Here is a 72,089-nt window from a genome sequence, read left to right on the forward strand (position 1 = left end):
CCCAGCAGGCTCTGCACTGTCGTGTGGAGCTGGACACGGGGCTTGAACTCACAAACCGAGAGATCAGGACCTGGGCTGCAGTCAGGAGCCAGACGCTTAACCAACTGAGCCATGCAGGCGCCCCAACCTGTAAAATTGTCTTTAACCTATTCGTTAATGCTATAATTTACCAGCTATTCCACAGGTATTACTATACTAAAAACGCTTTTGACAAGATTCCTCAAATTCTTTTACCAGTAGAGTAGCGCCAGAAAACCCACCTACAAGGAAGAGAATAAACAACACAAGGTGTATTTTCTGTGGATTTACTTATTGGCCATTTTTACCTCCATCACACCACCTTTAGGCACATTATGTTGGTCAGGGCTTAATTTTGTGGGAAGAATCAGAATTAAGAGCTGAAGGACCGTGTTCGAATGTCCTTGTTCCGGACAGAAGAAGACCAGGGACTGGCAGAGCTGGTGGTAGAGGCATGTTGGGCAGTTTAGGACACCCAGCTCTTAAGCCAGTCTTCTCCGTTTCCACCTGCCAACCTGCCAATTTTGTCTTTATTAGCGGGCCCAGCGAGCATACAGTTTGCACACACAATTTGGAAGAACCGGCGACTGCAAGAATCGAATCTGAGTGATCAGAATCTAGCCAAAGAAAACAGCACGGAATATGATATGGGTAAAAGGAAAAAAAAAAAAAAAAAAAAAGGACAGAGCCTTTATAGCAGTGCCTTAAAATGGAAAATGCACTATTTAAAAAAAAATTGTTTTTTTTTTTAACGTTTATTCAGTTTTGAGAGACAGAACAGAGTGTGAGCAGGGGAGGGGCAGAGAGAGAGGGAGACAGAACCCAAAACAAGTTCCAGGCTCTGAGCCGTCAGCACGGAGCCCGACGCGGGGCTTGAACTCACAAGCCGTGAGCTCGTGACCTGAGCCGAAGTCGGACGCTCAGCCGACTGAGCCACCCAGGCGCCCCCTGGCAAGTGCATTAGTGAGGGAGTTGAGACATTTGGGGCATAAGAGTTGGATGCTCTCCGGAGAGAATGGCCCGTGGACAATGTGCCCAAGTGATAAACATCTGGGCAATGACACCACACCGAAAAACCCCTAAGGACTAGTACACGACACTGTCAACAGTTTCACAATTTACTGTCACATTTCTGACAACGCACTTTATGTTCAGCCTCGTATTCCTTAGGCATCGCACAGGTCAGAAAATGCGGGGCGAATGATGTCGAGGTCTGGGTCACTCCCAGCTCTTATTTAACCAGTAGGTTCCATCCCCTCCCTACACTTGATTCAAACAGCTAAGGGAGAGACAACGATGCAAATTCTATCCCAGGGCCTCCGCACTGTCTGCTGGAGACAGTACTCAGGAGCCGAACTGGCACATACTGATGTCCCAGCACTAACTTGTCAAAGGCACTATAGGATTCTGTCTTGTTAACAGCAGCACCTCGATCCTCGTGAAGATCAGCGGGGCCGGTGGCCTTCGATGTTTACTACCGGATGATGACATATGAAAAAAGAAATTCTTCACTCACTGCCCTACCTCCCCTGGCTCCTCCTCCAGACACAGGCATTGGTGGGCGAAAAGGCCGTCCTTCCACTTTCCACCCGGGTTGTTTTATAAGATTGGAGTCATTTTGTGAAAGAAGTGAACCGGTAATCAACAAGAGCATGTCTGATATTGTTAATTGCTGCCAGGCAGTGATAACTGTTACGGTAAGCTCAATTGTTTTCTTACATTGAAGATAACCACCTGCCAGCCTCCATCCACCGCCACGTTTTAGCACACAGGATTTTTCAAAGGCTGTACAAGGAATTTTTCAGATTCCTAGGCTTATTAACATTTTGGCTTTCAAGATATTCCGGTTTAAAGTTGAGCAAGAATACCAGATTCATGCGCTAGATCAATGTAAAAAGAATTCGACATTCACTGCTCCGATTAAAAAAAAAAAAGACTTAGAGGACTAGTGCCTGATTCCTTCCAATACTGTTTTTTTTTTTTTTCTGCCTCATTATTCTTGACGTAATAAAATTGCTAGGGAAACTGCAAACACTGAGGAAAAATATAACAAAACCTTGAACTACATTTGAATACTCCACACAAGAAGTTACAGAGCAACAAAGGGACCAAATCATCATGGAGTAAGATTGTATTTGAGGATGGCTTTGGTGGTAAAGTTAAGAGTTGCCATATTTGCTGAGTATGTTTTAGCATATTATTTAACCTTTTATCAACAGTCTTTAAAATGAGTGTCCTGATTATCTCTGTACGTTCACTGTAGATGATTAATCAGAAATGAGGACAACGTTTGTTGCCCGACCCTACTGGAAACCAAAGCACACCAAGAGGCAGGAGTCGCTGACTTCATCTCTGCTCACAACGTGATTCTTCCCCGGTCATTTCACTTTTTCTCCCATAAAGACAATGGGGATAACATTGATGCTGCTGGTCTCCCAGGGCTCTCGTGAAGGCTCGCCTCACCCCGTCTTCCCTACACGCGGCCCTTCTCCCTACACATTTGAGGATGAAGAACTGATTCTTCCATGGGAAGCTCCCAGCCAGTCAACAAGTTTGGGAAGTAATGTTTAACAGCATATGGAGAAAAGAGAGAAAAGACAACCTGACAAGAGAAAGGCAGGAGAAATGAGAATGGAAACGAACGTTTGTGTGTTGGTTGGAAAACACATCACCACCACTGCTCCCAGCCCCCCACATACCTCTAGGATGAAGATTTTTAGATATTTTGGTAGGCCCTACGAGTCAAAGTAGGCACTAACTATTGTTTATAACAGGAAGAATAATGAGGGAAATAACCAAAAATATGTTTACATATACCTAAATGCAATTATTTGAGTAAAAGTCTTAGCCTTGATTGGAGAACCATCCACAAGTGGATTTAGGGGACTTCTTTGCAGGTATGAAATGAAAAGCTTAAGTCATAAAATTGAAAACTTCTAAAACGGTGAACAGTTTTTATAATTGTTTTCGCTGATAGGTACGGTAGATCCTCTTATTAAAAAAAAATATTTAGAGAAAGAAAAGATAAATACAGTTTGTGAATCACCCAGTGGTCCTTGTCTGAGGAGACAAGATCAAATGAGATATACCACACACTCAATGAGTCATGCGTGTGCCTTGGAATCGAATGTAGCCTCTCTTGAAATTTTCATTACATCTAAAACAAAATGATTAGGATGCCTTGGGACATAATTCTAGGTTAAAAGTCATTTATTTCATGGGCTGCACATAGGGAACCCCTGATCATTTACAGCTATGAGCTTTAGTGCCATTTTGAGTGTCAAATATACTTAATATTTGTATTTATTTACAGTATGTTAAAAATCTATGCAAATTAAATAAGTACTAGGTGTTTTAACATACATAAAGACATAAAGGGTGCTATTAAAGAATATCAAAATTGGGGCGCATAGGTGGCTCAGTCAGTCAAGCATCTGACTCTTGGTTTTGGCTCAGGTCATGATCTCACAGTTTATGCATTCGAGCCCCACATCGGGTTCCACACTGACCATGCAGAGCCTATTTGGGACTCTCCTCTTTCTCTGCCTCTCCCCCACTCACACACACTCTCTCTCTCAAAAATAAACATTTAAAGAATATCAAAATTAAGAGAATTTTTTTTAACATTTATTTATTTTTGAGAGACAGAGCATGAGCAGGGGAAGGGCGGAGAGAGAGGGAGACAGAATCCGAGGCAGGCTCCAAGCTCCGAGCTGTCAGCACGGAGCCCAACACAGGGCTCGAACTCACGAATTGTGAGATCATGACCTAGGCTGAAGTCGGATGCTTGACCGACTGAGCCACCCAGGTGCCCCCAAATTAAGAGAATTTTAGGCATTATTTTCTCTCTGAAAAATAATTTCAAGAACATTGAAACTCACACCTGTTTGCTGATATCCTTGTCTGTTTATAAAGGTTATTTGGAAATCCGTAACTCCAGGTCATTTCTGCTTTCTTTGCTTGCGTGGAAGATTGGGCAATGGGAGTTAATTTAGAGAACAAGAACGATATAAAGTGACTAGTGAGAATTTTATCAGTTCAGCCAAAGTGAGAGTCAAGCCAAAGCCAACAAACAGTTCCTCACACTAATTTCATTTCAAAGGCACAAGCGATGTGCAAGCAAAGTTTCTAGTATCATCTGACTTTCTGCAGCTTTTCAGTTGATGAGAGTTGACATAAGCTGCGGCACACTCCCAATAAAATAAATTTCAAGTAAATTTCATTAAAATCAACTTTTGCATTTTTGAGGTATCAGTATTAAAGTTAACAGATAAACGATGACGAGGCATCACATTCTACCGTAAAACATCAACGGCTAACATTTTATGTGAAAGGGAGCAAGTTAAGTAATAGCTACTGAGAGGCTAGTGGTATTTTAACTCTGATGTAAGGATAGAATCCATAAAAAGAAATCAGACTAGAAGCAATTAGATTACACGATAGGTGGGCAGCATATCTTTCTGAATAATCAAGTAGAACATAAGGAGTTGAGGGTCTCAACCACGCCTACAGAACAAAGTTCTTCCTCATTCTTGAACTGGTGGAATCACAGCACCTACCACTGGGATCCAGACAATGTCGGGTGTTTCTCTTACTGTTGGCTTCTCGGGAGGGCGTTATTCTTCAGCTCTCTTTATCCCAGTTCTAGCACGGGAAATGCCGGGGCCATCCACTTAGAGTTATAGGTGGCACCGCTCCTGGAAATGAATCAAGTCTCCCACTTGTACAATACTTTGTTCCTCTTCCTTTAAAACCCAAACATCTGGACAAATGTTTTCTGTCACCGGTGTCAGTTCTGTTAGCACCTCTGAATCTCTGTTTCAAAATATGTATATACACATTCTTCCAACATTCGGAGGGTCCCATTCTTAATTCACTGGTTGGTGACTTATTAACCACTTAGGACTTTTATGTTTAAGGTACTGTTCTAAGCTCCAAGCGATGTCCCCAGCAGTGGATAGCACGGGCTATCTGGGGCGATAAAGTGAGTTCACATATTGGGATCCACAAAATGTAGGATGCCCCCAGGGTCTGGCCCGCGTCACAAATTTAAACCCAAGCTTGCTCTTATGGGAAATGCCCGTCAAGGAAACCTAGCACACACCAATCATAATCCTCTGTCTCAGCTTTAGCTAGCTTACCTTTCTCTGGAAAACAGGCCCTGCCAGTCCTGTAAGGAACCACCCCCCCCCCACCCCCAGCCAATCATGTGTGTCTCTCAGTTGCCTCCTGTACCATCTACAAGGCTCACTCTTGCCCCAAATCCCTTGGGGTCAGGGCTCCAGAGCTTGTGAGGCTGTGTATTCCCGGCCCCACCCCCCCACCCACCACCCAACCCACAGATTGTTTTCCCTTAGGTAAAGGACATCAAGCTGTTGCTAAATAGTTTTACTTTCGTCACATGAAAGGGGGGACAGGGCACAGGAGAAACCGTCTCCATGTTAGATGTTGGTAAAAGCCAAACAAATTAACGAGAAAATATCAGGTATTGCTAATGCTACAGTAAACAGGGTAGTGTGACAGAGACAAGGGCGTGATTTTAGACTGAGGCCTCACGAAAGGTCTCTCTGAAGTCACATTTACACTGAAGTCAGGGTGACAAACTGAGAGGGATGTTGACCATGAGTGACATCTGCCTATCGAATATGGGACCCTGCTCTTCCTAAGCCCTCAATCAATGTTCAACCCAAGTACTTATTATCTATAGGCCTTACTGCAAATGAATCACGCACAAGCTTAATTAAAGAATATAAAGTCAGGGGCGCCTGACTGGCTCAGTTAGGCATCCGACCCTTGATTTCGGCTCAGGTCACGATCTCGCAGCTCGTGGGTTCAAGCCCCCCATCAGGCTCTGTGCTGCCAGTGTGGAGCCTGCTTGGGATTCTCTCTCTGCCCCTATCCTGCTCACTCTTTCTCTTAAAATAAATAAATAAATAAATAAATAAATAAATAAATAAATAAATAAATAAATAAATATTAAAAAAAAAGAATATAGAACATTTCTTCTTATAAGGTGCTACTCTACCCTACTACCTTCTACGCTCAGAAGCCCAGACCTGGCTAAAAAGTCCAGGCTGCTGGGAGCAAGACCTCCACGCGGATTCAACTATGTTCATGCGTTCACGTTCAAGCCTACTGATGTTCTGAATATTTCCAGTATTTGTAGTTGCTACTTTTTAATCAACACAGATTCTGATGGGACACTAAAAATTACACGTTCACCATTCCCAATCCTAGGACAAAAATGACAAAATCTGCTAACATTGGAAGAAACAAGCCTTTCCCACACAGACAAAAATGAACATAACGGGAAAGATGTTAAACGTGGAAACTCCGGCCTGACACGCTGTATAATTAACAATGTTCTAAAAGGTACGTGGAAAGGTGCACTCTGCAGAGACGGGAAATACGAACCAAAAAGCAACTGTGAAGGCATAAAGCGACACGTGCTCATTTTAAACAATCTTCCATCACGAAGGTCAAAGCAGGAAAAGGCGTTGCCTTAAACATGATTATGTTGCTATCTATACCAACCGTTAATTTTTGGGTGCTACGCTCGTGCACGTACACACACACACACACACACACACACACACACACACTTACACATGTGCATTGGGGCTCCTTTTATAAATCACTTCCTTGGAGTTAAAAGATACTTAAAATTATACAGAGAATTATACAGACTTATACAAAATCATACAGAAAATTTCGCATCTTTATTTTGATGGAATAAAAACAAAAACGGTAACGGGAAATTGAGATACCGTAGCTACAATTCAGTTCTTCTCTGTCAATCAAGAAGATACTACAGGAAATTAAAGCACAGGCAAGGCTATTCATGCTTTAATCTACGTCACTCAAATAAACCTGCAAATCAAGGAGATTTTGAAAAGGATTTTCAATGACTTTCAGTGAAAACATTCTTTATTGGTAAAGCAGACACTTAAACTCTTTGATTACATATGTCATGCAAACCAACTGCCCTCACACGTGGTTGTCTAACAGCTCGATGTAATGTCATCTTTTTGGGGGGGTGATGATAAATCCTACAGGTTACAGTGACTCCAGTAGTAAAAAGAATTCGGGGAAATGACTCTAAGGAAGCAAAACGCCATGTAGTACGTGTGAAAGTGTTGTTCTGAATGCCCAATTCTCCCTCCTAACTTCTACACTGTCGAAGACTATCATATATAAAGATGGCAGTGGCTTTTGTATGTGCGTCTACAGGCACGCGACCTACACGATAAAAAGGAACTACAGGAATAACATTTCAAACAATTTTACAGGGTTTTGTGAATCCAAAATATGGCAATGCCCTTTAATACAAAATGTCCATTTGTTCCAACAGATGACTTCCTAAGGAAGATGGTTTTGCTCCTGTGACACCATAGCTCATTCCTGGTAAGCGTTTTAGCCTGCCATCTGTTCACAGATTCTCCAAGCGGTTATCAGTCAGTGGAGAGGAGATGGCTCCCTTTGCTCTGAGAAGACTCAGGAATGACGTCACTCTGCATCGTGACACTGAGAACAAGCTTCTCCGTGGAGGTGAGATAACACTTCCATCCGTGGAACTTCTGCCAGCCCTGCCAGGGGGAAGACCTCTGCCACGGGTCAGTTCACCTCCTTGAAAACGACCAGAGCCCCCGAGGCAGGTGGATCCCAGGTCTCCTACTGGCGCATTCACGTCACGTGGCAGTGAGTAGGCATAGTGCTTTCCCAGACACCTGGAAATGGGGCGCTGCTGGAACAAATACCTAGAAATGAGGACGGAGCTTTGCAATCGGGCAGTGGGTAGAGGCTGGAAGAGCTTTCAGGAGCATGACAGAAAGAGGCAAGATGGCCCCGAGTGCCGTTAGCGAGTGGATCTACGCATGTTAACGCTCATGAGGGCACGAAGGAGGTAAAGGGCAGGGTAGAGAACACCTAAACTGCCATGGAGATTACGTAAACCGTCATAAACAGACTGTTAGAGGAAATAAGGGCATTAAAGGTGCTGCCAACGAGGGCTCCTAGGAGATGAGGAACATGCTGTTGGAAACCGAAGGAAAAGATTCTGGTTCCAGAGTGGCAAAACGCTTAGCAACATGGGGTCAGCAGCTGTGTGGAAAGCATTAGTTGTAAGGGATACACCGAAGACATTTGTTCGGTTGAAGAGATTTCCAAGCAGAGCGGGCCAGATGCGGCCTGCTTTCTTCTCGCCAGTTACAGCAAGAGGTGAGAGGAGCCAGATAAATTGAGGAAATACCTGTTAAAGAAAACAGGACTCAAAAACGACTTGCAGATTCTCAGTCTACCGAAATGACAAAGGACCTTAAGAGATTCCCTGTCGGGAAAGCCTGCTCAGGGGAAAGAGAGGAGGGTGCAGCTATGGAACCTTTTGCTAATACCTGAGGAAGGCCTGAATTTTTTTTGTCACATTATAGGTTCTTTGAAGAGATTAAGGGTGTGACCCATCGGTCCTCTCGGCCTTCTCAGAAAAAGTCACCAAGGGAGACGCAATCAGCTAGGATTGCTCTGTGCAGGGGCCTCTGGTCTACTGGACCGAACCCTCGTAACACGCACGCAAGATCCCCAAGTTCCTTCGGATGTTATACGGGCAGATACTGCTCTCTTACGTTGAAATGGATGGAGATGGTGCAAAGTGAAAGACGGTCAGACTTCCCACAATTCCACAGGTAAGGAACAAGCCGATACAACTGCTCAGGTGCCACCTTTCACAAGAAAGGAAGGACGGCTCTGGGAGGACACCACGAGCCTAGATGGTGCTGTGGGCCACAGAAGGCTGTACCCGGGATTTGAGACCTAATGGCGTGCGCAGAGCTCATTTCGAAATTGCTTGACATGGGTGGCTCTTTTTCTCATTTGTCTGTCTGAACAGGAATGATGCCTCTAAACCCTATTGTCTGCCTGTCCCACCATTCTATTTGGGAGCAGATAACTGTTTTTCTAGGTTCACAGGTGCACAGGTGGAGAGGACTGTGTCCCACGAATCCTGCCCAGACCCTCACTCACACTTGATTTAGAGGATTTCAAATGAGGCTTGGGACTTCTGAACCGGTGGGATCCAGGTAAGACCTTGCAGTCTAAGTCGATGCTGGAATGGGCTGACACTTTCGAGCATCTTTGGAAGGGGTGACTTTCTGTGGGATGCATATGGATCCTTGAAGCAGGAGTGGGCTGTGGTAGTCAGGACGGCCCCCAAAACGTCCCTGTTCCCATCACTGTACCTATAAATGTGTTACCTTACGTGGGAAAAGGATTTCTGCAGATGTGGTTAAGTTAAGCAACTCGAGGTGAGACTTTTCTGGTAATTATGCTAGGTAAACCAAAGGTAGTCACAAGCGTCCTTGTAGGAGGAAAAGAGGAGAAATAAAGTCGGTAGTAAAGGACTAAGGACAGAAGCAGGCATTGGCGGGACGCAGCCAGAGTGAGGGATGCCAGCAGCCTCGGAAGAGGCAGAGAACAGACTCGCCCCTGGAGCCCCTGGAGCCTCCAGAGGGAAGCTGTGATGTGCCACTTCGTGTGGGAAAAGGGACTTTTTAAAGATGCGGCTAAGGTTACCACAGACCTTATAAAGGGGGAGATAATCCGGAATTATCTGGTGGGCCCAATCCAATCACATGAGTCCTTAAAAGCAGAGAACCCTTCCTGGTTGTTGTTAACGAGGTGTAATTAACAACAGAGAAGGGTCAGAGAGGCAGTATTCCTGGCTCTGAAGATGTAAAAAGGGGGCCATAGGCCAAGGAAGGCAGGTGGCCTCTAGAAGCTGGAAACATAAGGAAAAGGTTCTCCTTTAGAGCCTCTCAAAAGGAACACAGCCTTGTCAATGCCTTATTTTAGCCAGTGAGACCCATGGTAGACGTCCAACCTACAGAATTACAAGACCATAAATCTGTGCTATTTGAAGCCACTAAGTCTGTAGTCATTTGTGACAGCAGCCACAGAAAACGAACCAGGAGTGGTGACCAAAGATGAAATGGTATCTGGGAAGAAGAAAAAGCTTTTCTATCATTCCTGATGTAGCCTACCTCATTCGGGAAGTAGCTGGCTTTGGCAGAAATGCAAATATTTATGCTGGTAGTTCTTTAGATCCAGTCTGGCTGAAGGAATTTACATTTCTGAATTTGTACACTCGTTGTGCCCTGGAGTAGAATACATTCTGGGTTGAACACTTAGAACAGTGTTCAGTGTATATAGTGGGTCCCCTAGAAAAATGTGTTGAATAAATAAATGAATGCGATCAAGACAGGCTCTGGGAGGGATTGTATTACTCTAAAGTGCTGTTTAACAGATCTTCTCAAGAACTGCTGGCCTTTATGTCTTTGCTTCTGGTTTACGATGGTCAAAGTTCTGTAAAATACAAGGCCAAACTATTTTTTGACACAGTAATATAGCTAAATCAGTAAAAAGGATGCGTACAATCTTAATAGGAGGAATAATTATACGATCAACGTATTTCTAAATCAGAACACAGATACTTTTCAGTACATGACACAGAAAAAATTTCAAACTATTTGATCACAAGATTTCTCGATGGCTGTTGCTCAATGCAGCAACTTTAGTGCAAATTTTACCAAACGCATTTATCAAAATGGGATTTTGTTCATTTTCTCTGCAAACAAACGTTGTTACATTAATACAGAGCATGTAACAAATTGGTTTGCCTGGACATTTACAGGCTATCAACATAAGCCAGCCCTGCAACTAAAACCTCAAACATATTTCTCTCAAAATCTATTCCTCGTCCAAATTCATCTATTCTAAGGCTGGAAGACAGAATGAGAATAAACCCAAAATTTATCTGTATAAATAATAAAAATAGTTTGTTTTCTTAATGCTATACGCATTTTCCTTATTATTATGGCACATTATCTTTCCTACGTGCTATTGCACGGGTAGGAGCAATGTTATTTTAGCTGCTGGAGTATCACAGTGTTAAGAATATCTGCTTCTTGTAGTGTCAGGCTTTCATCTGTTAGCTCTTTGTTTGGAAATGAAGTCACAAGAATAAAGTCAAGAGTTGCAAATTCAGGACGGGACTGTATAATAAAGTCCCGGACATCCAGGATCCTGAAGAAATAAGATAAAAATGATTTGTGATATTAAAAGTTTTATTTTAATGTAAGCTTTTAGCTAAAATTAGACGATGGTAAGTCCTAACCCTTATTTAAATGTGTTGTAGCTTTTAAAAACGTACATTATTTCAACGGATGGATTTATCTTGGACTATAGATAAAACATGAGCATTAACTCTGAGTGTAGCTAATACTTCCTTTAACTGTAAACAGAGATAATCTTTAAGTGTTTTATACATAAAATAAATGTCAACAATGTTATTAACACTTTTTTCAGAGTATAAAATATCTTAGCAGCAGACGGCCCAGAAAAAGGTACTTTGAGTGGCCTGGGTCAAGGCTGAGTTTATAACTACCAAAGGTGTAAGTCATAAGGATCATTTTAAAAAATGACTTTCACATATCCCTGGTAACTCAACTAAGATTATAAATATATCCCTTAGAGGGAATCAATGAACAAATAAAAATGGTACCTTTTGAGTACAACAAAAGTACAAATGAATATTAAAATGACATTGAGAAGTTTATTGACAGTGCTTGTCAATAGCACAATTATACTTTATCTACACCACAAATTTATATTATGAAGAATCTGCTAAGTAGAAAGTTAACTCCAATCAGAATTATAATTTTTAAATGAGTAAAGTCCAAATAAAGTTTTACTATATATACTATATTAAACCAAATTTGATCCCACTTACATGGTTTTAGCAACAGTGCAAAACTGCAACTTTTAACAATTTTATTTTGGAGAGATACCTGAATTTGCATTAGTCTGTGAGCAGTTCACAGAGGATGTTCCAACACTGACCTTTCACACAGCTATGATCCTTTTATTTTCCTTCTGTCAAAAACATACTTAAAAAGTGTATCTAATGAATTTCCTATTCCTCTGCTCACGTCGCATAGTTTTATTTGGACGAGGAACCACGTGTAAAACTGCAATCGAGCTCACCTGTGTGTACTATTGAATCTTTGTATCAAACGACTCCCATCTGCTAATCTGATCTGAATTTTTGTCGTTGGCACTGAATCATCAATGAGAACAACGGCGTTAAGTATGGACTTATCCTCCTCTTCAGGGGACGAAGGGGTACTGACTATTTCAGGTGTAAGGCTGAGAAGGAAGAAGTGAAGAATTAGAACACAAGTCTGAATACGTAAGACGTGAAACGGTGAAGACAGTGGAATAATGACTGACATCCACAGCTGACTCTCACGTTTTCCCGCCTGGGATCTGGACCAGCAAGAACACGGCTTCCTTTGGGTCTCCCGTAATTCCTCCAACTTCTTTCATTATACTAAAATTATCGTGTATCCTAGGATTCTAATTTATGGTTTATCCAACCTCTTTCAACAGCTTCACTCTGTGGGGCGCCTGGGTGGCTCAGCTGGTTGAGCGTCCAACTCTTGATTTCAGCTCAGGTCATGATCTCACGGCTTGTGGGATCGAGCCCTGTGTCAGCACAGAGTCGGCTTGGGATGCCGTTTCTGTACTTTCATGCTTTCTGTTTAAAACAGATTCTGGGGGCGCTTGGGTGGCTCAGTCGGTTGAGCGTCCGACTTCGACTCAGGTCATGATCTCACACTTCTTCGTGGGTTCAAGACCCACGTCGGGCTCCGTGCTGACAGCTTGGAGCCTGGAGCCTGCTTCGGGTTCTGTGTCTCCCTCTCTCTCTGCCCCTCCACAGCTTGCACTCGGTCTCTCTCTTCTTCAAAAATAAATTAAAACATTCAAAAATAATAAATACATACATACATACATACATACATACATACATACATACATAAAAACCAAAAAAACAGATTCTGACCGGGGTGCCTGGGTGGCTCACTCGGTTGGGCGTCCGACTTCGGCTCAGGTCATGATCTCGCGGTTCATGGGTTTGAGCCCGGCGTCCAGCACTGTGCTGACAGCTCAGAGCCCGGAGCCTATTTCTGATTCTGTGTCTCCTTCTCTCTCTGCCCTTCCTCCCCTTGCCTCCCCCACCCCCCACTCTCACTCTGTCTCTCAAAAATAAAACAGGTTAAAAGAATTTTTTTTTGAAACAGATTCTGACCAGATAAGCTTCTTCTCAAAATATAAAAAGAAAGTACCAGGTGGGGAAACTAGGTAAGGAAAGCTGTTCAATGCATTTCTTTATAAGATGTGTGTATGTCAAAATGAATTTATGTGGAATAATAACATTTGAGAACAGGAATGGATTTACAAGAAGGTTTAGGCCAACCACATCACTTTATAGGAAAAAAACAGAATCACAGAGATTGAAAGACGTTTTCAAAGCCACGAAAGACAGTTAGCTGAGTAAGCTGGTTAGTAAGGTATAAAAACACATTCTAAAAAGTTGTGGCAACTTTAATATTTAGCCTTCAAAGTTATACCTCTTTATTACTTATTGAAACATTCTCCTTATCATTCAACTGATCAAAATAGGATGACATTTTTGATACACTGTTTGTATGGTTCAAGTATTATGTTAAACGGAAAATGAAGAGAAAGAGGGAAGTTAATCGATAAAACAAACTCCCCAGGCAAACTGGAGGAAAGGACGGAGGTTGTCTGGAAGGAGAGTGAGTCTGCCGGTCAGGTAGAGACGCACCTTCCAACTTAAGAGAGGGCAGTGAGGATGGATTTCCTAAACTCGGAGGCTAAGAGGACTATATTAAGACACTGAATTCCGGTCAGGCTCTGTTTTCTCAGGGAAGCTGGAAGCAAAAAAGGTCTGCTGAGGGCAGGAAACATTTGGGATGAGCCCTCTGAGAGCAGGAGAGGGCAGCTTGCCCGTCCGGCATGGGGGCACCTGGCATGGGGGTGCGAACATCCCCAACAGTACCGGGCTGCACAGGGGCAGACAAATCCACAGGCTGCACAGCAAGGCAAGGGGCTGCAGAATTGCTGAGATAAGAAAAGGAAGAAAAGGCAGGAAGGGAAGGATTGTTAGATTTTGGAGGAGAGAGCCCTTAGGGTCCAGGGGTCGAGATGAAGTCAAAACTCAGAACAGGTGAGTGGCAGGTGGGTTCTTTTGCACTGCACAGCATGAGAACAGGCAGCCACTGTTGTTAAGCAGAGAGATCTGCTTCAAATCGTGATTTGCATCATCATACACACAAGCTCACAAACCTACAGCAACGGTCTACTTACTAGCCCTGCTTATCAGAAACGACTCTGTGATTTCCTGGGTCTTGTTGGGGTCTACTCCAGCTCACTGAGCTGATTTTTATGCAGGAATACAGTTTATTCTGCCACTGTCCATTTGTAGCTTCAAACCTATGATCTGCTTGCTCCTACAATACTACACGAAGGAACCAGGTAATATTTTTATTGTATTTAGGTTTTCCTCATAATTATTTGTCATATCACGGTAAAAAATTAAGTTGGCTTCCATCTGTGTAATGTTCTTATAATATATGTATTTTTAAGTTTATTTATTTTAAGAGAGAAAGAGGGAGAGAGAATCCAAAGCAGGATCCGTGTTGTCAGCACGGAGCCCGACACGGGGCTTGAACTCACAACCGTGGGATCCCGACCTGAGCTGAAATCAAGAATCGGTAGCTCCACCGACCGAGGCTCCCAGGCATCCCTATCTGTGTAACGTTCTGTCTGCAATTCGACTGACGGCTATGGAAAACAATGGACTTATTTCCATTTCTGCTTTGTTTGCCTCTGTTTTGTGATTTCTGTTCGGTCGTTATCTGGAATTCTTAGGAAATGAGCCATTTTAGAAAGTCGCTTTCTGAATCTGTAAAGGTGAACAGTTAGAGAACTTTTATATTTTAACAGACTTCTTAACGTAAAGCCTTCTAAAATGTCCTATGTAGTCCTTCACTTTCTGAGAACGTAACATGTACTCTACTACTCTACATTTCGATTCATGTGCATCCGAGAGGCTCACACCACCATGTTAATCTCCTAGTGTCGTTTCCCACACAGTAGAAGCTGAAAATTCTGAAGACTACATTTCTCAGACGCCCTTGCAGCGAGAATTTTATATAATCCCACCCTTCTGCCGAGCGACAGATACACGCTTGCATGGTGAACGTAAGCACTACGAGGCCAAGGTTTTGCAGCTCTTCTGGTCCCCAAGGTCTCGGAGGCATTTGATTCTTCTACAGCAGCCATGACAGAATGTTCCAGTGTCTGGTCCCTAGCTTCCATGGGCACTGAGCAGCTGAGGGGGACACAGGAAGTCTTCACTCTAGAAAGTTCTCTGTTGCGTTTGTTTCTTCCAGGAAAGCTTGATTTACTATTTCCAGAAATTCTATAAACTATCCAGGGTTCTGTCAGAAGCCCTTTTTTAAGCTAGTAAGTGGATTCTGTTTTCTACACTCGAAAACCCTGACCAATATGGCTAATGATTAACAACACAGCATTCTCACCACTTATTTTTGTCATTTTGTCAGGTATTTTTTGTCATATGTTTTGTCATCATTACCTCCTTTCTTTGGGGGGGTCATGTTCTCTAGCTAATTGCCTTATGAGAAGAAAGACCGGTCTTTGTAAGATACAACAATGAGATAACACCCTTATTTTTATGAGTTGAAACTGTCGATTGTAATCACCGGCTCGTCTCAGCTATCTTCCGTTTACGCTACTTTCTTCATTTTCAGTTCTAGATTTACTGTTCTACTAACCAAGGTGTGCACTGTAACAATAATTCTTGGTCATAAATTTAAATAAAAAAGAAAGACTATGTACAAAGCAGAGAGATGGCTGGGCATTTTACCTGTGTTCTAAATTAAAAATCATAATCTGACCAAACATTAAGAAATGAGGGGTGCTACATCTGGAGGTCATAGTTATAAAAACAAAAGGGAGGAAGAAAACCGTCAGGAGAAAGCTGACCCGTGTTAGTGGTAAGGAGAGGTAAGGGAGAAAATTTCCAAACAGATCTGTGAGTGGGCACTGAAGGCTTTGGGTCCTAAGAAAAGCCAGGGCCACACATGTCCCTGTATTCCCTACCTGTCTCAGAAGTCAGTGTCTGTCAGGAGAAAAGGATACAGAAAGGGAGACTCGAGGTATGAGAGATGAGCGTAAAGAACTGACGTGAATTCTTCCCTATTTTGAGAAATGCGAGGGGAATAGCGAACCGGTGTGCACGAGGCAAGGGAAAAGAACCTGGATGGGAAGGAATCACGTGGAAAGGAACAAAGGACGCACTGAAAAGGCTATGATGGAAACAAGGCCCGTGTTACTATTTTACGTGTCACTCATAATACGTGGACAAAGACAGGGTGACTTTTACCAGCAAAGTTCGCAAGATTTCTGAAAATTCTCTTAAGCCACGGCTATCATAAAGGAGTCCGCTCACACACACATGATGCCACGCACATTGGTTTCTGAACTGTATTCGCCAAAGCCCTAGGGGCTCTTTAGAAACATCTCCAGAGCAATGCCTTCCTTCTGCAATCCAAGCTCAGGTCGTGTGAAATGTTCTCCGTGCTGGGTTTCCCTAACTTGAAGAAAGGGTTTGGAGGCTTTAAATGTGCTGAACACGACCAACCTCAGCACACAGCTCCTGCTGCGAGAGCTTAGCAGTGCCTTATGGCGGACAGGCAAGCTCACAGCTGAGACCTAAGATGCCGACTGTCTCATCTGATCAACAACCCTTTACGATCTCCCCTTGTGCGCCCGTGTAATCAGAAAGAGGCAGGACCGCACAGGGGTCAAAAGCACCAGCTCGAGCCAGAGTGTGGGGCCTGAATGCCACAGAGCAACCACTTCCCAGACCCGTCGCCTTGGGCAGACCGCCGCGTCAGCAGATGAAGTCATCACAGGATCGATATCCAAGAGTCGTGAAGATTAAGTGACTTCGTGTATTTTAAAGTGTTTCCTGGGCCAGGGATGTGGTGACTGCTATCTAAGTATGAGCTACCAACATTATCACTAGATTTGCATATGTAATTCTACCGGCAAGGCCTTCGCAGTTCACGTTTTAGTTTTTACTTTCTAGGTTGTTTTGCTTTTGTTACTCTCGAAGAAAACTCATGCTGGACAAAGACAAGTATTTTTCTCATTTTAGGATTTTACCTTCCAAGTTTTTGTCCTTCTCCACTGAAAGCCTTGAACCTCAGTCTAGGTTTTATGTATTCTTGATCCCGACGGTCCTCCATATCCAAATTCACGTGGCCACCGTGAACCAGCCGCTGAAGCTCCAGGGGAATCTCTCTTTTAAAAAGGGAAAAAGGTTTTAGTTCACTTAAAAAAAAACCCTAATCTACACCGTTGACATGATTATAACCAAGTTGTGAGCTACTGTGGGAAACAGTTATAACATAGAAATTCCCACGATGATGGATTAGTCCCTGTAGATCTTTTCTTCTTCAAGCTGCCTCACATTATGATCCCTCCAGCTTTGCTTTTCTATTTCAAAATTGCTTTGGCTACTCGGGGTCTTTTGTGGTTCCATTTACATTTCAGGATTGCTTGTTCCGGTTCTGTGAAAAATACTGTTGGTATTTTAACAGGGATGGTGTTAAATGTATGGTTTGCTTTGGGAAGGACGGGCATTTTAACAGCATTTGCTCTTTCAACCCATGAGCCTGGAAGGTCTTCCCATTTCTTTGTGTCACCTTCCAACTCTTTCACAATGAGGTATTTCACCTCACACCTGTCAGAATGGCTAAAATAAAAAAACACAAGAAACAACAGGTGTTGGCCAGGATGTGGCAAAAAGGGAACCCTCTTGCACTGCTGGTGGGAATGCAAACTGGGGCGCCCGCTCTGGAAAACAGTATGGAGGCTCCTCAAAACATTAAAAATAGAACTACCCTGTGACCCAGCAACTGCACTACTGGGTATTTATGCAAAGAATATAAGAGCACCGATTCTAAAGGATACACCCACCCCTATATTTATAGCAGCATTATTTACAGTAGCCAAAACACGGAAGTAGCCCAAGTGTCCACTGACTGATGAATGGATAAAGATGTGCTATATATACCCAATGGAATATTAGTCAGCCAAAAAAAAAAAAAAAAAAAGAATGAAGTCTTGCCGTTTGCGATGATGTGGAAGAAGCCAGAGTATCACGCTAAGTGAAATACTCAAAGACAAATACCATATGACTTCACTCATATGTAGAATTTAAGAAACAAGACCAACGACCAAAGGAAAAGTGAGAGATAAACCAAGAAACAGACGGTTAGCTACAGAGAACACACAGATGGTTATCAGAGGGGAGCTGGTGGGGGATGGGTGAACAGGTGAGGCGGCTAAGGACTGTACTTGTGCTGAGCCCTGGGTGATGTGGGAATTGTTGGATCGTTACATCGTACACCTGAAATGCGTGTAACACCGTATGATACCGATACTGGAATCAGAATTTGTAAAAAAGTTGTATCACATTATTCCTTAGTGGTTCTCAATACAGGGACTTTTTGTCATCAGTGATCCTGGAGTGCTTCTAACGTTTAGAAAGCCAAACTGTAAGATGGCAATTTATCCCTAAATAAACACTAGCAAATTCCTATGAGGACATAAGAGCTAATACAGATATTTACTTCTAAACTCTCTGGAAGAAGCTGAAGTTTAAAAATCGATAGGTGTCTTTGATTGTCGAGTGATTCGCGAGTGCTGCCGTTCAGGGTCGGGACCCAGGTATGAGGTGGTCTGCCACAGGGGTTCTGTGTGCCGAATCAAGTCTTGTCTTGGGTTCCACAGAATCACTGAATGCCCTGCCTGAGACTCACATGGATGACAACACTGTCTGTAACGTCCGAGTCTAGAACTTCAGGCTTCGGGTCTTAGAAAACAGCAAGACACTTTTGGGGGGGCGGGGAGCATTGTATTAATGTACTCCGAAAATTTCAGGAATATGTGTATCATATAAACAGAGAAGACTGCACTTTGGTTTGCTTGGAGCTTTACCAAGCCCCTGACTTCAACGCCACTGATGGTAATTATGTTGCCAAACTCACACACCTCATCATTCCGCGTTTACGTTTGTCACGTTTTCTTTGAGAGGTGTAAGACTGCACATAGGTGAGAATTATCTGACTACTATTATTTTGTCTTCTGGTGTGGTCAGATGAAGCAATTATAAATTAAAATATGTACAATTTTATGATAAATTACTTTCCTTTATTTCAATACATTTAAAGTAAATTTTAGATCATTTTTTGGGGAAATAATATGCAGGGGCAGATTATATCATCTGTGAGTTCTTCTTTGAGGACAGTGAAGGTGGTGGCACAAAATATTTGTCATAAAAAGAGGAAGGTGATTCTACAGTTGCCAACTACTATCTCACATCAAATCATTGTTTTCAAGGAGTCTTTTTAAAAACTGTTCTTGATCATAATTTTACTTCAAATTAAAACTCCTTTTAGGATACCACGACTGCTTGAATATTAGTCCATAAAGTTTGTGAATTATTTTCATTTAAGAATAAATGAGTTTTGGTCTACATTATAGTACATCCAACATCAGCATGGTCTTGTCTTCCACCATCTTGAAACAAGCATCAATTTCAACAGCAATGTTGATTTTCCCTTAGCAGATCTTCACTTTCCCTAACCAGCTGCTCCCAGCTCTTCCCAGTGACTGCAGGTCTCCCGGTCCACAGCACTGTCTTAAACTATTATTTCCTCGTATTTACCCTCGCCACATACTGCCTTCTAGGACAGCTTCCCACCTTTCTCAAGGACTTCAGCATATCGCCTACAGCACTTTTTGGTATCCAAACATTATCTTTGTAGAATTCAAATTCAAAATTCATGCTGATTAGTGTTCTAAAAATAGAGGTTCTCGACTCCCTCAACGCCAATGAGTTTCACCTCTACTCCACTTCAGCCACTCTCCTTGGACATATTTACATCGCTTGGAAAAGCCCCAGCTTCAGTTCCTGGATGGAGCATAAGCTCCTACTCCAGCCCCTTCCCTGCTACTTAAATCTCCCACTTACTCACCAACCTTCTCTGTTTAGTTGCGTTTCTACTTAGGAACGATCACACTGATGCAGAAAAGCTTTCATAATCATAGCAAAATCACTTGATGCCTCATCCTTTAGCAAGAAGGGCTGGTGAGCTATGATGTTTGTTAGATGGGTCAGAGCATTGTATAGATGGTTTACTTTCACGAACCACTACCCCAACCAACCTTTTGAAATCTTCTGCCAGCAGTAAAGCCACCTTAAAAATGTTAATATAAGTTGCTGAATTTCAGGTACACATACAATGAGAGTCATCCTGTTAATGGTAAGCAGGAGAGTGGCTTAGTGGATGGACAGCTACATGCTAATCAATGCACTGACTTATTACATTAAGAGGTTTCTTCCTGGAACTGGGACCATAGCTTGATCAGATTTTGGAAGGGGCCAATGTTTACTGTCCGTCCCCAGCAAGTTAAGAACCAGAGACTTACAGACAGCAATATACCCTTTAGATATTTAAAGATACCCTTCCCTCAGCAACCACTTACATAATACATCCCAGCATCGTGAAAAAGTCCCACCCCAAGTGACAAACAGAACACAATACATCTTACCCTTTTTTAACAGACTCCAGAAATTGAGCATTTGGTGGGTCGTGATAAGGTCTCAGTTCTCCATCATCTAAACTGAAACCGTTGCTCCACAGTTTAAGCAAAATCTGAACCTTTTGAGCATACGAAAAAAGACAAAGACATATAAGAATCCATCTTACCGAACAATCTTAAGCTTCCAATGTGATATTTCACAACATATTCAGCCACCCACTTTATTTAAAACATGGGAGTTATTATTTTCTATTCACAGTTAAAATAAAGACATAAATGAAAGCATGTGTTTGCCAGGCAGATTTGTATGCAGCTTAACAAATCAACAATGGCTGAAATACCAAAGGTCCCACAGCTAGACCCTGGCCTTGAAGTACAATTACTCTGGGTCACTGAGAAAATGGAAGGATTGAGAGCATACAGCTGTCACTCCACACCCACCCTTCTCATTCATCTGTACCCATACTCTTGTCTGCTACAGGGCTTAAACAGTTATGTCAAGGGGCAAGAGAGAATTTCCAATGACCCTCCAAGGCTAAACTATACATGTTTAAATGAAATTGTAACTCCAAGTTTTAAAAGGCAAAAACAAAGAATGACAGTTTACGACTCAGCTATTTCTATATTCTGACAGTCTACCACTAAGGGTAATTATTATCGTATGTACGTAAAGCTCATTTTGATAGTGAATCATACATTCTTTCAACGTATAGGAAATATTTACAATCTAAGTACAAGGCATAATGGAGATACAAAATACAAAATTTGAGACTAAAAGCTTACACGCTGATCCTTTTAAAATCCATGTTTCAAAAAATAACAGAAAAGAGATTATATTATCAATTTTTAAATTTAAAACAGCAGGAGCTAGAGGCAAATGTCTACAATTTTTCATTTTGGCTACTGTACCTACATCTTGCAGCTGGTTTTCTCCATAGATGTATTCAGACCGCTTACAGAAGGAATTGCCCAATCTATATCCTCCACCTGTAAATGACTAAAAAACACCGCAAATGAGCGAAAAATTCACTAAGGTTTATAGTGAAAAACGTTATGATAACGTATGATATATATTTTAAAACTAGATCAGTTATAATTAGCCCAACTGGTTTGCACTTTCGAGGAAAACTTTTTATTTATAGGAAGCTCTTATGTTACAGAGAAGTATACTCAAGTAAGCTACTATGTTTCTTCCCTAAAAACATTAGTGACTTGAGTTGAAATAATTTAGACCAATTTTAAATTTAAAAATGCATTTACAGGGGCGCCTGGGTGGCTCAGTCGGTTGGGTGGCCGACTTCGGCTCAGGTCATGATCTTGCCGTCTGTGGGTTCAGCCCCGTGTCGGGCTCTGTGCCGGCAGCTCAGAGCCTGGAGCCTGTTTTGGATTCTGTGTCTCCCTCTCTCTCTGCCCCTCCCCTGCTTGCTCTCTGTCTCTTTCTCAAATAATAAACATTAAAAAAAATTTTTTTTAATGTATTTACACACTGAAATATCTAATTTCAAGTATAAACAGATTTTAAAAAGCCACCATTAATATTTTATGTCTTACCATAAAAATTATGTTTAAATCATATTTCACAAAGTAAATAACAGTTTCAGAGTTAAGGAAGAATTTTATAAATGGGTATAAATTACTCTGAGGAAAGGCTGCATATTTATTTTATAAGTGCTTTTATTTAACTGTTGCAGTCAACTAAGATTGTACTTTTTGTTTTATTACACTGATCACAAGGTCTTCTATTTTTCAGGGAGGAAGGCTTATGAAGTAAAAATGCCATTCCTTTTAATCACTTTCCATACCATAAATATGCTTTCAATGATCACATTCCTTTCTTTTCTATAGACTAAATAATCCATAGAAAGAAAAAGATACATTGGACTTTGTCGAAACTAAAAACTTCTGTTCTGCGACAAGCCCTGATAAGAGGAAGAAAGACCCGACTACCATCTGGAAGCAAATATCTGTGATCCAGGGGCACCTGGGTGGCTCAGTCAGTTAGGCGTCCAACTCGATTTCAGTTCAGGACATGGTCTCAGGGTGTCATGAGTTTGAGCACCGCATGGGGCTCTGTGCTGGCAGCAAGGAGTCTGCTTGGGATTTTCCCTCTCTCTTCTGCCCCTGCCCAGCTTGCGCTCTCTTAGTCTTTCTTCAAATGTATATATATACACACATATACATATACACACACATGTACGAATATATATATATGCATATAGATTCATAAACGTATATAAGTACGTATAAGTATAAATACATATGTAAATACATATACGTATGTATGTAAATATATAAATATATATGTATATTTGCAATGCATATATTTGACAAAGGACTCATACCTATTGAAATCTCTAAAGAACTTTCAAAACTCAACAGGAACAAACAATCCAATTTGAAAAGAGGCCAAAGTCATTTTGCAGTGGGGGAGAGTAAAGATAATGGCAAATAAACACATGAAAAGATGTTCCACATCACTAGCCATCAGGAAAATGCAAACTGACATCACTGGCCGTTAGGAAAGTGCCAACAGAAACCACAATGAGTTATAACCACACACTTATCACAATGGCTAAAATTTGAAATCGCGACAATACCAAATGCTGGCGAGAATGGAGAAACTGGCTCTGCCATTCACTGTGAAGAGTTTGGCAGTTTCTAAGAAACTAAACATACACTTACCTTATGACCCAGCAACTGGACTCCTGGGCATTTATCCCACAGAAAGGAAAACTGACATCCACACGAGAATGTGGACACGACTGCTCACAGCAGCTTTATCTGTAATTGTCCCAAACTGGAAACACCTCAAACGTCCCTCAGTAAGCAAAAGGTTCCACCAACTGTGGCACATCAATACCATGAAGTGCTACTCTGGACTAAGGAGAACAAGGTACTGAGACACTCAGTAACTCCGATGATCTCCAGGGCATGGAGCGGAGTGAAGAAAAGCTAATCCCAAAAGGTCACATACTATTACTGTATCATCCCACTTGTATAACGTTCTCAACGTTATGACGTTACGGAGATGGAGAACAGGGTTAGGTGGCAAGAGGTTAGGGATGGGAAGAGGGTGTGACCACAGCGGGGTCCGCCATGAGGGAGATCCTCGTGATGACAGAGCGGTACCTTGACTGGGCTGACAATTACACAAATCTACACATGTGAGAAAACGACACAGAGCTATATGTGTACATGGTACCAGCGTCAGATCTTGGCTTTGATTCTGTACTACAATTATGTAAGATATAACCACCGGAGGAAACTGGGTGAAAGGCACATAGAACCTCTCTGTGTGCTTCTTGCATATTCATGTGAATCTATAATTATTTTTTAAGGAAGGGTAAACAGGCAAGTTTCACAGAAACGTAAAAACTTGCTGCGACTTTCAATCATTAATGGATTATAATCTTATAAAAATAGAGCAAATGTTTAAAACAGAAACATGTAGTCAGAAAACAATGCTTCCAAATAAGATAAAAACCTATAGACGAGATCAAATATATAAACAGTGTATTTCAGTTTTAAATTTAGCACTTACCTTAGATTTGTTATCACCTGAAGCTCTTGTGGCTTCATTCAGAGGGACAGCCCCATGTTCTCTTGCCTCTTTGAAAAGTTCACTCACAATCTTCCCAGTTGAAGGTTGAACTATATGTAATCCACTGTATTCACGTTCACTTGAATAGAACCTTTCGACATTAAAGTTCATGAAGCAAAACTCAGAATACAAACATAAACTCCTTTGAAGTAAAAAGCTACAGAGTCTTAGGACATGACCTGTGTTTAAGAAGAACCATTTCTATGACTTCTGTGGAAATTCTTAATTTTAAAAATGGGATTAAGGAATGAAATAGTAAATGGTTCATACACTTTCTCCTGATGGGGTTTGTGGGGAGTATGGCAGTCAAATTCACATCCCACACGAGAACTGGCTTGTCAATTCTCCCATCCCCTTTCTGTAAGTGCTTAGCAAACGCATCTCTCGCACAACGTGGGAAGTCTTGGTGTGGTGGGCAAAGCAGCGCTGACGATCAGAATTAAGTCTCTTCCCCTGACGAACCCACATTCAGTAGGGGCCTACTTAGTGAAGGGACCTACTCCCACACAGAGAATTTATTCCTCAGAGACTTTTGGATTCAAAAATTATAATTCCCTGTATCAAAGGTGCATAATGTAGACCACAATTTTTCCAGTGTATTAGCTACATAGTGACTAATTTCTAGTCTGACTCCAACTTCGTAATGGTCCTAGGGAACATAAAATTCACATCATGTTTTACATAAGATTTTATCTATTTATCTTTCAAGATTTTTTTTTCAGTCAAGAGTATCAGAAAATATAACCAGCCAAATATCAACATGGAGACACCCAGAATAAGATAACAAACCTCATATGTTCAGTTCTAAATCTGTCCTGAACTGACTCACAAAACAAAGAGGGGAAATTACATCAATACTGGAGGCTAAAAATAGCCTTTCTATAAGACTTTCTGCAAAATTAGAATATGGAAAACGGGACAGAAAAGACAGAATGGCAGAATGGCTCTTAATTCACTGTAAGCGAAGGAAAAATCCACCTGGAGAACAGGTGGGCACCATCAGAACCCTGCGAACACAAGATCAGCTCATGATTGCTGAGGACGGGGTGCGGTGGGCTGGACCCCATCCTGCTAGGGCACTAGGCAAGTACAGAGGTGAGTCTGCCCAGGGCAGCAGACAATGGAAGCCTTAGGGGCCAAGCTTATCCTCAGAGGGCCCGGTAGATCAGGCAAGGCCGAACAATGCCATAGCTGGCTCTCAAGGCGAGTGGCGGTACAAGGTGGGGTAGCAGAGGATTTAAGGCAGCTGTGCAGAAGGAAAGGAAGAGGAAGGAGGAAAGGAAAACAAAAAGACAAGCTGCCTGTTGCAGCTATTTCCTATTGTAGCTCCTTCCCATGTCTCTATTCTGGGAAGCACAGCTACGTATTTCCTTTTTATCTCAGTCCTGGTTACAAAGACCTTACGGGAAAAATTTGACATGGGAAAGGATTTACTAGTTCCTTTATGGTTAATGATTTTCTTTCCTGTTTAAGAAACCTTTGCCTACCTGAAGGTCGTGGAGATATTCCCCTTTCTTCCAGAAGTCTTATTTTATTTTTCTTATTATATGTTATTTTCCTATTTATATTTCCTTATTTATTTATTTATTTATTTATTTATTTATTTCAACGTTTTTATTTATTTTTGGGACAGAGAGAGACAGAGCATGAACGGGGGAGGGGCAGAGAGAGAGGGAGACACAGAATCGGAAACAGGCTCCAGGCTCTGAGCCATCAGCCCAGAGCCTGATGCGGGGCTCGAACTCGTGGACCGCGAGATCGTGACCTGGCTGAAGTCGGACGCTTAACCGACTGCGCCACCCAGGCGCCCCAATATTTCCTTTTATATTTACAATCCATCCGTTTCTCCTCTTTCATAATTAAGTACGCCTATATCCTTGACTCTTGTCCTCAAACGTGCACTCCTCTGATCATCAAAACATTTGTGCACTTCCCTAGGTAACGACCTCTTCTACAGGCGATTCTCAAATATGTTTTTAGCCTCCTGTGACTTACGGGGTCCAGGGCTGAACTTAAAAGCACCTACTGAATCGAATTCATGTCTCCAAAACTAAACCTGTATTCCCCACACAAATCTTCTCAGGAACAGTCACATTTTTTTCCTGTACAGCCTGTAGGTCTCTTTCCTACTCAGTTGCTCCCTATGTCCCACGTTACCATGTTTCTACAGTAAATTCGTTGGAAGTATCCCACACTAATTTTACTCTTTCTCCTCCATTCCACTGACGCCACTTGAGTCCAAATTTTATTGCCACATTTCTTAGATCACCGTCATTGTTTTCTCCTTAATTTCTGTCCTTATCTTGTTCTCCCCATTACTATTAATTTTACACTGTATCGCCAGTCCTATTTTTCTAAAATATATAACAATAGCTACCACTTATCAAGGAGTAACTCTGTGCTCATTTAATCCTCCTAACAGTGGTATTATCTCTGATTTACAGAGAAAACTAAAGCTTAGGGAGTTTCAAAAACTTGTCCATTGGCAAAACCTTATTAAAACAGAGAGGAAAAAAAATTAGAACTGATTCTGTCTCTAGAAACAAAGCTTTTCTCACTGTGTTGCAGTTTTTAGCATAAAATTTACATTAAAAAACATATGCTGGCTTTCCATTGCCTTCTACACAAGTACAAGCCCCTTTGGCATTCAAGGCTGTCTGCCCATAATGTGGCTCTATCCAGGACTGGCTATGTAATTTGTGGGGCTCAGTGCCAAACGAAAAGGAGTCTCTCTGCTCAAAATTTGTTAGGAATTTCAATATAGTAACGGCACAACACTAACCCCAGCACGGGGCCTTTCGCAGCATGGGGCTCTATGTGAATGCACAGGTCACACGGCCAGGAAGCACTCTATCTAGCCAACCTTATCTGCAGCTGGTCTACTAAAGTTCCGCTGGCTCCTATTCGGATCCCTCTCATCATACTTATCATTTTCTCCTCTGTGCCCATTTGTTTAGGAACCCTGTCCCTTGTCTTTTGTGGTACCTGTATCCTAATAATCTTTTAAGGTCCAACTAGGTTCCAACACTGTGCTAGTCATCTTAAACACTTATCTCATTTAATTCTCAAAATAAAACTACTGCCTGATGACTCAAAAGAACTTTTTTTTTTTTTTAAGTTCTCAAATTTTTGAATAATTCCAATTTCATAGTCGTTCAGTGTGAACAAGGAGGCACATTGTTTTTAGGTTCTGTTAGATGTCAACTTTTGCAGATGAATATGTTACAGCTGGTGTCAGGCTATCTTCTGAGTTCTGTAGATTCTATCCCTTCTCTCCTAAATTACAAACATAGACCACGTTATGTGCAGAGTTCCAGACAGTGAAAATATACTGGATTTAAAAATGACAACGAGCAGAGAAATAATTTGATATGCAATACTGCCCAAGAAAGTGAACCATGAAAATAAGCAGGTCTTCTGTACCAAATAAAGCAGCAGAAATGCAATGAAACTGAGTATATGTCAATGTGGAGGATGGAATTAAAAGAATTATATACTTAGTATTAGGAAATAGCATACTGAGTTAAAAAAAAAAAAAGATCGCCAATAACTTGCTTCATTGTATTCTAAGCAGATTAAACACAGCTTAAGCCTCAGTCAATATCTTTTAGGGCAGCTCCTCCTTTTAGGTATGTAAATATTTCCAGAGATCAAATCTGAGGCACAAAGTTCTTCAAAATGGCATTACCAAATTGCAACTATTAATGGCAACACTGTTTCAGACAGGACAAAATAAAAGAGAAAAAAAACATTCATTAAAATATCTTAAAGATTCAGGTGCCTGGGTGGCTCAATTGGTTTTGCATCTGACTTCCGCTCAGGTCATGATCTCACAGTTCGAGCCCCACATCAGGCTCGCTGCTGTCCAGCCTGGAGCCTGTTTGGAACCACTGCCTCCCACTCTCAGTCCCTACCCTGCTTGTGCTCTGTCAAAAATAAATAAACATTAAAAAAAAAAATCTTGGGGTGCCCAGGTGGCTTAGTCGGTTAAGCATCCGACTTCTGCTCAGGTCATGATCTCCTGGTTTGTGAGTTCGAGCCCAGAGTTGGGCTCTGTGCTGACAGCTCAGAGCCTGGAGCCTGCTTCAGATTCTGTGTCTCCCTCTCTCTCTGCCCCTCCCCTGCTCATGCTCTGTCTCTCAAAAGTAAGAGTTAAAAAAAAAAAAAAAAAAAAATCTTAATGATATTTCAATAGCAAGGAAAACATTAATACACTAACCTTATTATAAGTAGTCAACTATTTTGTTATATCATAAACAAATTAAGTTGTTCAAAATACGCTCAAATTGGTGAAACAATGGTCAAACAGTTAATGAATAAAACTTTGGTACATAAATATTTTAAGTATTTTCAAAACTTTGGAGAATGTGTAAGTCAAGAAGTTAAAATATATTGTATATATATTTTACATATATATGTACATACACACATACGTGTCAAAAATGAAAGGACAGGATATTCAAACAGTGCCAAGATACCAAGCTGCCGATGTACAAAAGAAAAACCGTATCTTACAATGGAATGATGTGGTGATCTGCCCCTTTGTCAAGTGAACATATCACCAATAGTGAGAAAATCTGAGATTACATATGGCTCCTGATGTGATGTAATACAGGGCAGACAGTATCACTTACTAGTATCCTTGACAAATATGTTTAACAAGAATCTAATGGTGAAGAAACAATGACCTTGAATGTCAATGTAATGAATTTTGGATTATACAGCTGAACTAAGAGCAAACAACGAACAGATGAGGAGAATGCTATGGATTCAGATTCAAAACTGGCACAATCAAGTGGATGGCATGGCCATTGGTTAGATCCTAAATCCAAAAAGGGCTTGAAGAGATATTTATGGACTAGCTATTACAGGATTTCAGGAAATTACTGTTCGTGTTCTCAGCTCTGATACGTTACCAGGTGATAAAGGTGTATGTGCCTCTTCTTAGTGGACAGTCTATTGAAGTATCTAATGAAACGTTATGATGGCTGCAATTTGCTTCCAAGTAGTTGAGTAACAGAGTGTTTTTACAGATGTAATGCTGTAACATGTTAACAACCGGGGAATATAGGGAAAGCATATACAGCATACATTCATTGTACTAATCTTGTGATTACCTATGGGTTTGAAAATTCATAAAATAAAAAGTTTGGGGACAAATTTTCTTTCTTCTCATTCATGTCCAAAAAAGGTACATCATTTTTATCTCCCCTACAGAAAAAAGGATGTGGAGTAGTGACAAACAAAAAAGAAAGAATAATTTCTAGTGAAGTCTTAAATTTCTGGTAAAATGACAGACTTTCTGTGAATGAGATATAATGGAAAAATTCCAAGTTTCTCCACAGTGATGAAATTCGCAGTATTAAAAAGACATTAATGAAAACATTCCTAGAAACAGGAAAACTCATGGTAATGAAGTGTACCTGGCTCTCATCTCTTAAATCTAGTGGTTCTCCTTCTAGTTCAGGGGTTTAACAATAGCAAATACTGTCTAAGAGATCACTTATTTGATGGGTCATCATCCGTGAAAGCCCAGACAGGTTCCTGAAGTTCTAGGTTCTTAAATGGAGGATAGAAGGCATATAGGGACTCCATGAGTGGGTTTTCAGAAACACAAATCCTTAAAAACAATTAATAGGGGCGCCTGGGTGGCGCAGTCGGTTAAGCGTCCGACTTCAGCCAGGTCACGATCTCGCGGTCCGTGAGTTCGAGCCCCGCGTCGGGCTCTGGGCTGATGGCTCAGAGCCTGGAGCCTGTTTCCGATTCTGTGTCTCCCTCTCTCTCTGCCCCTCCCCCGTTCATGCTCTGTCTCTCTCTGTCCCAAAAATAAATAAACGTTGAAAAAAAAAAAAAAAAAAAAACAATAAAATTGTGCGTAAATGCTATTTTGTGGGGAGATGGGCTATAGCTTTTGTCATATCCTCAGTGTGTCCTATGACTCGAAAAGGACCGCAGTGTCCAACAAAAATACTATTCAGTGTGTATTTCTTTATGATGTCTACCAAAGTATCAGGACTTTAAGACAATTTTTCCATAAGTATGTTTTAGCCTTCTATTATTGTTCTAGGAATACTACCTAAATAATATGTATTTTAGAAATTGTAGTTTTAGAAAAAATTCCCAAGGCCATTTAAAATAAGAGGATTGGTGAACTAAAAAGACATGCAATGTTTAAAACCAAAACAAGACAAAAACAAAACAAAACTTACCTCTGAGGTGGTGTTCGTGGGCTTTTAAAGACTGCAGCGTTAGGTCTATCAGATTTGGAAGATTTGCATTTCACTTCATCTTCATATAATTCCGCCAAGGCCAACTATAAAACAACAGATTTGTTATGAAGTTTAACCCTAGGAATGAACTCTTACAGACAAGTAGAAATAAAGAGTAGAATATTAACTTGTGATTGAGTCGTAAATTTTTTTTTAAGTTTATTTATTTTTGAGAGAGAGACACAGAGAGAGAGAGAGAGAGAGCGATCGAGGGAGGGACAGAAAAAGAGAGAGAAAGAGAGAGAGAGAGGGAATCCCAAGCAGGCTTTGCACTGTCAGCGCAGAGCCCCATTTGGGGCTTGATCCCAGGAACCGTGAGATCATGACCTGAGCTGAAATCAAGAGTGGGTCGCTTAACTGAGTGAGCCACCCAGCTGCCCCTGAGTTGTAAAAGTTTTAAGGAAAAATAAAGGCTGCTGCTTCAGATGACCTCCTTCCAAAATAAAACCAAAGTATCTCTCACTTGATAAAACTAATCAAAAGGCCACATATACTAGAATAAATTAAAGTTACAATAACTGCTTACTTGTTTTCAATTAACTCTTCACCTGTTTCAAAAACTGCATTTGATAATATTTTCAAAGTTGGGTGTATAATTTTCCTATAATTAAAAAAAATACTTGAAGATGTTTTACACTCATGTCAGTCTGTTCTGATAAAAATTATTTCATTTAGCTGTTTAAGTTTTCAAAATCCAAGCACATAAAATAATTTCGAAATTATTCTATTTAAAACTTTAAGAGACATCTGAATTTCATCAAGTTTACGCAAATGAACTTTTAAAAATATAAGATAATAAATTGTACATATGGTTTATATAACTTTTAGAAAGCAGTATTACCAAATAATGCATTATAGATACATGGCTGGGTACCTTCAAAGGAAAGAAAAATCCAACATAGTTCTTGAAATTGGAATTTTAAAAAGTTATTCATAAAATTTCAGCATTAAGTTATTTTGTTGCCACTTCTGACAACTTGAACAATTCAAAAATTTCCCTTAATGTCCCCCAAATAGGCATGATCATCTCTGGAAAATCTTTTGGGAAAAAAGTAACCAAAAATGATAATTAGAGGGAATGAATGCTGGGATTCATGATGTTCCTGCAGCATCATATGGTGTAAGTTCATTCGTAAATGTTACAAAGAAATTTAATTTATATTAGTTGACACAGCAAAAGACACCACACCAGAAAAGTAAATGATTACTTAAACGGATCAAACTAAAGTACTGGTCAGAACCAACAGAACAACAACAAAATATCCGTCAAATAAAGAGATGAGAATGTGTGCATTATGAAGTAATGAAGCATGTGAATCATCAGGACGGAAAGTTCCACGGGCTAAACAATGAGGTTATGAAGCTATTTCAATTGCACAGAGGGAATAAAGCACATAAGCACTGATCATCTTTTCTCTAGAATTTAAAATGTGAAGAGCATGAAGCGAAACCTGAAGGAAAAGTAACTGAGAATGAGAATAATCAAGTAGACAGCAAAAGTTGAAAACTCCTGGAATTCTCAGTCTTAGAGTGACAATTGCCAGAAGGTATGGTTTTTATACAGAAGAACATCACCATTACCGGGGAAGCTTTGAAAATGCACATACTCCAGCCCCACCCTGACCCAGTGAGTGAAAAACTCTTGGGGTGGGGGGAGGAGCCTGCAATCTGTGCTGTATCTAGCCTTCTAGATGATTCTGACACGCACTAAATTGAGAACCAATGATATGGAATACTGATAGCCATCAGGATTAGGATACTTGTGGCAACTGTAACACAGGATCAGACATTCTTACTCTTTTGCCCACTTACAGAACTCCACTATTTCCCCCAACCCGTCCTAACTCTCGTTAAGTACTGAAGTCATCTCTAATCACCCCCAACTCCAATCTATAGGGAAACACAGCACTGAGAACAGAAACCTTTTTTCTTCTGATATGATTCTGGAGGAAAACTGGGACAGAAGCATACAATTAAATATGTTAGCCAAGTGTTAAACCCATGCGCGTGTGGATTGATTGAGGGGAACCAGAAGAGAGAAACGTCTCTGAAAATGTTCAGAAACTTACGAACACTGAGGGTTTTAGGGTTAGTACTGTCACTAACAATCCCATCCTAAGCCTTCCACTGAATGTTTCCCACTTTGGGGGTACAGGAAGGGAGCTAAGATCTGCTCTTGGTTTGTTATACAAAGGAGATTTTTGCGGTTTGTAAGTCAGAGGCTCACAGTGCCGGGAGGCTTTCTGGGGGACAGCCGTCCATGCTTCCTCCTGTGCTAAATGAGGAAATCTCTTCTGATTTAGATGCCAACAAACCCTACACTGCCTGGCAGCTAACATATACATACTTAGGGGTATCTTTTGCGTGTTCCAATTAGTAATACATTACTCTTTTCCTCTACAATATTGTGACTCTTAGAATGAGCTTTCCAGAAAGAAGTATCTGCTGAAAAGTACACTTAAGAAAGCAGAGCTAGATTAGACAATAACGAGACAATAAAACAATAATTGATATTAAAGAAACTCATTGGGGAGAAGAACATCATTCTTTTAAACCTACTCTATTTCTTCGTACATCATCACTTTGGTTGTTTTCAGGTTTATTTCCAAGTTCTTCAGATGCTTATTAAATTCTAAAGGAAACATTATCAATACTTAATGTATTTAATATCCAAATCACGTTCATAAGATATTAGTTATCCACCTACCAACCTACCAGAAAGTAGATAAGAACAAAAAATCCCTATCTTCTGATGGTGAAGAGGTCGGCATTCTCCAATTAGTGACATTCACCAAAACATCTGTAACCATTAATCATATCAAATCCACTGCATTAGGTCTGTAAATCTGCCAAGTATCAGGCAATCATTAACCAAACTTTTCTCATTTTTTCACATGAAAAGAAGAAATGGATTGAAGTTAGAGACAGGATATTAAGTTACAGGGTTTTCACTTTAATAGTATTAGAATGGACTAACCAGTTAAAGGTATAGTATTCTCCTCCTTTAAAGAAAAAGGAACCAAATATTTACCAAGCAAGTATAGAGCCCAAGATACTATGGGAGAGCATGGACACTTTATAGACATTTCATTCCTGACACCACCTACATCACCCCTAGATTACAAATAAAGACACTGAGGATCAGAGGGATTAAGACATTTCTGACATTCACAAGTCTACTAAGTGGCAGGACCCGTTTCCCCCACCATCCCATGTTGCTTCTTAACGAGGGTAGTCTACAACAGAAAAGAAGAAGCAGATGATAACTACCACTGAATTAATTTACGAGCACTGGGACTATTCCCCATTCAGTTTGTCTTCTAACCTGACACTGAGCTCTCCATTCTCCAAAGTCTTCATTTTATGTCCTGCTTAACTTGGCATTCAATCATACTCCGCCTTAAAATGCTATGTTCAACATATTCATAAATTATTTCTGCAACAAATAGACAGAAATGCCTTTTCCCCTTCTATCCCCTTCAAGAGTGGCTAGTACCAACTGTGGATTTGATGTCCTACTCGTCTCTTCATTCTGTGGGGTTTAGCGGAACGATGCATGGCAGGTGGTTCAACACTTGTCCAAAGAAGCAGAACTGAAGGTGTAACTGCATCAGAACTTCTCTACCAACGCATGCAGATTCCGTGTCATTTACTTCTAATTACACAGCTTATTATGATTGTTTACTTGTTGAATTTGTATCAATGGTCTTATGAGACAGGGGGGAAAAAGCTTAAATGAGGACAGTAGGGTTAAGTATCTGAGAAAGCGAGATTTGCCCCATTCTTATTTAGCTAACTAATGTCATCATGAAGTTTTAAGCCGCCGTTTCTGATGTGCAATGTTCCACGCACTACAGTTTCTACAACGAGGATGCACAACCTTAGGATGAAATACCTTAGCTCCCCTTCTAAAAGGGAAAGGCTCCCTGATTAAAAGCAATCATTTTTATACACAAGTAATCCAGACAGAAAACAGCCTCCGAGACAAGAAAGATCAAGCCGGCACGTATCATTACTTATAAAGTGACTGCTGATTTCCCGCGGCCACCGGAAAGCTTTCTTCTACAAGAAGTCTCCCGAAGGCGGCACCAACCAGTGAGCCACCCCACACACAATGCCATTTTAAATGTACGTTTGCTTCTTAAATTGCAAATCGGGTGGAGGGGAAAGAGGCGCGGGCACCAGAGCGTTGGGCTCGGGCACCTGTTTCCACGAACACCACTGTCCGCTGCACCGCCCTGGGGAGACCTGCATCGCGGGAGTTACAATTCGGTCCCCAGGCGGGGTCTGGCGAGGGCTCGGCCGCGGCCAGGGGCGGCCTCCGAAACGCACCCCGCCGCGGAGCTCCCGCCGCCGCGCCCCGCCCTCGGCCTCTCGCCGCACCTGCAGATCCCGCGCGCTCGGGGGCCGCGGCCCAGAAGACCTCTCCTGTTCCCCCGGATCGGCGCCACCGCCTTCCGCCATCTTGCACCTGCTCACAGGCGCCTGCGCCGACGCGCGTTCCGCGACTTCCGGGCCGGTTGCCCGGCAACCGCGGGAGGGGCGGTGCCTGCGCGCCCCCACCTCCCCAGAGCGTGGGGCGCGCGTCGCCCTTTTCCGGCGCCGTCCCTCCCGGGCCTTAATCCTCTTTTCCTTAAAGGAAGTAGGCTCGGAGACTTTTTTCCGCAGGGATGTGTCTACGTAAGCCGCGCGCTGTCTCCGCCACGCGCCTGGTGGTGGTGTAGGCCGCCCTACAGGGCGGCGTAGACGTGTAGGTTCTGTTAACTCAACAATGGAAACGTCCTCTGGACGCATTGTCTGTTAAAAATCGCAACCTTGCTTTTCTGGTCTTGGTCAAATTAGCCCATCTTCCCCAGCAAAGACTGGGTGGTACGCTCGCCCCCAGTGCGTGAATCGGTGTTGAGGATGAAGAACACAGTGAAAGTTCTTTGCACGCAGAGCTGGAGACTGCGGAAACCCTCTTCATTCATCTGAGATGTGTTTAAACTCCTCGTGTCTTATTCCAGACACTTTTATGCCCCCGAGGTGCAAAGGTAGAAAATAGTAGGCCCCAGTCATTCTAAAACTCACAATCTAGTGGGGAAAAGAGAGATGGAAACAGATAATAAAATGCGATTTGCAATAGAGCTTTGCATTGAATGGTATGAGTGGGATGTGGGGTGTGAAGGAGAGTATTTTGCTGGTACCTGCCCTGTGCACCCTGCTAGGTGCGCTCCGTGTGTAATCCCGTCTGGCTTTCTGTTCGTTACCTACTGTTATTATCGTGTTGTACCCAAGGAGACCAGACGATAAATAATGGCTGGATTCACCCTGTTGTAAATGACAGGCCAGGTACCAAATCCGGTATTGGCGGTTCCAGTATTCTTTTTTTCATACAACATCTGCTCTAGAAATCCCTGGCTCTTGGTTATGTTCCATAGAGCCAAGGACATTTTGGCCGAATCTTAAAGGATAAGTACTTCCAATCGACTACGGACCAAAAGGGATCACAAGGAATGGCATTGGTTTGAGACGCCATGTTCATGTTGATAAAGTACTACATGGTTGAAGCTTAGGGGAAGTGACAAAAGATAGAAATGGGTTGGGTGGGGTACAGATCTAGACTGAAGATGTAGGCTTAGCACAGACAGGTTCTGAAAGATCTTGTCTTAGTGAAGAGATTGAACCTTACCTCGCGGCCAGTGATTCTCAAATGTTGCTGCGCATTAGAGCTCACATTAGAACCCCCTTCCCTCCCCACTTAACCCCAGAAACTCGAATTTCATTCATATGGGGTGGGACTCAAGCTCATATTTTTTTTTTTTCAACGTTTTTTTTTTTTTGTTTTGTTTTTTTTTTTTTTATTTATTTTTGGGACAGAGAGAGACAGAGCACGAACGGGGGAGGGGCAGAGAGAGAGGGAGACACAGAATCGGAAACAGGCTCCAGGCTCTGAGCCATCAGCCCAGAGCCCGACGCGGGGCTCGAACTCACGGACCGCGAGATCGTGACCTGGCTGAAGTCGGACGCTTAACCGACTGCGCCACCCAGGCGCCCCATCAAGCTCATATTTTTTTAAGTTGCTTCCCAAGTGGACTTTGCTTCTGGCCATGACTCTGCACCTGGCACTAGACTTGCTCTTGTTGCATCCACACGACTCCTGAAACAGAATGCTATGGGCACCAGTGACAGTCACAACAAAGTTTATCACAATGAGAGGCAAGGCAAACCAATCGGTGGGGACCGAAACTCTTGACCAGAGTGTGGTCACAAACAGCCGGGTGGGGGGGGGGGGGTACTGAGTTTTTTTATAGCCGACCACATCGTCTTATTATCACCTGGGAACAACAAAGGAATAGTTCCCAGGTGGAAACAGTTCAAACAGGCCCTTGCCCCAATCCAATTAAGTGCTAATCCATCCCTTGATTGATAGGATAAGGCTGTTATCTCTTAACCTATAGTGTTAAAACAAAGCTGTTATCTCTTAAGGCTACAGGTTAGCCCTACTCTTACACTCTCACTCCCAACAATTAAAAAACTTGACAAAGTACATGAAATAACTGTTTTCAGATATTGAATAACAGGCAGTACAGGTCTGTGATATCCCAGAGAAGAGAAACAAGCAAGATGAGCTGTGTTTGCTCTGACTTTCTGCCTGGAACTCTCACACAGTGCTGGTAGGAATGGAGAATGGCACAGCCCCTTTGCAAGACTATTTCTTCTAAAGTTGAATATTCAGTTATCATAAGGCTTAGCATTTCCACTCCTAAGATTGACCCAAGAGGAATGAAAACATGTTTACAACAATATTTGTACCCAAATGTCCATAGAAGCTGCATTCATAATAGCTCCGAACTGGAAATCATCCAAATGCCCATCAGCAACTGAATGGGTAACATTTTGATAAATTCATACAGTGGAATGCTACTCAACAGTAAAAAGGGAGAAAGAATGGGCTCACACACCATGGATGAATCTCAAAGACATCTTGAGTAAAAGAAGCCAGATGCGAAAGAGTAAATATTGTGTGATTTAATGTATATGAAATTCTAGAACAGGTGAAACTAATCTTTACGGGCAGAAAGCTGGTGGTTGCTTAGGGTTGTCCCTTTGGGGAAGATAAGCCCTGGGAAGGTTGTCTGGAAAAGGGCATATGGGAGCTTTCTGAGATGATGGAAATGTTTTATATTTTGACTGCTGTGGCAATTACGCAGGTATATACATTTGTTAAAAACACACTGAACTGCATACTTAAAATAGGCATGCCTTGGGGCGCCTGGGTGGCGCAGTCGGTTAAGCGTCCGACTTCAGCCAGGTCACGATCTCCCGGTCCGAGAGTTCGAGCCCCGCGTCAGGCTCTGGGCTGATGGCTCAGAGCCTGGAGCCTGTTTCCGATTCTGTGTCTCCCTCTCTCTCTGCCCCTCCCCCGTTCATGCTCTGTCTCTCTCTGTCCCAAAAAGAAATAAACGTTGAAAAAAAAAATAGGCATGCCTTATTATACGTAAATTATACATTTATAAACTTGGTTGAAAAAATCTCTCCAGATAACTCTGTTCTGCAACCATGGTTGAGAACCACCGATCTGAGGCAACTGGGGGCCATGAAAGGATTTGTGATTCGAAAGATCACAGAGGCATCAGTGTGTAGGATGAAACATTGTTAGGAAATTAGAAGTTTCCTCAGTGGCAGTGAGTAGAGAAAGAAGCAATAGTTGGTACAGATATTAGGGTCAGACCCAATGATGCTGGAGTTTACATGGGAAATACATGGAAGGAAGAATAAAGAATGACAGTCCAGGTTTTGGCCAGGTGGTTTGAGAAATGGTGCTACCCGCAAATTACGGAGTAGAAAGGGAGACACAAACTTCGACAGGAAGAAGCCATTCCGTTAAGGACATTTTGAATTTGAAATTCATGCGAAACGATACAGTGAAAATACATCACGGAACAATCGCAACTGTGGATGTGGACTCTAGGAGACCAGGAGAGAACGTTGGTGTGGAGACAGACAGATTTGGTGTTGATTGCAGACTAGTGAGAGCAGAGTAGGTGAGGCTTCCCGTGGCAATGTGAAACACGAGAAGCTATGAGGACTGACAATACACGGAAACACCAACACTGAAGGACGCAGTGGAGAAAGGAGAGCATTCAAAGTAAACCTAAGGAATAGTCAGGTAGGATGAAGGCGAGAGAATGGAAAAACTAGTGACAGGGTGGTTTCAAGGAAGAGACCAACAGTGTCATCTCCTACGGAAAATCAAGTAAGATTAGGACCAGAAAGTGTCTGCTGGATTAAAGGAAGAGGAGATTGGCGTACCAAAGGTCACTACTAATTTCATACAGAGGAAAATCCATATTTTGGTAGTTTGAGAGTGGCAGCTAGGACAGTGAGGTCTATGTTTTCCAGGTACTTAAAGTCAATGGTGTGTAAGAAGTGGCTTAGGCTGGCTTGCGAGAGCCTATTGTTAAATTTTCAGGAATTTCACAAGCAGTTGTAGAACATAACCATTATTAAAAAGTAAATTACATAAACTTGCAATGAAGTCATATTAAAAACCAACGTAAGGAATACTCAAAAATCATTGTTGCCTAATTATTTGAATACATTTTATTATTATCTATGCTGTTGAGGTTATTTATATCTCTTGTATCTATATGGTGGAGATACTATGTAACCGCAGGCTACTGAACCCCTCTTCCTAACTCTATGCATTCAGCAACAGCATGTGGTGGCTTGAAATTTACCATGATGGGAGTATCACACCTCAGAAATTGGCAAATACCGTAAGGAAGGGTTTGATTTATTGTTTTGCTCGCAGTCCACTCTAGATTTAAAAATGTGGTGGAGAGAGGCACGTGGGTGGCTCAGTTAAGGGTATGACTTTGTTTTTTTAATTTTTTAAATGTTTATTTATTTATTTTTGAGAGAGAGAGAGCACAAGCGGGGGAAGGGGCAGCGAGAGGGGGAGACAGAGAATTCGAAGCAGGCTCCAGGTTCTGAGCTGTCAGCGCAGAGCCCGACGTGGGGCTCGAACCCACAAACTGTGAGATCATGACGTGTGCGGAAGTCTGATGCTTAACTGACTAAGCCACGCAGGTGCCCCTGCAATGAAGCTAAGATTTAAAAGTATGCTGTGTCTATAGCTGTTAATAGTATGAAAAGCAAAAAAAAAAAAAAAAAAGGAAAAAAGAAAAGACCTTTTATTCCAGTATTTGTAAATCATTAGCTTATTAGAGGATTCAGAAAAGAAGTTGCTCATGTCATATCATTGAGTTCCTCCATACGTTTGTGTTGTTTCACTCAAATCTTGTTAACTTCAATAAAAATATCAGCTGACATTCACATGGTCACTTGGAAGTCCCCTCTCTTTTAGCTTGTGATGAAAACTATAGTATTTCTTTCCATTCTTCTCCAAAGAGTTATGATTACAAATACCTCACTGCCCTCCATCTTTTATTTTATATTCTCAAAGTGGTTGGGGGGGTAGTTCAAGAATCATGACATTTATTCTATGATATAAAATCCAGGAGATTCTGTCTCACACTTGCTTCAACATACAATATGTCTTGTTCCTTGGGGTGCTTAAACTAGAAACGTAATTTTATACCTTGTTATACTTCATTTTTTCCTTCCATTAGATGGTAAGATCCTGGAGGCTACAGGCCATTTCTTTATCTCCAGTGCCTTGATGTAGAGCTCGGAACATAATATGAATCTTTAATAAGTGGATGAGTGAATGACGGAGGTAGGGATCCATAACTCAAACTGAGATTTGACTCTCTCCAGAGACAGAGCTGCAACTGTGCAAGAAATAACAAGAAATAGCAACAGAGATCATCAAATATGGATAGGAAAGACAATAAAATGCAGTCCTATCCATCACGGACTAATAAACTGCATCTCGCTGCGAACTTCCCAACCTAAGTGAAACGCACACTTGTGTAATTTACTTCCGCTGGAATGTAACAAGATCCGAGGTCATTGTAGTATACGACCCTTTAAAACACGTTAATCTTGACTTTTTTGGTGTTTACAGAATATGGAGAATTTTTAGTTGCTCATTATTTCACGTAAACGACAGCAATCTACTGGGTTAGGATTTGTCTTCATTCTACAGAATTAATTAAAGACCAGGGAAATAAGCTGAATTTTTTTTTTTTTTTTTTTGTATCACCCAGGTATTAGGTAGCAGAACCAAGTTTTAAATTTAGGTCTATTATGGGCCCCCGGGTGACTCAGTCAGTTAAGCATCTGACTCTTGGTTTCAGCTCAAGTCTTGGTCTCAGGGTTCGTGAGATCGAGCCCTATTGTCGGGCTCTGCATTGATAGTGCCAGGCCTGCTTGGGATTCTCTCTTTTCCTTTTTCTCTAGCCCCTTCCTCATGTGTATGCACACACACACTCTCTCTCTCTCAAAGTAAATAAATCAACATCTTTTAAAAATAAATAAATTCAGGTCTATTAGGTCTAAAAACATGCTTTTCCTTTATGCCATCTGTGGGTCTCCCGGGAGCTTTTTTTTCAGCTCTTGACTTTGGGGATTGCTCCCTTAATGAAATTTCCTCAGGATACTTCTTGGCACTCTCTGCTTACCTACCTGACCTTTCCTTTTGAGTCCTTTTGACTTTTCCCCTAACATTTTACTTTCCGTCCACCCTCTAAATACTGGTATTCCCTAGAATTCTGTCTTTAGCCTTTTTACTGTCTTGCTATATATGCTTTCGCTATTCAATGTCTCCCAGTCTCGTACTGACTATTCTACACAGAAAATCCTCATTATTTGCCGTGGTTATGTCCTATAACGTTGCCAAGAACATTGTTAGTGAGTAATGAACCATTGCTCCCAGAGGAAATACAAGGTTAGGGTTCTCCAAGCTTCTGATTATATTTTCATCAACCAATTGATATATAGCCTTGTTTTCTGTTCCTGTTAAAAGACATCTTATTTAATATACATCGTCGATTCATTAACACTGAACTCACAGCCAATAGCACCATAACTCATGCCTGAACGAAGATTATCTAACACATACATTTCCTTCATTTCCTACAAGGTGCATTACAGCCTTGTACTTATGAACTTGGGTTTCGGAATAGCAGTACCGCATTCCACTTGGGGCCCTTTTCGATGACAAAATCATCAACCAAATGCACAAAAATGTAAAAAATGTGACACTAAATAGACCTTGCAAAGGATATTTGCATACAGCGAAGATCTGAAATAAGAAGGCAGAGGATTGCCGGGTTTGCCCTCAGCTGGGAACATGCTCCTTGAGTAATTCGAGTATTTTGCTTCTTGTTTATGTCTGCCAATGACCACAAAAGCCCCATGTATATTGACTTGGGGTCACAAATAAATTTTATCGAGTAGGTGAATTTGCAAATATGGAAATGTGAATAGAGGATTGACTGCATTTAGGATTTCCAAATCTATTTTTGTAATACCTAGCTCTTTCCTCTACTCCAGACCCGCATCTCCAATCGTCTTTTCAACCGTAATTTTCATTTGGATGTCTCAAAAACATCGTGTCTCAAACCAAAAACTCTTTTTTTTTCTCCTATAAACCTTCTTTATTAGTTTCGCGTTTATTACATCACCATTTAGCAAAAGCTACAAATCAGAGTCATTTTAATTCCTCTTTTTGCTTTACCCACACCATTTATTGTTTACCAAATCTTATAAGTTTCCCCCCAAAATATCTCTTGAGCATGTCTTCTCTTTTCTACCCTTACTTCCACTGACATGGTACAAATTCTTTTTCTTTTGAAAACTGAGGTATAACTGACAAATTGAATTGTAAGATGTTTAAAGTGTACACTGTAATGATTTGCTATATGTATACATTATGAACAGATTCCCCTCACTGCCTTAATTAACACCCCCATTACCTCACATTTACACACACACACACACACACACACACACACACACACACGGCAAGAACATTTAAGTGCTATTTTCTTAGCAAATTTTAATTAGAGTGTTATCAGTGGTCACTTTGTTATACATTAGATCCTCAGACCTTATTTATCTTGTAGCTGAAAGTTTGTACCTTTTAACTTCCTATTTTCCCTATGGCAGCCAGTTTTCTACTCTCTGTTTCTGTAAGATTGACTTTTGTTTTCAGATTCCACATATAAGTGGTAGCATGTAATATCCAGCTTATTTTACTTATCATAGTGCCCCCAAGGTCCATCCGTGTTGTTGCAAATGGCAGGATTTCCTTCTTTCTTAAGAGTGAAGAACTCCAAGAGAAGGCAGTGGAATTCACCCAATCAGGGGAGTAAAAATTAAAAAGAATGAAAAGGAGTGAAGCTAGCTTGAGGGAATTATGGGACACCATTCAGCTCACGAATATATGCATTGTGTAGGCTCCCAAAGGACCATTATTTCTTCGAATAAGCATATTTGGTTGGCCAAAGAAAATCATATGGCCATCCCCAACTCAAGGAATTGGGGAAGTACAATCCTATGGTGTGCTTTGAAGAAGTGGAAATCTCAGAGAATAGCACTGACTATTTCAGTGTGATTCATAAATTATGAACAGGGGAGTATTAAAGAGTTTTCCTGCACTGGTTCTGAAGCACTGGTCCTAAGAGTGAATAGTCTCTTTCATCTAATGCTAAAATTGTGACCAAGATACTATACAGCCGTTGGTTCATAACCCTCCCAGGAACTTCCCAGGTGAAATGTGAAACTGGCCTCCATATGCAGAGGGCAGGGAGAGACCAGACAAAGAGACAGGCCACTCCAGGTTGGTATGGTAGGTGGTGGTTTCACTAAGCAAAAGCAACTTACATATGGCGCTTGTACTGGGCAACAGAATGAATGGATCCCAGCACCCACCATCCAAATCTTGAAAGTTTATAAAGAGGCCTTAACTGGCTTCAGTCATATATACCATGCAGGTGTTGCCAACACCACATCACTGTCTCAAGGCCATGACCTGGGAGCAGCCTCTGGAAGTAGGAGAGGCAAGTCTACCCAGTTTCCCAGCACAGGGAGGAGGTGAGGAACTTCCAAGTGCCCAGTCTAGCTCTTGGGTCAATTGGTGATCATGTCTTTTTTTTTTTTTTTTATTCCAGTGTAATTAACATAGAGTGTTTTATCCATTTCAGGTGTACAATATAGTGATTCAAAAATTGTATAAATATAATGTATATTGCACATATATATTATATATAATATATATAATATATTAATGTATTATATATATTATGTATAGGTCATTTGTATATATATTAATATATATAATTATATATTATAATATATAATTAATATATAATATATATTATATATTAATATATATATAATATATATATTATATATATATTCAGTGCTCATCAAGATAAGTGTACTCTTAATCCCCTTCACCTATTTTACCCATCCTCCTATCCACCTCCCCCTCTGGCAACAATCTGTTTGTTCTACGTAGTTAAGAGTCTGTTTTTTGGTTTCTCTCTTTCTTTTTTTGCCCCTTTGCTCGTTTGTTTTGTTTCTTGAATTTTACATACGAGTGAAATTATATGGTATTCGTCTTTCTCTGACTGACTTATTTCATTTAGCTTTATACCCTCTAGCTCCATCCATGTCGTTGCAAATGGCAAGATTTCATTCTTTAATGGCTGAATAATACTCTGTTATATATGTGTATACACACACACATATTTATATCTTCAGTATCCATTCATCTATCAATTGATACTTAGGTTGCTTCCATATCTTGGCTATTGTATACGTAGGGGTGCATGTATCCCTTGGGATAAGTGTTTTCATATTATTTGCGTAAATACTCAGTAGTGCAATTGCTGGATCATAGGATAGTTCTATTTTTATTTTATTTTATTTTATTTTATTTTATTTTATTTTGAGGACCTCCATACTGTTTTGCACAGTGGCTATACCAGTTTGCATTCCCACCAACAGGGCACAAATGTTCCTACTTCTCCACATTTTTGCCAACACTTATTTTTTCTTCTGTTTTTGATTTTAGCCATTCTGACAGGTGTGAGGTGATATCTGACTGTAGTTTTGATTTGCATTTTCCCAATGATGAGTGGTGTTGAGCATCTTTTCAAGTGTTCGTTGGTCATCGGGGTGTCTTCTTTAGGAAGAAACAGAAATGTCTGTTCATGACTTTAGGAAGAAAACAGAAATGTCTGGTCATGACTTCTACCCATTTTGTAATTGGATTATTTGTGTGTGTGTGTGTGTGTGTGTGTGTGTGTGTGTGTGTTGAGTTGTATCAGTTCATTACATATTCTGGATACTAACCCTTTATGGGCTGTATCATTTGCAAGTATCTTCTAGAGGTCATGTCCTTTTGATGACCTTCCCCAACAATAGCTGACTACGAAATGTAGCTATGGAAAAGATACTTAGTAAATCGGGACAATCATCACTGCAAATTTCCCAGAAAGCTGATCTCTTTTACCTCTAAAAGCACTGAGATCTCCCCTTATAGCAGTAAAAGATGTTAGCATTGTCCTCAGATAGTGGTTTCAGGATTATGCAAACATTACATCAATCTCACACATGGGCTTTGCAATATCTGTTTTGGCTGTTCAGAGGCATCTCCCCCTCCCCCCCCTCCCCCCCTCAACTTCCCTGTTCTCAGTTGTGTAATGTGTTACCATCTTTGTTAGTGAAGTATTTAGCCGGAGCAAAATGACCATGCAGAGGAAGGGTAAAAACAAAGGAAGAAAGGCGGCCACCAAACTTGTAGTATTGCATTTCTATCTGCCTGTGACTGAAAGTAGAGCCATTGAGTACATTCACAGAGGAACTAAACACCCGGTTGAAGCCAGCCAGGTAGCATTCAGTAAAAGAGGCCGTTCCACGACGACAAGACGACACAGAACAGGATGACGCAGCTAGAGCCGCGGAAAACCCGGGGCAGGCCCAAGGCCTCAGCCCTGTCCGAGGGCGACGGTCAGTCCTGTCGACCAAGTCCCTGCCATTTCAGCCACCCACGTGCCGTCGACCTGCCACAGTGGTGCCTTCAATGGGCTACAGTGGTGCGGAGGTACTCGTGCTCCTGGGTCTTGGAAAGCAACACCGGGTGGGAGGTTACCCTGCACGGGCTCTGGACCGGCGCCTCGGTCAGGAAGCTACACGCAGGCCGCCATTTCCCGCGCTGGGAAACACCGACCTACAGCGTTGGTTCTGACTCTTACAAGCGCTCCGGTCGTGTTGAGTCAGAGACACTGCAGCATCATGGGCTTACGCATCTTCCCAACAAAGGACCATAGTGGTAATTAAGGTTGGCCTCCAACATTCAGCAGCCCCTTGGGACTCTGAGCTGTGTCTCAGGCAGCCACCTCCAGAACCCCACATCACCCGGCACATAGAATCAGCTTCTGCTCCATTTTCTGCTGTAGGACCTACACAAAGCCAAGCGACAGGGGTGCCTGGGGGGCTCAGTGGGTTGAGTGTCTGACTCTTGGTGTTGGCTCAGGTCATGATCGCCTGGTTCTTGAGGTCAAGCCCTGACTTGGGCTGTGCTGACAGCGCGGGGCCTGCTTGGGATTCTCTTTCCCTCTCTCTCTCTGACTCTCCCGCTTCACTCCTGTGTGCGCTCTCTTTCAAATACATAAACGTTAAAAAAAGGAAAAAAAAAAGCCCCTAAAAAAAAAAAAAAAAAAAAAAAAAAAGCATGCGCAATGTAAAAACTGTCCACCAGAGGGGGCACCAGCCCACAGACTTGCCTGTAATTTGAGATTCCCAACTTGAGCTTCAGATTCCTCCTAATCTTGACTGAAGTTCTCAGCCATACGGTGTTATAAATGTATAAATGTATAAAATATACATTAAAAGCGGATTAAGTATATTACTTTGATAGCTATTATATAGAAACGTAAAGCTGAATTTATTAAAAAAAATTTTTTTTTTTTAAGTTTTATTCGTTTTCTGAGAGAAAGACAGAGAGCAGGGAAGGGGCAGAGAGAGAGAGAGAAAGAGAGGGAGACACAGAATCCAAAGCAGGCCCCCCCCCCCCGCCCGGAGCCTGATGTGGGGCTCGAACTCACAAACCATGAGATCATGACCTGAGCTGTAGTCAAATGTTTAACGTACTGAGCCACCCAGGTGCCCCTGTAAAGCTAAATTTAGGAAACAGAGAGAGAATGGGAGGGAGAGGGAGAGTTGAATTGGTGAGGTGAAATTTGCAGGGGTTGTTCCCATTCTTTGCCAAATAACCTGGGAAAGAAAGTTGAAAAAATATTTAGCAGGTTCTTCAAAAAATTAAATATAGAAATACCATATGATCCAATATTTATAATTCCACTACTGGGTGTTTACCCAAAGGAAATGAAAACACTAATTCTAAAAGCTATATGTACCACTATGTTTACTGCAGCTTTGTTTACAACAGCCAAGATATGGGGATAAGAAAGATAGATATAGATATAGACATAGATATAGATATAGATATAGATATAGATATAGATATAGATATATAGATATGTATGATACAGCCAATAAAAAAGGATGAGATCTTGACACCTGTGAAAACATGTATGGACCTAGAGGGTATTATCCTAAGTGAATTTAGTCAGACAGAGAAACACAAGTACCATGTGATTTCACTCATATGTGGAATTTAAAAAACAAACCAAATGAATAACCACATAAAAAGTAGGATAAGATCCATAAATACAAAGAACAAACTGGTGGCTGTCAGAGGGGGTGGGGGGAAAGGCAAAATGGGTGAAGGGGAGTGGGAGATACAGGCTTCCAGTTATGTCATGAATCAAGCCATGGGAAGAAAAGGCAGAGCTTAGGGAATATAGTCAATGATGTTGTCATGGTGTTATATGGTGACAGATGGGAGCTACACTTTTGAGCACAGCATAATGTAGAGAGGTTGAATCCCTATGTTGTACATTCGAAACTACTGTGTCAATTATACTCACATAAAAACATTTAGAAAGCCATTTAAAGAGTCTAGTGTAATCAAATTGTATTGATTGATTTGATCGCACATTTGACCAAGCTATTCCTTAAGCCTTCAGCTTTTTGTGGAGAGCACAGAGCCAGTGGTTTTCTTCTTCATTACCCCAGGTCCTTCCCAGCACCCGACCTTCACCCCTCTTCCTGGGCCCCAATGCAAACACAGCCACGACAAGACAAACACACCCAGTATCTGCAGAAAGGACCAGAATTAGGGCAGGCAATGTGAATGACAAAAATGCAATGAAGGAAATTTCACCCTAAATTCCTAGACAACACCAGGTACTGTCCCTGCCTAGAGAAGGAAGCCTGATGGCTAAGTATGCGTCTCAGAGAACCCCCGTAGGTCGTCCTGCATTCTTTGACATGTAGGAACTCAAGGGTTATGTCCTGCCATTGTGCTAAGTGAAATCATTCAGAGAAGGACACACACACACCTCATGGTACCATTTATACATGGAAGCTTAAAAAAAAAAAAAAAAAAAGCCAAACTCATAAAACAGAGAGGAGATTGTGGTTGCCAAGTGTTGGGGTAAGGAAATGGCAGGGAGAGGCTGTGGAAGGGTACAAACCTTAGTTGCAAGGTGAATAAGGTCTGAGGCGCTAACGAATTGCATGGTGACTATGGTTGATAGTACTACATTGCATAACTGAAATCTGCTAAGAGAATAGATCTCAAGTGTTCCCCCTGGTTCCCAAAAAAGGTAAATATGGGAGGAGATGGGTGGGTTCACTTGATTGTGGGGAATCTTTTCACTATATATGTATATATATACAATATTTAAATGTATATCATTTAATGTTAAATGATATTTAACTATATATCACATATTAATATGATCATCATATTTAAGATACTTAAATATACTATAGTATATATTGCAATATGTAATGTATTAAATATTTACATGTTTAACTTTATCACATATTAAAATGATTATCATATTTAATATATTTAAATACATACTATATGTACAAAATCACATACACTTGAAATATCTCACAATTTTTTTTGGCAATTATGTTGCACTAAAGCTCTAAAAACAAACAAAAATTCATGTCAGAAAACAAATTCTGAGGGCTCTTCACTTTAAAGATACTTAAGTACCTTATAAACAAAAGAGATTAATAACAAAATAAATATTTTTGCCGCAGGAGGTTTTTTTCAGGGTCCAAAAGGGTATTTTCTGTGGTTCTTACAAATAAAAACATTCTATAGAATGTTTAGATATGATTATATTTGTAAAATTTGATTTGTGCACTCTTTTCACGGATTTAAATGCTGTGAAAACAGTGATACTGTGTAAATATTTTTATATTTTTAAGTTTATTTATTTTGAGAGAGAGAGAGAGAGAGAGAGCAAACATGAGCAGGGGAGGGGCAGAGAGAAGGAGAAGCAGAATCCCAACCGGGACCTGTCATCAGCACAGAGCCCGAGGTGGGGCTTGAACTCACAAACTACGAGATCATGACCTGAGCAGGAATCAAGAGTTGGATGCCTAACCAACTGAGCCACTGGGCGCCCCATAAATATTTTATATTATAAATATTGTATTTCTTTTGAACCAACTATGTCTTGCTCTGTTCTAAGCCTGCATGGATATTAGGGTGATTGACACTAAGCCCCAGCCATTAATACACTGAAAATCTGGAGAATATCTCTCTGCCTACATTCTGTGTCCAAGACACTTAGGATCATTAACCAAATGTCCTTCAGTTTGGTGGTCTCAGAGGAAGGCTTCATTTAACCCTTGTCTGAGAAGATTCTCTTTCCCAGAATCATTTTGGAGACCACAGCATGACCTAGTATCAGGTGGTTGAGGTTCACATGTGTTGATATTTTCGAAGATGTTTTTCAAACATGACCTTTCATCAAACTCACTGTCTATGTGCTTAAAATTTTCTTGACATTCCAACAGTTTTTTTAAGGTTTTATTTATTTATTTTGAGAGAGAGAGAAAATGCGCGAGTGAGTGGGGGAGGGACAGACAGCAAGGGAGAGAATCCCAAGCAGACTCCCCGCTCGGCATAGAACCTGACACAGGGCTTGATCTCACAAACCTTGAGATCATGACCTGAGCCAAAATCGAGAGTCAGACACTTAACCGACTGAGCCACCCAGGTGCCCCTCCAACAGATGCTGCTTTCTCTGAAAAAGCCTGATCATTTTCTTCATTCTCTACGACATTTTACTGCACTGTAACGGGAATTAAATAAAGATCTTGTTTTCCTGAGCTGTTCTCTCAGTGTTGCCCTCACAGGTTGTTTCCTTGAAGCGTTTGTATGGGGGGCATGGGGGAGGTAGATTGGCCCAGGCTGTGGAGTGCTGAGTAAAGTCACAGCTGAGCCTCACGGGTTTTCTATCTTGAAACTGAAATCGTGGTTTACCTCATGGAAAGAGAGCTCTACTGGACTCCCCACCCGACCCCAGGCATCCCATCCTCGAGAAGGCGTCCCATGTATACCAGTGTCCTGGGGATGCCATGGCAAAGTTGACTGGACATCATAAACAAACTAGGCTTTAAAATAACACAAATACCTTCTCTCCCAGTTCTGGAGGCCACCAGTCTGAAGTCAATGCATCACCGGGGTTGGTTTTTTCTGGAGGCTCTGAGTCCCTTTCTCTCAGTCCCTTCCACTCTCCCAGCTTCTGCTGGTGGCCCTCAATCCTTGGCCTCCCTTGGTTTGAGGATGCATCACTTCAACTCCTGCCTGTATATTCACATCACATTCTTCTCAGTATCCCTGGGTCTTTTTTAAGAAAAGTCCCACTGGATTTTGGGCCCACCCTGATCCGAGATGATCTTATCTTAAAATGACCTTGATCACATCTGCAAAGGCCCCTGTTTCAAATCAAGTCATATTCCGAGGCTCTGGATGGACATGAATTTTGTGGAGGACACTATTCAACCCTGTGCAACACAGATATTATATAATTCTGGCTACTTGGGGGCAGACGTGCCCTTTTAGGGCCATCCAAACCACGTTGAGGGTGACTGCTCTAACAAGGCCCATGTCTTTTTGCAAATTAGAGATTATTTAGACTGAGAAATACTTGGTAGGAAAGCGTTTGGTTAACTTGGAAATCCAGTCACCTCACCAAAGAAGTTTTAACATTACAATTATTGATGAAGGAAAAAGGTAAGACATTAACTGAAAAGACAAAGACGCTCAGGTATGTTAAAGTTTTTGCATGGTTGTAAAGTAATTACAATTTTTTCAAATTGTATTCTTGTGCAAATAAAGATTTTCATCAAAGGTGGCCATCAAGAGTTAGACTAAGAGTGCCTGGGTGGCTCAGTGGGTTAAACAGCCGACTTCGCTCAGTTCATGACCTTGTGGTTCGTGAGTTCAAGTCCCGCAATGGGCTCTGTGCTGACAGTTCAGAGCCTGGAGACTGCTTCAGATTCTGTGTCTCTGTCTCTCTCTCTCTCTGCCCCTCTCAAAAATAAACATTAAAAAAAATTTTTTTTTAAGTGACAGTGTAAGGTCATAACTCTCTTTTAGAGCTGAAGGACTCCTTAACCCATTTGCTAAATTACAGATAATTAAATATTAAGATTAGGGTTTATTTAACAGCCTAAAAGGTAGGTACATTCAATACACTCTAGTTTTTATAAAGAATCCACTACAAAATAAATACAGAAAACTCAAGTTTAGTCAACAAAGAACTAAACCCACATGGATACTTATACTCCTATAAACTCTCAATCTCACGTGTTGAATATTAAAAACACAGAAAAAAAAAAAAGAAAAAAAAAACAAGTACAGGGGCTCCTGGGTGGCTCAGTCGGTTAAGTATCCAACTTCAGCTCAGGTCATGATCTTGTGGTTTATAAGTTCGAGCCCCGCGTGAGGCTCTGTGCTGACAGCTCAGAGCCTGGAGCCTGCATCAGATTCTGTCTGTCTGTCTGTCTGTCTCTCTGCCCTTCCCCTGCTCACACTCTGTCTCTGTCTCTCTCTCTCTCAAAAATAAATAAAATAAAAACTGGCTCTTTTTTTTTTTTTAAGCATAAAGGTTAGGCTTTGTTTCTTATAAGTGTGCAAAGAACCATGTGATTAAAAAAAAAATAGCTGAACAGTACTCCATACAGTATTGGCTGTGTCAATGTTCTATAATTTATCAGTATCTTTTTATATAACATTTAGGTTGTTTCCAGATTTGTTTTGTTTTTGCTATCACCAATAATACTGCAATGAATATTTGGGCAAAACTATCAGAAGAATGAATACCCAGAAGTAGAACTGTGGTGTCAAAGTGACATTAGGTAAGCTTCTGGTAGATACAGTGCTGTGAAATTACTAACAAACTTTAACACTAATTTATTCTCTCCCAGTTTGAGAGGGAGCCTGCTTTCTCATACAGTTTCCAGCAGCCTTTTAATTTGTAAGCAGAGGGTTGGAAAGTGCTGTCTTCCTTTTTAGATTATGGGTGGGAAAATGCAAGAGAGATATTGAGAAATTGGCTGCTAATATAAATAATTTGATCAGCACTCATTTGTAGGAGAAAACCTAAGGGTGCAGTGAACACTTAGCTCTTCATTATTCTGAGGCAGTAAAGGAAAAATGGGAAACTATGCTAAATAATTTGGTAAGAAAACACGAGTGTTTTTTGCCTTTATTATAAAGGTCACTGACAATGAGCATGATGAGTGTTGCAGTAGAAGACACAGGATAGAGACCACAGATCATGCGACTGAGGACTAGTAGCAATGTGGTATAGTCTTATCTACAATTTAGCATATATACTCATCTTATGCATAATTAGTGATTTTAGGCAAATCATTGAACTGTTTAGCCCTTCTGTGTCTATTTTTACATGTGTGTAAAGTAAGGGGTTAGGACCCCAACATCTTAAGAAATGTTATGAGTCTAGGGATGTCTAAATTCAGTAAATATTGCCATTTGATGAGGATTTCCACAATGAAAATGTTGCAATTCTAATTCTCCAGTAGGTGGTGATACTGTAACACTCCAAACAGTTCCTGATCTGATAACTGACTGTAATTCTCAGAATTCATTTCAGAAATAGCCTTTGCCATTGTAGTAAAATTTTATTTTTCACAAAAAAATGCATTTACAAAATGCGTTATAGTATACTTATGGTTATACAAAAAGTGCATTTGTAAAATTTTTTACGTTACACTTTTTCGCTTAGGATAGCAATGGATTGGTAATTTGTTCTTTTAACGTCTATAGAAATAGAATTCCAAATCCAATTACGTCAGATGATGTAATTTCCAATCTGTCACAGTTTCCTTAATTCAGTTAATTTTATAAATATTTTGGTTTCAATAGGTTTACTTAATCACAAAACTAAGAGTGCACACAGATTGAACTTTGTATATCTTAATGAAACCTTAAAACTACTGTATAAGAAGCTAGTTAAAGGAAAGTCTCAAATAAGTTTCCTGGATAGTTTGTTAGGAAGTCAACCTCTACTAATTGTATAATCATACAGAAAATCAAGGATATCAACCAAAAAATTAGAAGTTCACAAAATGGCAAGATTTTAATGTGGTCTTCAAAAAATCAATTGCACACTTACATTAATGGCATGTAGTTAGAAGATAAAATAAAAAAAATAAATGTAATAACTTAGCAACAAAGCCTTGCATAGATGGATAGTGATTTATCTTGGAACATATAATATATATTAACAGAATATAATAAAACCTTCGTAGGAAAAATAAAGTAAGACACTCATAACTACAGAATTAAATACATTAAACATGCCAATATTATTTAAGGTAAACATAGATAAAGTGTAAATATATATTAAGAGCCTGTAGGAGACATTTTATACAAATTGGCAAATTAATAGTAAAAAATCTGGAAAAACCACAAGGATACTAACAATCAACTTACTTTAGAAAACCTTCAAACGTTTTTCAAAACTTTTGTTAAATTTAAAAGGTACCTGGAAGGACACCTGGCTGGCTCAGGAAGAGCTGCCACAGGAAAAAAAAAAACATTTTTAGAAATGGATTATCATATAAAGATGTTCTACGCTTCAAATGCAACATGTTTACAGGCCCTTATATAAACAATCTGTGTTAATATGAAACATTTCTACAAGAATTGACCCTGATGAATGTTCTCGATGCATAACCAAACACTAGTTGTTAATACGCAGGGAAGAAAATCTTAGGAATTTTGCTTTCTCTTAGAAAACAAACAAACAAAAAAATTTAGGGGCGCTTGAGTGGCTCAGTCAGTGGAGCGTCCACCTCTTGATTTCAGCTCAGCTCATGATCCCAGAGTTGTGGGTTCGAGCCCTGGGTTGGGCTCTGTGCTGAGTGTGGAGACTGCTTAAGCTTCCCTCTCTCCCCCTCTGCCCCTCTCTCCCCTTCGTGTTCTCTCTCTCTCTCTCTAAAAAACAAAGCAACGACCACAACACACACACACACACACACACACACACACACACACACACACAAATTTAGGTTAGGAATAAAGAATCACAGAAATGAATAAAGAATCACAGAAATGATTTTTCGGCGTTGTTCTTTGGCAAGACATGTCATCTTGCTGTAAAATTTTTAAATAGGACCAGCAATACTCCAAGTCGGTTTAGGAGGTATTGTCTGACATGAAGGATAGGGGATGAATCCAGAGAGGCTGCAAATTTCAATTTTCTTCTTTTAAGGAAAGAAGGAGTAAATCATAGCTATCAAAACTCTTCCTATCTGAACTCAGGAACCTGATAGACTTGGATAAGTGGTATAAGTGGTGTCTAAACTCTCATAATCTGGACTCTGGAACTAAATAGATTAAGACAATAAAGAATACTTATGTATTACTACGGAGTCCAGCAAAATTGAAAAGGAAAGAAACCTAAGAACACCAGTCTAATTTTGTCAGGTGCAGCGTTATGTAGGCACAGAAGCATCCCTTCATGTCTAGGGCACACAGCTAGGTCACTTCTCCCAGCCTGTCTTCAAGGTAGATGTAGCCAGGTGTGTGCAGGTCAAGTTCAGCCTTCTAAACCTGGCCGTGAAAACCTGCTGTGTGATCTCCCAAATTCTTCTTTCAACGGCCAGCCAAACGCAGAGGAAGGAAGGGCCAAGAGCGCCACAGCCCGGGGTGGGGGGGGGGGGGTGGGGTACAGCCCCAGATAGAAGGATCCTGGGTCCCTTAGCAGTTACTTAACCTGAAATAAGGCTTTGCATGAATGAAAAATTCAACTTTTACTACGAAACTTTGGAATTTGTTTTACAGCAACTAGTGTTACTTATTCTAACGAAAACATGTTTCTGGATTTTCATTTCTATTTGTCAGGTCGTATTTGTTCTCAGTTGAAATTAATGGATAAATAATACTTTGTGTGCCACTTTCTGCACCTAACATTTCCATGAACTTCTATTTGTGTGCCAAGTATGTTGACGTGTTAACAATCTTCAACAGTGTATTTTATAACGTTAATATTCTCTATTATTATGTCTCCATTCTCCTCTGTTTGGAGGTAGGTTTCCTATTTTTCACTGTAAATTGTGCTGCTCAGTACATCGGCACCAATTGTTTTAGGGACTTTATTCAAAATGGAATTATCTGGTCAAATAAATGGATGGTTGAAAAGGTTCAGTGTGGTCAGTGGCTATCACAGTCTATGAATTCCTAAAAATCGTTGACTTGTGCAAAATTGTGCAATAAAAAACATGACCCACGAAAGAAAAAATGGCAAGTTGGACTTCACTGAAATTAAAAACTTCTGCTCTGTGACAGACACTGTTTAGAAAAGGAAACGACAAGCCAGGTTTTTGAGAAAATCTTTGCAAAATACATATTTGATAAAGAAGCGGTATCCAAAATACACAAGGAATTCTTAAAACTCAACAGCGAGGAAAGAAACGACCCAGTTAAAAAGTGGGCGAAAGTCTGAAAAGACACCTTACCAAAGAAGATACGCAGATGGAAAATAAGCATGTGAAAAGATGCTCAATATCAAGTCATTAAGGAGTTGCAATAAAAAAAATGAGGTACACCTACACACCCTGTTACAATGCCCAGGATCCAAAACGTTGACAACATCCAGTGATGGCAAGGATCTGGAGTAAACGGAGCTCTCCTGTATTGCTGGTGAGAATGCAAAATGTTATAGCCACTTTGGAAGACAGTTTCATAGTTGTTGCTGTTTTTTTTTTTTTTTTTGCAAAATTAAACCTACTTTTACCGTACAATTGCGTTCCTTGAGTTAAAAAGCTTAACTGCCCCTCCCAGCGTCTGGGTGGCTCAGTGGGTTGAGTGTTGGACTCCGGATTTCAGCTCAGGTCATGATCTCGCAGTCCTGGGGGACTGAACCCCACATTGGGCTCCGTGCTCGACATGGAGCCTCATTGTGATTCTCTTTCTCTCTCTGTCTCTCTGTCCCTCTGTCTCTTTCCCCAGCTGGTGCTTTCTCTCTCTCTCTCTAAAACAAATAAAACAAAACTTAATTGCCCTTAAATGAGTTGAAAGCTTATGTCCACACAAAAGTCTGCACACAAATATTTATAGCAGCTTTATTCGTCATTGCCCAAACTTGGAAGTCACCAAAATGTCCTTTCGGTAGATGAATGGGAAAATAAACTATGGCACATCCATACAATGGAGTATTACTCAGCAATAAAATGAAATGAGCTACCAAGTCACAAAAACACGTGGTAGAATCTTAAATACCTATTACTAAGGGACAGAAGTCAGTCTGAAAAAGCTAAATACCGTACGGTTCCAATTACATGATATTTTACTCCCTGTAGGGCAGTAAAAAGATTACGGGGAGTAAAAAGATTAGCAGCTACCAAGTGTTAGTGGGGTGGGGGGAATGAGTAGGGGGAGCACAGGGGATGTTTAGAGCAGTGAAACTATTGTGTAAGATGCGGTAATACATGTTACACATCTGTCAGAACCCGTACAATGTACAACACAAAGACTGAACTGCGGGCTTTAGTTAATAATAATTCATCAATATTGGCTCCTCACTTGTAACAAAGGTACCACTCTGGTACAAAATGTTAATAACAGAGGAAACTGTTTGAGAGAATTCTATGCTTCCCACTCAATTTTTCTGTAAGCCTAAAACTGCTCTAAAAAATCAAGTCTATTAATTACGCATGCCAAACAAACCCGACAACAAACAAACAAAGACCGCAGGGCAAAAAATGGAGTTAGGGGCATGACAAAAACGTCATCAGTGACATAAATTGACTTGACACACAGTGATCAGAATGGACATAACATTTTAAAAATATTTTCGTTAAGAGCAAAATAAAAAAAAATGGCTAAAATTGTCAATGCTGGCGTGACTAGGAAGAATCAGCCATACTTATCGCTATTCATCTTCAAGAGTGATACTGATGCATAATAGGGGCTGTGGAGGGGTGTGGTTCATACACATGGTGCATGGAGACAGCTGGTAGATATCTGAGGAGTGTGTGTGTGTGTGTGTGTGTGTGTTTGTGTGTGTGTGTTTTGTGTATTCCCACCAGGTCAGCTGGGTGCAATATTGCTCGTGTTTCTTGCAGCCAAATTTGCACATAAGGAAGTGGAAAATTTGCATGATGCCCACACGGTTCTCAAATCAATTAATTAATTATGCTAGAAAAAAATTTCAAAACAAAGCATGATCACAACACTGATTAATATCCCAAGGCTTATTACAAACAGCAGTCTTCTGCCTCACCGTTTCCTCACGATTCCGGCCACAGCTTGTCTTGTCTGTTTCTTAAGGTAATTAGGTCCATATTATTAAAAACAACAACAACAACAACAACCCATAAATTGCTATTTCTTCAGTTGTAAATTTCAGAAATGAACCACGGCATCCACTTTGCTTCGGACCCCCCTCCCACCTGCCCCCCACCTTCTCCCGTGGCTATGTGGGTAGACACTCCATGTTGCTACAGATTTTTGTAAATATTGTTTGATAGTGTCAGATAGTTTACTGGGAATACCTTTCGTTTCCTGCAGCTTTGGTCCTTCACGTTGACTACCATTTGTACTTATTACGGCTGGTTTCACAGACGTGTAGTGGTAACTGAAATTTTTTTGATTTACATTTTTTCCATCTCTCCAGTGAAATGTGAGCATGGACGTTATTTGGATCAGTTTTTATAAGTCAGAATATGAAACTTTTAGGAGTTATGTTGCTGTCAGTTCGGGAATTTCATTGCTTTCTTTTTAAGACATTTATTCATGCCATTTTGCAAGTGGGTTTTTAAGGGGCACCTCGGTGGCTCAGCCGTTTAGGCGTCCAGCTTCCGCTCAGGTCATGATCTCACCGTTTATGGGTTTGAGCCCCGAGTCAGGCTCTGTGCTGACAGCTCAGAGCCTGGAGTCAGCTCCGGATTCTGTGTCTCCCTCTCTTTCTCCCTCCCCTGCTCACGCTCTGTCTCTCTCAAAAATAAGTAAACATTAAAAATTAAAAAAAAAAAAACACCAAATGTGTTTTTAAATTTTTTACTGACTTATATGTAGTTTTTAGTGTGTGTTCTACACTTTAACTCATTTAGTACTTATGTACGGCGTTACATTTGCATCTAATACTCTAGCCATTTCATTGCCAGTTATTTTTTTTTCCTCATTGGCCTTGTTTTGTTTTTAGAATTGTGTGCCCTTAATTATTGATGTCACCTGTTTTCTGAAGGCCTCAACTATTCTTGTAGAAATTGGTGTTTCTTCTATAGTTGTTACACTGGGATCCTCTCTCTATCCAGATGAACTCTATTTCTTTTTTTCTAATGATTATTTATTTTTGAGAGAGAGAGGGAGGGGGGAGGGGCAGAGAGACAGGGAGACACAGAATCGGAAGCAGGCTCCAGGCTCTGAGCCGTCAGCCCAGAGCCTGGCGTGGGACTCAAACACACAAACTATGAGATCATGACCTGAGCCGAAGTCGGACGTTCAACCGACTGAGCCACACCCAGGCACCCCCAGATGAACTCTATTTCTTTGAGTATTATTTTAGTATTGCCAGCTTCATTCTCTAGTATTTCTATTATTTGGTGGTTGATTGCCCCTTTCCCTCTCTCAATCCCTCTCTCTCATTGCCACCAGGATGTGGCATCACTGGCTTGTGTCATTTAGCTGAGACTTGACTTGGCTAGTGTGTCTTAAGCACGACCTCTACTAACAAGAACATCTTTACTCATTCTTGATCTTTTGCTCTTTACCTCAGGAAAGCAAACATTTTAATGAGATTTATTTTTTAATTTAACTTTGTTCAATTCAAATTTTGTTACTTTTATCATATTTTTTTGTTAGATGTAGCCTAGAATAGGCATGGCGATTGTTATTTCAACATCTGTTGAGAAGTGTCAACACTGTATTTTATTGAGTGAGGTTTTCTCTTGGCCCTTGCCAAAGAAGGGGAGGGGAGACCCTGAAGTCATGTGAATGGAGCACTGTATTAATTGAGTTTTAAAGGATCATATTTATGATCAAAGAATTCAGCAAGGATTAGCTTCTGACTGACATGGTTGGGGTCACTTCTCTCTTTTCTATTCTGGGTAATATTTACTGACCTTACTGACCTCCCTGGCTCAAAGTGACCCCTCGAGGCACAACACTGTTTCTGCCACTTCTTGGTCATTTATATTCTGCTTCTTAGGGCTGTCGTCCTTCTGTGTGTTGGTCTGTTTGGCCCAACTAGGTGATAAGCTCCTTGAAGGCGTGTCTCTCGTAAATGTCTTCTCCTCTACGTCTTATGGTGCTTAGATCGATTCTTCACATGAAGCGGGTGCTCACAAACACTGATTGATTGAAACTTAGTCAATAGCTTTTGACCATAGAATTTCCTAATGTAAAATTTCATCAATAAACTGTAGTTTATTTTGTTATGTTCTCAGACACACAGACACACACACACACACACACACACACACACAATCGTTTTTGTTTTCTTGTCAGGTGTCCTCCCGGACACATTTGCTTTTGTGACTCCCTACTTTGCCAGATCCTATGTGACGCAATATCCCTAACTGCCACCTAAAAGGACGTCTCAGAGGGTCATGGAGAGCATGCGTCAGCTCACATCTCTCTTTCCTTTTTCCTGTTTGGCAGGATTATACTTTCAGGGATGTTTTTCTTCTTATAGCAGGACACACAGGAAGTTCAAAAATACATCTATACACATACTTCTCAGAAAACATTTTGGCGTAGAGGATTACTGATTGGAAGCAGGCGGCCCTACTGACTTCAAGAATATCATGATTAGATGTCGTTATTTCCTTTGTGGCTGAAACAGTCGTACATCAATCTGAATTTGAAACCATCGGTTCCAAGCTCTTTTTAAGTTGTTAGAAATCGCTAACCACTCTCTTAGTCACAAGAGTAAAGCTGAATTCGTCATTTGCTTTTGGAGGTTGCAGGATAAATGAAACTTCAGAAACAAAAGATCAATTTGGCTCCTGTCGCCCTGACTGACAGAAATTGCTCAACCCAGGGATATCAGCAAAATACCTGTGTCAACCAAGGCTATGACTGAATGCCTTGCTTCACAGCAGAGAAAAACTTCATGGGTCAGACCGCAGACCAAAAGCATGCAGATCAGGGTTATGTTTATAGGGAGTCTCTATTCGTTATTTAAAAAAACAAAGATCTGTTTGCTTTAAAAAGAAGCCTAATTATTTAGCAAGATCTTTGACATTCTGAAAGAAAGATCTTGTCACAACGTCTCGAAGAAATAGATTTTTCCGAGACCACGTTTGTAAAGCAATTTTGTAACTTCATTGAAATCGACAGCCTGCACTTAGTGTGACGTGTGTATTGTAATGGATTAAATCATTCTAAATTAGATTAATAATTTTTAAGGTCTAATGCTATGCCTTTAAAACAACTGTTCCATTTGACCAAAAAAGGATGGCAATAGCATTGTGAAGTCCTTCATATGTTTTAAATGAAGCGCGATTGTCTATTGTTTAGTAATTTATTCTTTTGATGGAGATCAGAAAAGAGAAGGAGCTGCCTGCCTCACTGCTTAAGAAGCCTCAGGAAGCACGAAGGAGATTACTGGTTCTTGGATCTGGGATATTGCCAATTTGCAGGGTCGACTGTGTTAAGCTTGAAATGTGAGCACCAAAAATGTTTTAATGGGAAGCATTATAATGATCCCACTTTTCATAAAATGCTCCTTCCTCTCCATTCTCCAATAACAGACCAATCCCTTCAGGCTTTCTCCAGCCAAGCTCTCACTGGCACCAGTGAAAAGCTTGCACATCAGAAGCAGAAGGACTGGGATTCATTCAAATGGAGTCGTTTTGCACATACGTAAAAATTGCATCCATTTGTTTTGTCCCCAAGATGGCTGGTGAGTGAAATCGTAGACATGGAGGAAGTAGGAAGAGTGTGAAGCTGAATTTTGGCACTTAACATAGGAGTCAGCATCTGTTTAGACGATGTGAGTAGCTTAATCTTGGTGAGGGTTAGCCGTAGAGCCGAGACGGAAATGCTTTCTTGCGGGTGAACAGAAACAAAGGCAAACTGTAGCCACTAAGAAGTACTTTAAATTCTTATATGGGGAGAGTGGTCATGGATATCTGGGGCGAATAGAAGTAGAGGCTTGTACACAATTAAGCAAGTTGGTTCAACACACGTCCCTTGAGTGCCCATCAGGAGACGACGCTGTGCTTGGTCCTGGGGTTTAAGACCAATTGAACCGACTTCCTCTCCCAAGGAGCAGAGGACAAACGCTGTCCAGTTGTACACACGATACTCTCTTCAAATCCATAATTCCATATCCTTCCTTAGACATACTTCCCTATATGTATTTCTAGCATTTTCTACACATGTATGTTAGTCTTTCTATTCAAGACTGAATGTGTAATGATCACTTGAAGACAAAGCATATCTGATTGAAGTTTTATATATTTTAATTTTAGCGTGATGGCAATTTCACTCTTGTCCCAATGATCTTTTTCTTAGTATCAGCACTCTTATTTTCTCCACTTTCACTTATTTTTGTAAACTTGGTCTATCTATCCATCTATTTGAGAAAAGTAGAGAGAGAGCAAGCAAGGGAGAAGGGCAGAGGGGGAGAGAGAGAATCTTAGCCAGGCTCTGTGCTCAGCACGAAGTCCAATTAGGGGCTCGATCCCACAACCCTGGGATCATGATCTGAACTGAAATCAAGAGTCAGACAGACAACCGACCGAGCCACCCGTGTGGCCCTATTTTTACAAACTTTAATGCAAGATTCTAGCAATTGCATCTGAGGCTTCTGAGCGCTCAAGTTGGTAACCGTGCAACAGTGCAAATGTTGCCTGAGACAGAGCACTGCACCACGAACTGTGGATGCATTTAGGAGCTGATGGATGAAAACTCCCATTAGTGTCAAAAAAGTGCACCGGACACAATGATGTTTGATCACAAAAAGTTCTGGTTGTAAGAAAGGCTAATAATTTGAACTCAAGAGCCACCTGTAAACCAGAGCATTTCCGTTTGCTACTACGTGGTAAGCAGGACATTAGAAATGTATCTAAATCATGGGAATGGATGGAAGCATTAGAAAAGTGATAAAACCCCTAATCCCAAAGAATTTAACCTTTGAGGAACTTAATTGGTTGATGGAATAAAAGCAAAGAGAACGTGTCAATAAGGTAAAAATCACCTGATGGTGAACTTCGTGACTTTCCAGCTTGGCTTGAATTTGAAATTTTCAAATCTAGGTAAGCACTTGAAAATCTATCTTTCCGAGTTCTTACCATTTACTTTGGTGGCTCCCAAGCTTTCGAGTATGAGGACTGCCCAGTTGCCAGTGATGGTACCATTAACTTTTCAGTCTTATAGATATGACTTGGTATTTATAAATTTGAGGGGTTTGTGTACTAGTCCCATGGCTCATCCACATGGATTATGGATCCCTGAGTGGGGCCTTGGGAGGAAACAAGAGGCCTGACAGCATATTCTCCCATCCTCTTTTTTGACTGTAAACTTATTTTTTTGTAAATTTTTAAAAAGTTTATCTTTTTATTTTATTAAAAAAAATTTAGGGGTGCCTGGGTGGCTCAGTCAGTTAAGCATCCGACTTCAGCTCAGATCATGATCTCACGGTTTGTGAGTTCGAGCCCCGTGTCGGGCTCTGTGCTGACAGCTCAGAGCCTGGAGCCTGCTTCAGATTCTCTCTCTCTCTCTCTCTCTCTCTCTGCCCCTCCCCTTCTCACGTTCTGTCTCTCCCTCTCTCTCTCTCAAAAATAAATTTAAAAAAACATGAAAAAAAAAGACTCATCTGAGTCTTTAGAAAATTTTTTAAGAAATATTTATTTTTGAGAGAGAGAGACAGACAGACAGAGTGTGAGCAGGGGAGGGGCAGAAAGACAGGGAGGCACAGAATCTGAAGCAGGCTCCAGGCTCTGAGCTGTCAGCATAGAGCCTGACGCAGGGCTTGAACCCATGAACTGTGAGATCGTGACCTGAGCTCAAGCTGGATGCTAAACCGACTGAGCCACCCAGGAGCCCTAAAGTTTATTTTTAATGTTTTATTTATTTATTTATTTATTTATTTATTTATTTATTTATTTTTGAGAGAGAGAGAGAGAGAGAGGGAGAGAGAGAGACAGAGCACGATCAGGGGAGGGGCAGAGAGAGATGAAGACACTGAATCTGAAGCAGGCTCCAGGCTTGGAACTGTCAGCACAGAGCCCAACACGGACCTGAGTCCCAGGAGCCATGAGATCATGACCTGAGCCAAAGTCAGACACGTAACCGAATGAGACACCCAGGCGCTCCTAAAGTTTATTTATTTATTGAGAGAGAGAGAGAGAGAGAGAGAATCCCAAACAGGCTCTGCACTTCTCGATGAGCCTGACTCAGGGTTTGATCTTGAGACCATGAGATCACCACCTGAGCAGAAATCAAGAGTTGGACGTGTAGCCTACTGAGCCACCCAGGCACCTTGACTGTTAATTTAAATTAGATTCACCCCAAAGCCCAAGAATACATACAGAAAACCATGATTCAGGGAGAGAGAATTTAGGGTGCAAGATTTAGATGTTATCTAAGGAGAGAATAAAGGAAGAACTCATTATTATGCGCAGGGTAAAATATCTGAAGGCATGAATACCAAGTGCCTTTGCTTGTCTTAGAAGCTTCTAGAAGGTTTGACATAAATATGACAAGGGAATAAGGGATTTCCATCTTAAGAGGTTGTAAGTATGCTTAATATTAACTCATGCTTCTAGCTCTTCCATCATCTGTCCCCACTTTGGGTTTCTAAGAAGGACCACTTATAAAAATTAAAGCTTAATTCCTCTCCCCCGCCCTCCTTTCTTTCTTCTGTAAACACATACTGAGTACTAGTGGTTGTAGGACTTCTGGCTAGGTACTCAGAATAAAGGGAAGAAAATGCAAAGTCAAAGGTATAAGTGGCCTTGACATGAAAAATTCTAAAACTTTGGGGGGGAAAAAACAAAGAGTAGCCTATCTCCTCTCCTTTTGGATTTGGGAACTACGTCTTCAACAAACAACCATAAAAACAAAACGAAACAAAAAAACAACCTTATATGAAAACCAAGAACTTCCACAGAGCAATGTAATAATAACAACAGCAACAACAATAACAAGAATTGCTGGCCCCTGATACGTATAAATACATGTACTGACACAACCAACAAGGTGGGTTCAATGACTGTTCTAATTTCATTGGTGAGAAATACGAGATTTATAGATGTTAAGTAATTTTCTCAAGGTCACATAGCTAGTACATGACAGACTTCATAAACAAGGTTACAAGACAACCAACGAATTGAGAAAAAAAATATTGTATGTTGTGTAACAGGAAAAGATTCATTTTCCAGAATACATAAAGAACTCCTATACTTCAATTAAAAAAAAAAAAAAAAGATCGGCCGATTTCAAAATGGGCAAAGCAATCTAAAGGCAAGGAAATCCAAATATCTACTATGCATGCAAAAAAATGCTCAACTTCACTGGCCAGCACGGAACTGTAAACACAACCAGTGATGGGATGCCGATTTCTACGTATCGTGCAGGCATAAGTTAACATGCCTGGCAACATCAGGCCTTTGTGAAGATATTTCAAAGGCAGTGCTTTCATACACTGTCTGGCGGGAGTACATGGTGGAGAAGCAACTTTGGTTGCATCCAGAAAAAATGCAAACAAGCTTAGTCTAATATTTAGCAACTCTGCTTCAGGGAATATACATCCAGTGCTGGGTTGGAAAGTATCAGTGGTTTACTGGTAAATGTTTAACGATTGGCTTTCTGGTTGGAAGATGGAGAGTTTGATGTGTAGGTTTGCCATTTTTCATGGTGTAAATGCTCCCGCTACGGTCACATTTAAGCTACCAATGTAACATGACGGTTGGCAGAGCAGGGAAGGGCGGTGGACTGTCGTTGACTCTCACGGGTCGCCTGAGCTGGGTCCATCTTCCCACTGTGAGACGTGGCACGTGAGCACAAGAGACATGAGCAAGCATGGGCCCTGAGGCCCGTTGGTAGGCATCAAAGATGTCAAGCAAACTACATATCCACCAACAGACGAACGAGTTCATAAACTGCGATCACTTCCAGGAAGGTTATAGTTCAGTTCAAAGAGAGGAGCAATGGCTTCCTGTATGACGGGAGAGCTGCATACGTATTGGCTAGTTTTCAAAACATAACGCGGAAGGAGACAAATTACACAACAGAGTTGTGAGATCATTCTGCAACGTGAAATAAAATAAAAGTAGGTATTGTAAATTATCTATGGAATGAAAGGCTACATACCAAAATCGAAAAATGGAATTGAAGCCCATATTTCAAAATTATATTTGCCTTTGGAGTGTGGGGGGGAAATAACGGTACAGATGTGATGGTGATTAAAAGCTGTGCTAGTCATACCTGTAATATTACTTCTTTTCTCATGGTTCCGTGTCTCTCTGCCCCTCCCCCACTCGCACTCTGTCTCTCTCTCAACAATACAGAAACATTAAAAAAAATTTTTTTTAAACAAAATCAAAGAAAAATCTCTAAATTTCTTGGGTGGAAAAGTCCTAAAAAGGTTCCTATTTTTTTCATCCACAACTTCATTAGTTGAAGATGTATCATTTTTTTTTTTTTAATTTTTGTTCAATATTTTGTTTTGTTTTTGAGAGAGACAGAGACAGAACGCGAGTGGGTTAGGGGCAGAGAGAGAGGGAAACACAGAGGCGAAGCAGGCTCCAGGCTCCGAGGGGTCAGCCCAGAGCCCGAGGCGGGGCTCGAGCTCGCCAGCTGTGAGATCACGACCTGAGCCGAAGTCCGGCGCTCAACCGACTGAGCCACCCAGGCGCCCCAGATGTGTCATTCTTAAGAGCAGCGTTTCTGGAATCCAAGGAACATTATCCGATTAAGTACACATTATCAGTTGTAGGACAGCTCAACTTAAGAACTAGTAAAACGTGCATTCAGGCGTGCTCAGCATGAAGGAACGCGGCACTCCAGCTGACCGGTTGTAGGTGGTAATGGATCTAGAGGCATATTAACCACTCAACGTTTCAGGTAAAGATCAATGATTGTTAACTGTGTCGTGGGTCCACAGGACCTGCGAGGGGTATGAAGACGTAGACCAGAGTCCTCCAGAAACTGCGCATCTCAAGCACTTGGACCACAGGGAGCAAAACAGAAGTGAGCAAAAAAGCCTCTGAGTGGCAAATTCTGTGCGCTTTGTTGTAGGACATGTTACAGGAGATGGAAAGCCGCACAGAGGAATGATGGCCCATGACAGCCGTGAGGAATGACGGCAGCTGAGAGACAGCACTGCAAAAGCCAGCAGCCAGGGCCATTTAGCACAAGGGCAAACCGCCCTCCATGTCGCAGTGGCCCTGGAAACTCTCAAAAGTACAAAATCTTTTTATGTGTTTGCTTCTTGTTTACTTGTTTCATGGAGTGCAGTCCAGTAACTATTTTTTTCAATGTTTATTGATTTATTTATTATTAAAAAACTTTTAATGTGTATTTATTTTTGAGAGAGAGAAAGAGAGAGAGAGAGAGACAGAGCCCGAGTGGGGAAGGGGCAGAGAGAGAGGGAGACAGAGAATCCAAAGCAGGCTCCAAGCTCCCAGCTGTCAGCGCAGAGCCTGAGGTGGGGCTCAAACCCATGAACCGTGAGATCATGACCTCAGGTGAAGTTGGGTGCTTAACCGAGCCACCCAGGCGCCCACAAGAACCAATGTTTTTAACGTTGCCCTAGAATCATCAAGAAAATGCAAATTTTTTTTTCCAGTATGCTCAGAGAGGCAAGATTTAGAAATATTTTTCTAAAACCTTGGCTTAATATGGAACACTCTCCCAGAAAGCCAGGGAGATGAGACATCATTTTATTTTAAAAGAGAGTTCACGTGTAAACTGATTTTATGCTATCCTAAGGCCTTCCGAGGAGTAGGCATTTTCTAAACAAGTGATGGTACATTTTCCCACAAAATGTCACCTTTCTGAAAGACGTTTCATCCTGGTCTTGTAATATTCTTCTTGGTTAGGAGACGCTGCGATGATCACCCCCCTTCCCCGCAACGTTGACATGCTAGGGGGAGGGACACAAAAATCTCGAAATGAGTTGCCTGGCGTCTGTAGGGAAAGTCACCTCGAGAGCCAGAGGTGAAGCCCACATTGCCTTTCATTCTTTCTCCACCCTATGTCAGAAGGCAACAAGGCTTTGTGGACTTCTTTTAGGTGAGGAGGTCCGTTTGATCTAGTCTGAAAAATATGTCAGCGGGGTTCCCCTTTACGCCAATATTTGGGACGCTGTAGCTGCTATGGAGAACTTTCTGGAAGACGATGTGGGTGGGTGAGTGGACACTGCAAAAACTGGGAAGTCATCATGACATACAAATACAATATTCAGGGAAAAAATTTAAAAAATTGAATGTTTGTTTATTTTTGAGAGAGAGAGCACAAGTGGGGAGGGGCAGAAAGAGAGAGAGAGAGAGGGAGACACAGAATCCGAAGCAGGCTCCAGGCTCTGAGCTGTCAGCACAGAGCCTGATGCCGGGTTCAAACCCGTGAACCGTGAGATGGTAACCGGAGCTGAAGTTGGACGCTTAATGGACTGAGCCACCCAGGTGCCCCTATCCTGAGAAAATTTTTTAAACATCTCCAGTGTAGTTAATCATTCAGCCCGGAGAGAGGCCAAATGGCATAGTCGTAGCATAAACACAAAGAAATGGAACTCTAGGAAGCCTGCAATCAATTTGAAATATCCTTCTAGGGAAGCACAGTAGGGTTGGGATAAGGTTGCTAAAGAAAATAAAGGGCTCCTAAGTGGAACAGTTGGGACATATATTTCAAAATTATTTCTTGTTTGTCTAAAATTCAAATTTATCTGCTATGAGGGTAGGATTGCCAGAGAAAATACAGGACTCTCAAATAGAACAGTTGGGACATATATTTGGAAATTATTCCTTACTTATCTAAAATTCAAATTTACCGAGGCATAGCCTCCTGTTATTTGTTAAATCTGGCAATATTCAATTAGGGACTTACCCCTCTCCCAGCATCAATGATAACACTAGCCTGCAAAATTGGCAAAATAGAGAGGCCCGTGAGAGAAATCGCTGTTGTTCCCTGAGGAAAGATGGTAGGAAGGAGAAAACCATCTGTTGTCTTCTTCTTCATCCTTTGATGTAGAAAGTTCTGATGCTAAGTTCTAGAAAACATTGTCTTTTGCTTGCTTCATGTTCCTTCCCTGCCCTGATATGTCAGAATTTCTCTCTGCTAATCATTCTACCTTTAACAAAATAATTTGTCCTTTTTGGATGCCGAAGAAACTTCCACAGCCTTGTCAAACAGTGAAAGGTGTCAAAAAGTGTGAGATAGTCATTTGCTTTTCTCAGCAGAACAAAAACAGCCATTCTGTCTTCCGTAATATATGCATACATTTGCACATATAAAAAGTGGTGTATATATTTATATTTACGTGTTCATATATCCTTTGTTCAGAGTTATGCTTTCAATACCAATTAGGAAAATGTTGGGGTGCCTGGGTGGCTCAGTCAGTTAAACCTCCGACTTTGGCTCAGGTCATGATCTCACAGTTTATGAATTTGAGTCCCACATCGGGCTCTGTGCTGACAACTTGGAGCCTGGAGCCTGCTTCAGATTCTGTCTCTCCCTCTCTCGCTGTTCCTCCCCCCCTCATGCACTGTCTCTCTTGCGCATGCTCAAAAGTAAATAAACATTAGATTTTTTCTTTAATTAGGAAAATGTTAATCTCAGGGCATAAAGTTACTCAGCAGCTACTGTATGGCCGACATTGGTGAGGTTTTGGGGATGGAGATAACATAGGCACATTCCCTGCCATCATAGAATTTTACTGGAGTGGGGTCAGGCAATTCACAAACTTTAATGTGCGGTTAATAATATGATGGGAGAGTGCAAGTTGTTTCTGGTTGGAAAGCCATTTGGACCTTCCGTATGATTAAAATACATTTTTTAAGGATTTATTTTGACTAGCAGTTAATGAGCTTTTAAACATTCATCCTTTGTGCCTCCAGGAAGAATTCTCTAATACAGGATGGTGGGAATTTAAAGGACAAGTCAGTATCTTACAGTCATACAGGGGCCTTCTCTGGGTGCTTTTGTTTGAACTGAAAATCACCTATTAGATTACCTATAAAATTATTTTAGGAATTAAGACAAATAATGATAGCACATTACTTTCTTCTTCGTAATTTAGCTGAAGGAAAACAAAGCCAGGAATGAAAATCCAGTTAAGATTTTGAAGAAAGCAATTTAATTAAAAAGGCCTAGTTAAGCTATGGGGTTCCAACGGTGAAGCAGATGCGAGCATGTGTGCTGTTGTGAGATAAAGAGATGCCTAAAAATTGTAGGATGTTAATGTTATTTACACCGCGTCATAGGCTTGGTCTTGCGTGGGGCTATCCCTTCGTCACAACACTGATTCCTTAGAGTGGAGAGAGAAGGAAGATTAATGAAATGGTACGTTGGCCCTATAGTTAAGTAAAATATATCTGTACCCAGAGTTCTGCATAGCGTTTGGTATGTTCCCGAGCAATTCGTTGGGAGTTCAGCTCACATTAGCATGGATAACTTTGGATCATTCTATCCAAGGATGAATCCTTTTTCTTTTAATCAATAAAACAAGAGTCTGCCTGTGATCGCTGAAAGACTGAGCCACATTTATATCTCCAATAGCTCCCTCCCCACTGGTCTCTGCTGAAAAGGAACCAGAGGTCTGCCAAATGCCCCACATCCAGAAATGTGAAATGAAGACCGTTGCTTAGTCTTCACATGACCTTGTTAGGCTGAAAGTATCGTAGGTCCTTTCCAGTTATTATAAAGAGTTATGTTATCATTTCTGTACTAGAACCTTAAAAAATGTGAAATATCATTATAACAAAATGGATTTCTTTATTCCTTTCCCTAAATACACCATTCCAACACCAGAGCAATAGTATCTAATGTATGGCAGGCTTTAACTGCATAAGTTTAGGAAGATCCGATTAACTTGAAAAAAAAAAATGTTTTAGCATCTCTTAACTGAAAACTAGTAAAATCCTTTGATACAAAATCACACACACACACACACACACACACACACACACACACAGTTTAATTTATCAAACTGGAAGTCACATTCTGCAGGGATGATAAAGAATTTATTTCTGAGGCATTCGTTTGGAAACTATTCCATGAGGGCAGGCAGTTTTTATCCATTTTGATCACTGCTGTATCCCCAGCATGTAGGACATTGACTAACACATAAAAGGCACTCAATAACTATATGTAGAATGATTTCGTAGGTGATAAACGAACAGATGTACTTGGGAAAAGGAAACGGAGGGTAAGTGCTCTTTCCTTTCTTCCCTCCCTTTCTCTCTTTTTCATCTGTGTATTTGACAAGTACTAACTGAATGGCCATAGGAGTTCAAATCCTCGGCTCTAGAGATGTGACAGTGAGGCAGACAGACATCATCTCTGGCTTCTAGAAGAACACCAACTAGCTTAAATTGCTTTTTTTTTTTTTTTTTTTTAGTTTCTTTTTTTAACGTTTATTTATTTTTGAGACAGAGAGAGACAAAGCATGAACGGGGGAGGGTCAGAGAGAGAGGGAGACACAGAATCTGAAACAGGCTCCAGGCTCTGAGCCGTCAGCCCAGAGCCCGACGCGGGGCTCGAACTCACGGATGGCGAGATCATGATCTGAGCCGAAGTCGGCCGCTTAACCGACTGAGCCACCCAGGCGCCCCTTAAATCGCTTTGTTTATTAGATGGTTATGTATCGACAAGATTTAGGTGACTGGCATGCTGAAGATAAGAAGATTGATGAAACATAAATATTTCCTAGCACGCGAATAGAATGTCCATGTTTTAAGCCCCATTTATTGGTCACTGCCAGCAACCACTGTGTGGACAAGAACCAGGGCAATATGCAGGATTATCCAGGGTTATTCATTAAATATATAATTTTCTGCAATCAGTGAACAGAAGAGTGTTTTCATATTTGCAAAGATATTATCATAACGTCATTACACGGACCTTAAAAATTTTCCCCAATGGATCCATTGTCCTTAACTGTTAATTGTTTCTTTCTTCTGTTCAAGTCAGTTCTCATTTTGACTTCAACCCATCTGCCAAATCTTCTTTTCCTCTCTTCAAATTATAGGCCCTGTATCTCCAGGAGGCTCTGTTAATTATTCCCTGAATATACTTTGCTAAATCTGTTCAACCTTTATTGTGTAACAGTTGTATGCAAAAGAATGTGTATACCACATGTGTGTGTGTTTTGAAGCCTAGTAATGAAATGAACCCTATGGTCCTCCTCCTCTCCCTCAACTTTGGGCCTGGGCGTTACCACTTCCTCTAACTGCATGATGCTTTTTCATTCTTGCCTCTCAAGCTTTTGCTCGTGCCCTCTGTTCCTACCCTAGAATGCCTCCTGTGCTTCCCCATGGACTCAAAACTTCATTCTTCAAAACTTTGGTCAGATCCTACCTCCTGCCTGAAGCTTTTCTTTACCCAGCCAATCATTTCCCTTTCTCTGAGTCCTCACAGCCCCCGTGGGTCATACTGCTCATCAGGCATCTCAATAATGCTGCCTTCGTCATATGGTGCTTCCTCCACGCTTTGTCTGTCAACTAGATGGCGAGAGTGCCATAGGTAAGGACGTCTCCCTCAAGGTCCTTGCGTTGCACGTACAAGATGTACTGGATAGAACAGTGAATAAGATCTCTTAATTCTGGATCTCTGATCCCTACTAGATGTGAATTTGGGCAGGGTCATTAACTTCTTTGATAATTTCTTAATTACACACACACACATATTTACACATATTTTGTAGGGCTGTTGTGCAAATTAAATGAGATAAGCTCCCTGAAAATCCTGTGTGTATACACATATACATCCATGTGTGTGTATATGTATATATGTGTGGAAATATATGTGTATGTATATGGTTTTCAGTGCTTGCTTATCTTAGGTGTGATATACCCAAGAAAGTCAAATGTATTATTACTTAGCAGTACATTCAAGATTTTATTAGCAACATACAGAAACACTTGCTGTGACATATGGAACAGCCTTGAGGTCCTGGGCTCAATCATATCTTCATAATTTTTGAATTATGGATTAGATCTCATATTCTCTTAATCACCTTGGGGTGCTGGGGATCTCCATTTCAGTTTAATTGAACCACGTAATTTAAATAATTAATAAGTTGAGCAAATTGAATAGGAGGTCTGGTTCAGATGTTTGCAGTTTTCAATCAGGCAACCAAAAACAACAGGGACAGAATTTTAAGGAAGCACTG

The 72,089-nt window shown here is 41.0% G+C and overlaps 1 protein-coding gene across 2 annotated transcripts; it reads right to left on the bottom strand.

Annotated features, from left to right (window-relative positions):
* Positions 1-6,718: 6,718 nt before the first annotated feature.
* Positions 6,719-34,953, bottom strand: UBXN2B (UBX domain protein 2B). Of its 2 annotated transcripts, XM_045455176.1 has the most exons (8): positions 34,825-34,953; positions 30,382-30,485; positions 24,113-24,263; positions 21,485-21,568; positions 20,581-20,690; positions 17,125-17,262; positions 12,052-12,213; positions 6,719-11,091 (listed from the first exon to the last, which is right to left on the bottom strand). In XM_045455176.1, exons 1-8 carry the CDS (start codon positions 34,903-34,905, stop codon positions 10,929-10,931), a joined length of 993 nt encoding a protein of 330 aa, XP_045311132.1. In that variant the 5' UTR covers positions 34,906-34,953; the 3' UTR covers positions 6,719-10,928. The 2 variants fall into 2 exon arrangements, with proteins under 2 accessions (XP_045311132.1, XP_045311131.1); XM_045455175.1 differs by lacking the exon at positions 12,052-12,213 and having other exon boundaries at positions 6,719-7,775.
* Positions 34,954-72,089: the final 37,136 nt, after the last annotated feature.

The sequence above is a fragment of the Leopardus geoffroyi genome, chromosome C3 (genome assembly GCF_018350155.1).
Source record: "Leopardus geoffroyi isolate Oge1 chromosome C3, O.geoffroyi_Oge1_pat1.0, whole genome shotgun sequence".
NCBI classification, from domain to species: Eukaryota; Metazoa; Chordata; class Mammalia; order Carnivora; family Felidae; genus Leopardus; species Leopardus geoffroyi.

What these genes read in the sequence shown, in the direction of transcription:
- UBXN2B (XM_045455175.1), bottom strand. Translation starts at nt 34,905, where the DNA reads ATGGCGGAAGGCGGTGGCGCCGATCCGGGGGAACAGGAGAGGTCTTCT. An exon ending in CCACGAACACCACCTCAGAG is followed by an intron (nt 24,264 to 30,381) that starts GTAAGTTTTGTT and finishes TAATGTCGAAAG; the next exon opens with GTTCTATTCAAGTGAACGTG. An exon ending in CAGGTGATAACAAATCTAAG is followed by an intron (nt 21,569 to 24,112) that starts GTAAGTGCTAAA and finishes GGTGTTTTTTAG; the next exon opens with TCATTTACAGGTGGAGGATA.